The 72,089-nt window shown below is 33.7% G+C and overlaps 6 protein-coding genes across 8 annotated transcripts in view; 2 read left to right on the forward strand and 4 right to left on the reverse strand.

The window, feature by feature from the left end:
* The window catches only part of LOC133291609 (transcription factor GTE1-like), an 8,103-nt gene extending 3,192 nt beyond the window's left edge, over positions 1-4,911 (forward strand). For both annotated transcript variants that reach the window (XM_061489894.1, XM_061489895.1), the window contains exons 2-8: positions 1-148; positions 2,478-2,555; positions 2,832-3,056; positions 3,194-3,292; positions 3,393-3,451; positions 4,305-4,455; positions 4,578-4,911. The exon at positions 1-148 is cut by the window's left edge and continues 47 nt beyond it. In XM_061489894.1, the coding sequence (XP_061345878.1) occupies positions 1-148; positions 2,478-2,555; positions 2,832-3,056; positions 3,194-3,292; positions 3,393-3,451; positions 4,305-4,455; positions 4,578-4,721 (904 nt within the window). In that variant the 3' untranslated portion in view covers positions 4,722-4,911. The remainder of the gene's footprint in view (positions 149-2,477; positions 2,556-2,831; positions 3,057-3,193; positions 3,293-3,392; positions 3,452-4,304; positions 4,456-4,577) is intronic.
* Positions 4,912-7,845: 2,934 nt separating this feature from the next.
* LOC133291610 (uncharacterized) lies at positions 7,846-9,373 on the reverse strand. The gene has a single exon (XM_061489896.1). The coding sequence runs from the start codon at positions 9,165-9,167 to the stop codon at positions 8,037-8,039; it is 1,131 nt and encodes a 376-aa protein (XP_061345880.1). The 5' UTR covers positions 9,168-9,373; the 3' UTR covers positions 7,846-8,036.
* A 1,910-nt stretch (positions 9,374-11,283) lies between these two features.
* On the reverse strand, positions 11,284-14,171 carry LOC133291611 (uncharacterized). The gene is made up of 5 exons (XM_061489897.1): positions 14,051-14,171; positions 13,747-13,901; positions 11,979-12,043; positions 11,792-11,890; positions 11,284-11,714 (listed from the first exon to the last, which is right to left on the reverse strand). The coding sequence occupies exons 1-5, from the start codon at positions 14,146-14,148 to the stop codon at positions 11,655-11,657; spliced, it is 477 nt and encodes a 158-aa protein (XP_061345881.1). The 5' UTR covers positions 14,149-14,171; the 3' UTR covers positions 11,284-11,654.
* Positions 14,172-19,226: 5,055 nt separating this feature from the next.
* On the reverse strand, positions 19,227-19,544 carry LOC133291607 (uncharacterized). Its single transcript, XM_061489892.1, has one exon. The coding sequence runs from the start codon at positions 19,542-19,544 to the stop codon at positions 19,227-19,229; it is 318 nt and encodes a 105-aa protein (XP_061345876.1).
* A 5,781-nt stretch (positions 19,545-25,325) lies between these two features.
* On the reverse strand, positions 25,326-35,494 carry LOC133291605 (sucrose nonfermenting 4-like protein). Of its 2 annotated transcripts, none has more exons than XM_061489890.1 (13): positions 34,839-35,494; positions 34,620-34,707; positions 33,903-34,067; positions 33,318-33,455; positions 33,152-33,211; positions 32,736-32,825; positions 30,284-30,421; positions 29,082-29,226; positions 28,837-29,010; positions 28,486-28,549; positions 28,255-28,324; positions 26,637-26,751; positions 25,326-25,760 (listed from the first exon to the last, which is right to left on the reverse strand). In XM_061489890.1, exons 1-13 carry the CDS (start codon positions 34,961-34,963, stop codon positions 25,666-25,668), a joined length of 1,467 nt encoding a protein of 488 aa, XP_061345874.1. In that variant the 5' UTR covers positions 34,964-35,494; the 3' UTR covers positions 25,326-25,665. The 2 variants fall into 2 exon arrangements, with proteins under 2 accessions (XP_061345874.1, XP_061345873.1); XM_061489889.1 differs by having other exon boundaries at positions 33,318-33,452; positions 33,888-34,067; positions 34,839-35,491.
* A 15,195-nt stretch (positions 35,495-50,689) lies between these two features.
* LOC133291608 (uncharacterized) lies at positions 50,690-52,605 on the forward strand. Its single transcript, XM_061489893.1, has 5 exons — positions 50,690-50,695; positions 50,790-50,873; positions 51,567-51,999; positions 52,086-52,218; positions 52,320-52,605. Exons 1-5 carry the CDS (start codon positions 50,690-50,692, stop codon positions 52,603-52,605), a joined length of 942 nt encoding a protein of 313 aa, XP_061345877.1.
* Positions 52,606-72,089: the final 19,484 nt, after the last annotated feature.

Here is a 72,089-nt window from a genome sequence, read left to right on the forward strand (position 1 = left end):
AGTTCAAGTTAACAATTCCAAAGACAAAGGCCGTGAGAAGCATCTTACTGGCACTAAGAATCCACTACAAGGTACGTCACATAGGGAAGCTTCTGCTTCAGCAAAAATGCAAGAGCTCATGCGTCAGTTTTCCACAATATTGCAGCAGGTAAGTTCAAACACTTTGCAACATTTTTTATTATTTCAGATGTCTATTGTGGGATTAAGATGGAATCAGGGGACTACATGAGCATACAGCCACTTGAATCAATCTTCTTTCTGCTGGGTTTCCTCCTTTTATTTGAATTCTATTTTGTTAAATTCCTGAATTGAACTTAAACCAATGAACAGTCATAACTGAACATTTTCAAAATTTCAATATCTCAAAACTGAAACTTATTAGGAACACCTCATCCTACTTTTACCATCAACCAGCCTCAATGAACCTTTGATCAGCTTTCATATAGACAGCTTTGATTGTTTTCCCCTTCCTCTACTTAAAATCCACTTTGTATTTGTCAATTACTATTAATTGGGTGTGCTTGTTGTTCAAATGGGCCTTGTATTGAGATTTCATAGCTTCCATTTTTTTTTAAGTTCAGATCACACATGTGCTTGTTATCGTTCTTGCCGGTGTGGCTCTATGAGGCTCCACAACATATACAATTATACATAACTTGCCTGCACCTGAGTATCTGACCAGTTACTCATTTAATGGGTATTTAGCATCCATTTACCTACCCTGCAACCTGAATATCCAACTGATTTCTATTAATTTTTTCATTCACTTGGTTTAGTTTATCTTGATTTGGGCTTTTCACTCTTCCTTACTACGGATCTGAAGAAGCAGGGACCCATGGCACTGGCAGAATTAGGATTTTTTGTGATGGGGATAAATTATATAGATTTTAAAATTCATAATTAAAAGAAAAATTATATAATTGAATAAAATACTCACAATATATAAATCACATTACATAAATCACTATACAATATAACATAATATAAATGAAAATACTCACAATATAAAATAACATAATATAAAAAACTTAAAAAGAATTTTATTACAAAATCAAGATCATTTCACTTAAGTCTTGCCTTATTTTATTATATTTAAATCTACTTTTTATTTAATTTTCAAATCCGAAATCTATTCTTCATGCCTTGTTTATTTATTATATATTGATATGTAGATAGACATCAATCTATTTGAGATTGATTAGAAAACAAAACTAACTTTATTATGTTTAAATCTACTTTCTATCCAAGTTTATTTCTTTTATATCTTTCCAATATATTTGATGTTATATCTTTTAAACTAATTCAAACAATACATCTCAACAAAATTTGGGTAAAACATAGCAAACAACTGTTCTAACAACATGATGGGTACTGTCAAGCCTGCATGCTCAATCACTATATGGACAATACTAGTAGTCATTTTTTGAAAAGTGAAGGGGATGATCACCCCCAGCCCCTCCCTCGTTCCACCACTGGGTAGGGGGTGGGAGTTGGGGTTGGGGGTGAGATATTTCACAATATTTTTGGGTTTCCTATTTATAGTTTTGTACTTCTTACTTTGCTTCATGCCATTGATGTACAAAAATGTTCTTTAAGTTTGGCTCATCAAATTAATATTTTACATTCCTTCTCTATGTTTTTATGTAGTTTTTCCTTCACAATTAGTGTAACCTTTTTTTGGTTATCAATTCAAGTTTTACTTGTTATTTGATATATCTTTTCTTTGCTTCTATTTAGTGTTACTATATTTTATCTTATTACATGTGTTACTAATTGAGGACGAACCATAGCACCTTTGTGACCGTTGTGTTACTAATTAATTTTTTCAAAATTTTAAATTTTCTAGGTTTAGTACAAGATGATTATAATCGGACACTATTTAGTATAATTTGTACAGAAAAAAGACATTGCTAAAAGCTTTGGTTTGTTATGATCTAACCATTGACAATTTCGAGTTTTTAAAGATTCGAGACCAGCACTTTGAATGGTAGCAATAATTTTGTTTAGTTTTAGCTTTTACTTTTTCTATGAACAAGTTATTCTAAGGTTTGAATGTATCATAAGACATTTAGTAAAGTTAATATTTGTTGTTCTTTTTGTTAAGGGTTAACAAGCATGCATTACATGTTAGCAATTATCAATTGTTATTGAGGAATTGTTGCCCAATGCATCCAAAGGCTTCTGCAGTTAAGCTGCTGACCACCTGTTGTCTATTGCTTCTGCGTTTTACCACCCTCCAGCTATATTTACTCGTGTGTACATAAATAAATATTAAAAAAAAAATTGTTTGAAGATGTATTGATTTTCTGGAAAAGAATATTTCCTACAATGTTACTTTCGTCGAGAATAATAAAGGCAGTGATCACTTATCTTTTTTGTTTGTTTAACTGTATGACCTCTCTTTTTCTGTGTCTTGCAAATTAAACGCACCATGTTTCCTGCTGAAGATCAAGACTGATAAGTTTGTTTTTTCTCAGCTCACTCAGCATAAATGGGCGTGGCCCTTCATGGAACCTGTAGATGTTGAAGGTCTTGGGCTGTATGACTATTATAAGGTTTTTTTTTTTTTTTTTTTTTTTTCCATTTTAAAGCTTTTCTCTTGATTTAGACTATCATTTTCTTATTTAAATGACATTTGAAATCTTTTTTTAACCTAAAACCATGTACACTTGTACACTTTCGGAAAAACAATAAAATTGTTTAGGTAATTGCATGGTCAGTGTTTCTGCTACTGGTGGTCGATTTTAGCTTGTTAACTATCTATCTTTTTTATCAGAGTTCTTTATTACTGTTTTCTTCTAAAAATAATTTGTTTATTTTTCTTTCCATAGGTTATTGATAAGCCCATGGATTTCAGCACGATAAAAAGTAAAATGAATGCTATGGATGACTCTGGTTATAAGAACGTGCGGGAGATATATTCTGATGTCAGGTTGATTTTTAAGAATGCAATGAAATACAACGATGAAAAAAATGATATCCATGTTATGGCGAAGACTTTGCTGGAAAAATTTGAGAAGAAATGGATTCTCTTTTTGCCTAAAGTTACTGATGCGGTAATTTGTTTTTGCAAAATATTCTCCTTTCTTTTGGATGAAAGAAACTTTATTATATATAATTTGGGAGGTTGCACTTGTATAGATACTTATATTTTACCATATATCCATTAACTTTCTATATTTAATTATTTCAGGAAACTATAAAATCAAGGGAAGAAGCACGTGCGCAGTTGGATACACAACTCGCTCAAGAAGCCACTTATGCCAATATGGCTAGGGAATTAAGCAAAGCGGTTGGTTAATTATTTTCTTGCTAGAGTTGTGCTTAAAATCATTTGTTTATGTTACTTTGGAATATATCATATGGTTTATGCATTCAACTACCTGTTTCAGCTGTGTGGAATTGATACGGATTTGAACAATCTCAAAGCAATGGTAATTGAAAAGTACAGGTTCGTGAAAGAATCATCCCGTTTTATTACCTGATAATTAAGGTCAAATTGTAATCAATGTTACATGGCATCTATTTGTTTCCTGTCCTGTATTTTACATTTCGGTTCAAAACTTATTATAATCTTGAGACAATGAGTGAGATTAAATTCACAAGGTGCTTGAATTTATAAAGATTTTCAGGCACCTCCAAGAAAGATTAGATGAACAGTATCCTCTGCAGTGTGAACAGTATCCATCTATAGTTGCCCACATAAGTAGCAATGCAACATTTAATTGTAATTGAACCCTTTTATGCTGCTTGAATTGGTTGGAGTTTTTTTAAGTCACAACTCATAAGGACAATTTCAGATGGCAATATTGTTGCAGGAGAAAAACATACCCTCCTGCACACCCATCAAAAGTCCCGCCCCCTTCTTCTTCTTTCTTAAAAACTTGGTGGTTCCCACCTTATGTTTGTCTCTACAGGAAGGTTAATAGTTTCTCCTATAACAGGAGAAATTATTCACCCATGTATTATTTGGGATAAGTGTATATCATTTTGAAGAACATAAAGTTATATCATTTTAAGTGAGAGAAAGAGATAAATCATGGGAGAGAGAATAGGTGAAAAAAGTTTTAAATGTGTAAATCTCACCTCTTTGTGAGAGTAAAAGAATATAAGGTGTGTCATTTAAAATGACACACCTTTTTCCCATATTATTTAGTCCCACAATATGTGATCCAGAAATACTTTCATAGTTGGGTCCTCTTAAGTACCCGACTTCTTGCTATAGTTTTCTTTTTCTTGGCCATGCTATGGCATTGTGTTGATTACTCATATTTTGCATTGTTCTGTTGTTGACAATACTGTAGGAAACTGTCAACTCAGGAGAAAATAATGCTTGCGACAGATATCGCCAGATTGTCTCCTGAAAACATCAACAGGGCATTACAGATAGTTGCTGAGGACAACCCAACCTTCCAACCTAATGCTGAAGAGGTGGACCTTGACATTGATGCTCAGGTTTGTCATGTTATCTATAGCTCCTAATATTTTCTGTCATTCATATTCTAGTTATCTTAAGTTGCTATATTTTGTTTAGCAAGTACCTTCTAGCTACTCACCAATTTTACTATTACATACAGAGCGACTACACAATCTGGAGATTAAAAAATCTTGTAAAAAATGCACCGGAAGTTCAGGGAAGAACTGCCGAGGGCACAACTTTTAACCATAATGGTAACACTGAGGCCAAGAAAAACGACAACAAAAGGAGGAGAGTTATGTGATTCTTTGCTAAAGACATTATAAAGAGAACTAAAAAGCTATCTACTTTGTGATTTACTTGTGCAGCACATAAGGCATTATTTTAGTTTTGATTGAGCGGCATGCTTACGAACTTCTAGTGTTAAGACATGCTGTAGGTAGGGCCATTCTGTAAAGCTTTCTATATTAAGCTCTAATAGATTGAATGCAACTACAAGCTCTTTTTATTTTGAAATTTTTTTTGACTTACTAGACAATCTTAAATACTTGAATGAAACCTTAAGGCGCATTTGGTATATGTGATAGTATAAGTCCTAATATATAAGGTTTGATAACTTTTAATATTATGCAGTGTTTGGTGTGATATTTATTATATAAAAACACCGAATTATGTATCATATAATAATACTGTCTTATATTCGGTGATGTACTGTATAGTATTGGCTAAAATGAAAATTAACACTTATCACAAAAATATCCTTTAGTTTATAGATACTTCCAACTTATTCTGTTTGTTCATTGCAGCTTAATGAAGATGCAAACCAAGCCATTTAAGACATATAAATTGCTTCTCGTAGCTTAACCAAATCCATTCATTCTTTTTTGTTAAATTGGCAGTTCTTTTTGGTCTTTTGTTTGCTTATAGCTATAAAGGAACTGCCTTGGGCACCTGAACTTCAATTCTGTATATATGATGGTACATGGATCTTAATTTTCTCTCACCAAAGAAAGTACAATCCTCCCAATAACTTCATAATTCAACCAATCAGCAACTGGGTAAGCCAATAATTATATGAGAATGGAACCCAAAATCCCAAATTGCACCATAATCGAAAATGGAATCAGCAAAACCGTCACAGGAAATTGAGGTTCTACTCACATAACCGTCATGAATAGCGATTCAAAGCAACCTAAGTTTAGCATCACACACATCAAAACCATAACCGAAGTGTCATTCTCTTTTTTTCTTTTTCTTTTTTCTTTTTAACATTTTTATAATACTTTCTTATTAATTTTTCTAAAATATAAGGGGAAGGATATTGTAACAACCAAGTTGTGTTACTACCAAGTTACTACCAATCAATCTCACCGTTAGATCGGTTATGTTTATCCAACGGTTATATTTATTTTCATCTTTGTATGGTCATGATTTCTCAAATTTAATACTTTATATTTATTTTCACCTTTGTATGGTTATGATTTCCCATATTTAATGCTTTCACTTTAAATATGGGGAATCGTAACCATACAAAGATAAAAATTCACTTTAAATATAGGGAATCATAACCATACAAAGATAAAAATAAATATAACTGTTGGATTAACATAATCGATCTAACGATGAAATTGATTGGTAATAACATAGTAGTAACACAATTTGGTTGTTACAATATCTTTGTCCAGAATATAATTGCTCATCAAATATAATATTCGAATGTCTTATTTATTAATTTATTATTTTTTATCAAATTTTCATATTTTTGCACTGGGGATGTTTTCAAATATCACATATATTAAATTAGTACACTTTTTATGATTGACTAATCTCTTACCTTACTCTCTTTCAAAAATTTGATATATGTCATTCTTAACTTTTCTTTTACAAAAAATTAAAAAATGTTTTAAATTAATTATGTATGTTTTCTTTATGATTTTAAAAAATTTATTTAAATTTAAAAATACCCCTACAATGTAGGGAGTAATTACTAGAAAGTCACTGTCAAGTGTGAAATTACAAAATTAGGAAAAGTTCAAAAAAAAAAAGAAAATTTCTCTGATTCACACTTTTATTACTTATTCCTGCATTTTTTTATTACTTATTTTTCTTATATTTTTTTTCAGTTAAGTTCGCCTTTAACACTATTTAAAATTGGGTTAATATGTTCATTTTGACCTGTGAACAGTTTAAAAATCACTATGGATGTAAGTGATTTTAAAAAAAAAAAATAGAATATATGATAAAAAAAAAAAAAAAAACTACCGGGGAGAAAGTTAAATGATAATATAGGGAATAAATGATAAAAAAAATAAGCCACATGGAGTTTTTGAATTTTTTCTAATTTAAAATAGGGGAACAAATAGCCTTGTTCAATAAGGAAAAACTTGCGCAATACTATTTTATTCTTAAGCTGAAAGTAACCAAGCAAGAAGTTGCAAGATTACAATTACGCAAAACCCATGGAAGGCATGTTTTCATTATTGGATGAAGCCATGGGATACAGATAATTGACAAAGTAACAATAATATTTTCATCTCCTCTACTTAGAAGTCTCCTTCTGTTCTCCTGATATCATTTACTCCAACCCCCCACGAGTTTCCAATTACTGTCATAAATGAATACATACAATGTAAATCTGGGATAAGATTGCTCTTTGACATTCAAATAATGTTCATGCTTCAGATAAGGTTCTCAAGAGGGATCACATTTATGCTTTAAAGTTTAGACTTTAGAGCATATTACCTCGAAATCCCTTGTAAATTGTATCTTGAGTAGTCACTCTAAGTTCCACTCTTTTATCATTATTTTCCCCCCTCTTTTTTGCTTCTTAGTCAATTTTTTAGTGGTTGATTCTTGTAAGACCTAGATGAACTTTTCTTATTCATTCTCGTTGGGTTCAATTCAAAATTTGAGGATTGAGGTTCTGGGATTATTATATCACTGCTATTGCGCATTCTCAATCCTGGATTAGAAGATTTGCTTTTCATCCTTGTTAAAATTTACTTATCTAAAAGAGAAAAGAGAGTCTGAATGAAAATATGTATGGTTTCAATCTGTTTCCACTTCTTCATCTGTTTGAGGCTAATTGAAATGACTCTGATGATAGTTACAGAAGGCAGAAGCTACTCAAATGTGGAGTTTACTGCATAGGTCAAGGCAAACTTTAACCCCTATTCCACATGAAACACACACTAAATGCTAGTGACTTGGTGTATGCTCTATATAGGCAAGGAAAATTTTAACACATTTGCTTCTTTTCAATCTACATCGGATCCTATAATACCTGATTTGTTGTGCCACCAGGATCTGTTTGTTCTAGATCTTTAAGTCAATTATCATTCTGGGAATATGATCTTGAAGGCATAACACTTGCAATAAAAGACTTGATAAAATTTATGTTCATTATATCCTTAATACTACTTGGTCAGCAAACATAACTAAAATAAGACTGTAGACAGAGAAAATCAAAATTGATTTGTTGGACATTTAAATTGGAGCAAACAAGAATAAAAAAGTGATGAATAATACAATGCACCAAAAGACAATTTAAGGTCAGAGAGTAGGCACTGTAATCATTACTTCATTTCATTCACTACCTTGAACCAATATTCATTCCTAGTCACCCTGTAAGAGTCAATTTAGCTCGATACAACTTCAACAGCTCATCAGCTTCCTTCTCATGACAAGAGATAAACTTGTCTAAGAAGACCTTTTCATTACACTTAAATATTGCACCCAGGCTCAGCTTGCTCACCAGACCCTTTGACAACAAAACTAGAACAACAGAACCTCTTGGAATAATTCGGTTTCCCAAGCTCATAGACATTACCGCTGGACACCTAGCAATATCAGCAGACTTGTAGCCCAATCTGTTCACCAGAAAATCCATGACAGCATCAATCTTTTTGTCTGAAACCGAAATAAAAAATGGAAAGACTCTAAATGTTGCACTAATATCATCATCAGTCCAACCCCACTTTCTATAAACACCTTCCTTCCTTGCCCATGTGGATTTGCTTATGCATAGCTTTATATGAACAACTACAACAAATTGCAACTTCAAAGGATCAAACCCCAATTCCTTCACTTCCTGAACTAACTCCTTGAACCGCTTATGAGGAAACTTCAATGTGCGAGGGAAGTATTCTATAAACCTTATAATATGTGATTCAGGAACTCCTCCTTCCCTCAGCACTTTGATATTTAGTTCTGAACAGTTCTCAAGGTCAACAAGAATACCGGAATAACGTTTTATAGTTTTCATGAACTTGTGCTTACAATGAAACAAGTTGTTGAAGAAATCAAAACAGGGAATAATTTCTCTGTGCAAGCTTCTATTGAGGATGGAAGGGCAAGCCCTTATGATGCTGTATATGTCAGAGTTAGAAAAACCTTTGGACTTCAAAAAATCAATCTTTGGAAGCAAAGTTTTAATGGGATCAGATCGAAGGATCCCTGGGAAAGATTGGATGATAATTAAGGCCATGGTTTGTGAGAAACCCTGGTTCTTGAAGAACTCAAACACAAGGTCTGGTTTTTCACGGGTTTCGAATTTCATGCGTTTGGAAAACGAAGCAGCACGCTGCGGTGATAACCCACAAGTGTCAATGAGGTATGATGCTGTAAAAGAGTTTCCTTTTGAAGGGGTGGAGATGAATTTCAATGAAATCCATTGCTGGTAGTTTTGGTTTTGCAACAGAACCAGTTTTCTTGTGGTTGGAAAAACGCTCCTGCTAAGAAAATGAAACATGGGAAGAGAAGCGAGGGGAATGAGAATGGATTAGAACTCACCAATTTCGTTGGAAATGCATTCTGGACCAAACCCTAAACCCCTTTTCCCTTTCTTCTAAAACACATTAGTATTACAAACCCTAAACCCTAAACTACACACTTTTGCATCATCCACCTCTTTGGCAAATTAAATCGTGAATCGGGAAGTTAATTTTGAATCGTAAATCGTATTGAACTTCTCAGATTCAGAGATATATTGAAAAATGACTTGAAATATATGTATAATGTATGATGCAATAGTTTTAAAATAAAAATTAGAAATTAATAAAATAACCCAATCATAAGTATAAAAAAACAAAATCACAAGTCATAAATCAAGATTGAATTATATAGAGTGATTTCATGAAGCTTATGTTTCAAAAGAACGAAAATAGAACAATGATTTAGCTAAATAGGGTGCATGATTGAGAGTGACAATGTGAAGTCTTTATTTTAGAAGAACAAAAAAGAACAAGGAAAAAGGCTGCATAGAGTGAGTATATGAAGTCACTTTCAAAAAAAAAAAAATGGAATGTTCAAATAAGGTGCATTTGGTACGGAAGAAATTTTTCAGTGAGACAAAATATTCCCAAAATTGTTAACTCAAGTTTTCTGATTCTTTATTTGATTAATTGTTAACAATTATTGAAAATGTGAGCTAATTTTACAAATGATTTTTTTTTTTAAAAAAAATCTGATATGCCATTAAAGAAGAATTATTTATGTCCTTTAAATTATATAAATTTTTTCCATCAAGTAAGAATTCAAAAATACTACTCAGTGAGTCAGTACTCACCATGATATTATTTTATGAAATTCTTATTCACAATTTTAATTCTCAAGAATCTCATTTTCGTAGAAAAAATTTAAAACTCCTTGTATCAATAGTAGATAACTAGAATTCTCAATGTGAATTTTCTAAAAATCTAAAATTTATCTTTCTAACAAACGACCCCTTAGTTCCTTTTAATTTAACAACTAACACTTATTTGACTTTATAATTTCTTATATGAGAATTGATGGGGAAGGAAAAAGTGCATCATTGAATTGTGATATGGAATTCCATGATTCAAAGTCATCTCCGATTCATCACATGATATAGATCATTAATCGTACTATTAGAGTCGTGCGTGAATCGTCCAATTCCTATAATTATGTATAGGAGTAGTTATTTAACTTATATCAACAAATTTTGACTAGTACATCCCAAAATAAAAATAATCCGTGCAATGATAATTTTCCTTTAATAAAATGTTAATCGAGATTCATGCCCATAAGCCTTTAGTTACTTATTACACAGGTAAATGATATCTTAACTATTAGTTAACAAGGTGTATAGATTGATTAACAAGCTAAAAAGCTGATATCGTATTATCAAAAGCTGGAACCCGTCAACCATCCTATACACATTATTAAAGAATAATTGAGACATCATTAACTTAAGTCAAAATAGTGTAAAAATATGGTTCACAAACAACAAAAACTATATTATAACATTCATGGAACTAAAAATATCATAAACAATTCGACCTAATACACCCCGTTTGACATGTTTTATGCTATCAAAACCCAGGTTTTTTAACTCCTTGTAGGCAATGAGAAGTTTATTTTTAACCCAACTAAAAAAACTCTGGAGAGGGGGATCGAACTATAGCCACTACCTTTGGTGGGGCGTTTCTTACCACCGCAATACTATTCCAAACAACACAGTTGTTTAATGGTAATACTAACCTAACAATGAAATGATTTCTTACGTTCATATTTTATCATTTCAATATATGACAATTTCAATGACATCATCCTACCTGCATCTTCATGGAACACGGACCAAAATGCCACTGTTCACCAACTTTTTTACCTAAATGCCACGCGAACAGTGTTATTTCCCAATATGCCACGGGGGCAAGTTCGCTACCCTGTGTAGCGAACTCGGTTTGCTAACGTGTCACATTTTTAATGGATAACAAGTATCAAATTTTAAAAAAATAATAATAAAAAAAATGAAGGTCCCCTACCATGTAGGCGAACTTGGTTAAAATCAAGTTGGTGTCCACTAGAAACGTGACACGTCAGCAAACCGAGTTCGCTACACCGAATAGCGAACTTGCCCCCGTGACAGATTGGATATAACACTGTTCGAGTGACATTTAGGTAAAAAAGTTGGTGAACAATGGCATTTTGGTCACTGTTCCCATCTTCACCATCCTGAGTTTGGAAATTGCAGTAGTTTGCACGATATTCTCCACCATCACACCCTGAAAGAATCTAAGTAAAAAAATTAAAAACAAGTTCATTATCCTATGTTGTAGAGCATCTGAAAGGGTCAATTGAATCAAAAACTCCAACACAACATTGCGTCGGTGTGATTCCATATAACTAACAAATTTGAGCGAGGACAGAAACCATGGCAAAAAAATCTTTGGCCCCAATCCTCACTTCCAAAAATCTGCTAGTAGTACAAACAAAATCAGAATTTAAACTTTTGTTTAGGCTTTTTCACCACGGCACATCCAGGGTCCTCAACATTCTGCAGCAAAACAAACCTAGTTACATGCATTGTAAAAGTCTATAGGAAAATAACCAATCACATTAACAAGTAATGACCTTTCGCTTTTTGTTTTTCTTTTTTTCTTTCTTCTTCTTCCTCTTCTTCTTGCATTCCTTTACTGCAGACAGTTCATTCAGTTCTTCTCCATTAGAATCCTGTCAAGATTAGAAACAAATCTGAGAAAGTGAAAAAGGCAGATATCAACAGCTATTCAGACACCATTAACAGTAACGAAGCAAGAACCTTAGAATCAGAGTCACCAAAGGAGTCCACGTGCCGAACATTTCTTTCTGGATTAGAAGTACCACCTGAAGTTGACGAGAATCATAAAAGATTATTACACTTACTGACTATCATACAAATATGATTAAAGCCATCGATAAAGAAACTAAAATCCAATAACAAACAGAAAAGCTTATGCCTAACATTGTTAAAAGCAAACAGACATAAGAGAGGATGTGGGAAAGTTGTGGCTCAAATCTGGTAGACTTAGGTGTGTGTGTGCGCGCGCACCCAGTTTTCTACAAATATCAACCCCCCCACCCACAACAGAAAAAAGGAAAAAAAAAAAAGGAACATTGTTTACGCTCAGCACAGGAAATTTTAGTCACAAATATGCGCAGACCCAAAACCAAGTAAAACACAAACAGATCAAGAACAACCTCCTTAGTCCTTAGCAAACAACTTGCCCTGCCCCTTGTGAAGCCTCTCTACATGACAACTGTCCCTTGCAAGGCACTCTACCCTAAGAATGGGTTTCCAGTAATCAAACCAGATCATAACTTTTCTACATGATCACACTTAGATCAAACCTCAAAAGTCCCTACAACACTCTTAGCTGCAGCAGCAAAGCATCAAAGAGCAGGAAGAAGGAAAATAATTTTATTTTTATTTTTTTTAAAAAGAGAGAAACTAGGTACCAGTAGGACCGAACAGGATTAACCTAAAGCGTTTACACTATGTTAAAAGAGGAAAGGGAGAGAAAAGAGAAAATAGGATGTGTAAGCTGAACTCTAATCCGGTCATGCATATGTGTGTCAATATATATACAAACACATGTACAACAGTAACACAAGTCACAAGACATTAAAGATTTGATTAAGCTGCCCTCATACTAATGCTACTAACAACCAATGACAGCAAGATGAATCATGAATCAAGAAAATCACATTAACAACTGTTTATGGCACTCTTACATAACTCTATAATAATAAATATAAAGTTACCACATCTTTACCTTACCAGTAAAACATTTACAAATCACCAATTCACTATTACCAAACTTTATATGGCTCCACCATTCATAATAATATCTGCCTCTGTAAAAACCCGTGTTATACTAAAGTAATTTCAGCTCTATTGGATATTTGTGGTTAAATAGCGGTTATTAAACATGGCTAAGGGATAATCTACGTAGCATCGATACCGACACAGAACACAAGACACAACACGATACGACACTCTGACACGTTAATTCTAAAAAATATTAGATTTCGACACGTTAGGATACGTTTTGATATTAAATAATATTTTTAATTTATGTTGCGTATATTATATTTAATATTCAATAATTTAACAAAAAAATAAAGCTAAATTTATAATACCCATTATTTTTGAAAAGAAACATAATATATTACAAATATTTATATTAAATTCAATAAAATGGTAATAATAATCCAACAAATCTAATAGTTAGAACTAAAAACCTAACACAACGCAATCTTTGAACCTTTTTTTGAGTTTCTACAACGCACGTGAGAGTGTCGGGAAGTGTCGGAGAGTGTCATTTTTGAAGTGTCGGTGCTTTATAGGGAATAATAACATACTATTCCCATAATAATCATAGAAAAACACACACTTGAACTTGATGCAAATAATTGTAGTAATGAAACTTAAATTGCTCATATAATCAATTAATAATCAAATGAAATGAATAATAAATAAATAAAGGGTGTCCCAAATGAAGAGAGAGAGAGAGAGAGAGAGAGAGAGAGATAGTTGCATGTGTTACTTGCATATACAGTTTGTTTGGCATTATTGACAGCGAGTTCAAGGAGATCAGGGTTAATAGATGCCAATCCATTAGGGTCCTTCAGCTTCCTCTCTAGAAATTTGGCCAAAGCCGCTGCTTTATTCGTGGCCAAGGGTCCACCGGGATGAGCCAACCTTGCATGAGAATTCACGAATTAAAAATTCACACTATACCCACTAAAATTGAAGGGGTGACGAAGGAAACCGCGAATTCAAAATAAAAAATTTAAGGATAAGATTAGTCATGAAGTGTTAAAATTGAAGAATTAAAAAAAACCCTAAACCTGGGTTGGGCGTTGGAAGGGCGGGGAAGAGGGGCGAATTTGCTTCCACGAAGTGCACGTCTTTCATCTTCTGTCAGAGTTTCGATATCTTTCACCATTTCGATTTTTTGGTGAATGTCTCTGTGTCTTCCCTTTAAATGGTAATTACTCTTTCTACTTTTAAATTCAATTTAATTTATAGTACCTCAAAAAATTGTTTAATTTGATGTGGTTGGTTGCTTCGGCTGAAAAAACAAATTTAAAAAATTATCCAATAATTAATACAGATTTAAAATTATTTTAGAAAAAGTTCCAAATCCCAATAATTTTACTTTACATCACTTATTTACTTATTTTGTTTTAATCGCTTATCCCTTATTTTATTTTTTATCCAAAATCATTTTTAAAGTTGTTAGAAATTAAAAAAATAAATATATTTAAATACAAAATGAAGAAAATAAAGACATGATAAAACAAAATAAGACAAAAAGGTAAAAATAAAAAATATATAAATAGTATAAAAAAAGAAAAAGAAAATAGACCGAAGATAAAAAATATTGAAGAAAAAATAAGATTAAATATATCTAAATAAAAAAAGGAATATAGATTGAAGAAAAAAAAAGAAAGAAAGAAAAAAGATCAAATGTGTTGGAAATTTAAAAAAGTAATTTCTATTATTGTAAGTTTATTTTCTTCTTTTTGATTTAGACATATTTGATCTTTTTTCTTCTTTTATTATTTTTTCTTTTAGTTTTTTATGCAAATGTTGTAAATTTTTAACATAATTTGTCTTTTTTTTTCCTTCTATTTTTTCTTTTTTTGTCATTGGTCTATTTTCTTCTTCTAAGAAGCGTAAAATAGACAGATCAGTTAAGTTTCTAACAATGTTAATAATTTGTTTGTGTGGAAAAAATTACAGAGGGTAAGTGATTAAAAAGTTGGATAAGTGATTGAACATAAAATCATACGAGAATTTTTGATACATGAAAATGAATAAAAGATAAAGCAAAGAAATAAAGACATAAAATAAAAGATTAGCCCTTTCCTTTCTGAGGATGAGGAATGACCGTCACGTCTGTTTGGAGAAGAAGTTTCAACAAACCAGGAGGTTCGTCAAAGATAACAACATCTTGTAATCCAGAATTATTGAGGGGAAGATTAGCTAAAAAATTAGCACAACGGTTGGCTTCTTTAAATGCATGTATAACCGAAACCTGCCAGTCACGATCAAGAAGTGCTTGTATTTGAGTCACCAAGCGAGACTCACGAGCTGCACCACCACATTTGGTGAGCAAAGCGACCACCGAAGTGGAATCACTCTCAAGAATTAGACGACGCCAACCTCTCTACCAAGCAATATTAAGACCATTCCAAACCCCCCACAATTCTGATGTAAGCGCATTTGCAGATTCCAATGCGAGACAAAAACCCCACGAGCCAAGATCCATAAGGGTTGTGAAACAAACCCCCCACAAGCAGCTACACTTGGAGATCCTCTTGCAACACCGTCCATATTAAGCTTAATGAACCCAAACGTTGGAAATTTCCAACTGACTAAAATATCAACTGGATAAGGAATATCATATGTAAAAATACCCATCATGTCCACAAATTGATGTGGAATAAAGGCAATAGAAAGTGGTAATGGAGTAGCCATCATATGAGAATGAGCAACTTGATTTCGCCAATACCAAATCTGATATAGGAATTAACGAAAAAGGAAGACCAATTACGATATCAAGCTTCTCAAGGAACCAAAATTCACGCAACCAGTAGAATAAATTGCCCTGAAAAAATTCATCATGAAGAGCTGAAGGAATAAAGGCACACCATAATTCACGAATCACCGAACAATCGCGCAAAGCATGAAGAATTGTCTCATCTTCTTGCTTGCAAACAGGACAAGTACTATCTCCATAAGACCAAGAAGCAACCCAATTTGTAGTAGGTAGTTTACCGTGAGTAATCTTTCATAAAAGAAGCTTTAAACGATGAGGACCATTCCACTTTCATATCTTGGACCAACACCTCTCCTCCCAATAATCTGCTCCAACTCTTGAGTACCACTAATCAGATTATATAGCACCCTAACTGAGACCAGATCACCATTTCCCAGAGTCCACTTTATCTGTAAATGTTTTTTAAAATCATTTTTTCTCAATTTGCATTTAATTTAGATCCTCATATATAATATATTTGATGTAATATAATATTGTAATATTATGCAGTTTTATAGAGATCTCTGTGCTTCATTATTATTATTATTATTATTTTAAGTCAGTTACTTATTTGTAAGGACTTCTCTATTAATCATGTAGGGGCTTCTTATGTAAAATATGAATTTTATCAATTTAATCATTGAATATTTTATTATTTGATTGTTTGTGTCAAATTTTTAAAAACTGAACCTCACTAAAATTATAATTAGATGATTTTATTTTCCTATTTTTTAATGGCATGTCACGTTAAATATTAATAAAATATTGAATAATTTAATATTAATATGATAATTTTATATGATAAAAAATTTCAATTCTCTAAAATAAAATTATTTGATAAGATATTATTAAATAGTGTAAGAATAATTTTAATTTACTATAACATAAGTTAATTCCTTCTCAAATTTCTATGGTTTGTTCAAAATTTATACCTTTCTAAAATTTATTTTCAGTCTATCGATTTCTCAAGTAAACTTTTCTTAAAAGAGTGCAATAGAAATAGTTTCGAAAATGATTCCCCCAAAATGGAGAATTGAAAAATGGGAAGAAAAGTAACATCGATTTTCCCTTGTAAGCTGAATCGTATCAAGACGCCGTGTACCTTTTATGTTATTTCGAAGTTTGTGATGAAGATGAGATATTAAATTTTTTAAGAAAATTATGTTTATATGTTTCTATTTTTTCTTTTTTCACTGCAGGTAGTCTTTAATAAAATAAAAACTAAAAAATATAGGTTTAGTATCTTCTTTTTTTCTGTTTTTTTTTTTTTACAAAATTTATTCAAACAACACACAAGTATAAGAAAAGGGATTACATATATAAAAATGTGTAAGTTCATATTTTGGAAAGTTTGCTAATTAATACGTCGCTCTCTACCTAAATATCCACTTTTGTTAACACTTGAAACCACTCTCAATGTTTCATCTTTTAGTAACTTTTCAAATTTGAATTTTTTACTTGATATGTAGGAAAAGAGTTCAACGTTCTTTTGTGGGCAAACAATTGTACTCTTCCATTCTCTCATATTGCTGCAACACTACCACTATGTTCTGCATTGGAAATTGTTAAGCTTATTCATAATATTTATTATTATGTCAAAGCTCCAATCAATAGAAGTAACAAACTAATACATATTTCGTAAGAACAACGAGCGGGAATTGATGTCAACATCCTGGATAAGCTTTTGCTTTGTTTTGAGATTTCTTTTTTGGTTTGTTTTGAACAGTGTTAATGCCAGCATCCTGGATAAGCTTTTGGAGTATATCTTTCTCTTCTGTATGCTTTTCAATTAAGATTACTTTTAGGTGACCTACTAAGAGCCTGTTTAACCTCTCTCTTTTTCAATTAATAAAGACCTTTCTTATATATTACGTTGCATGAATTGATAGTGACATGATTTGTTTAGGGTGTAATTTCATTTTCTGTTGTAAAAAGATTTTCGTAAAACACATGCAAGGAATTTTTTTTTCAAATAGTGTGTCTTTTGGAATTCTTATTCTAATTTCAAAGTGCGTGGAAAATTTCAAGAGGCACAAGTAAGCAATGTGAATGATTCGTCCAACGTTTTTGTTATTGTCCCAAAATTCATGTTAATCTAATTTTTTTTTACATGGGGTGTCTTTTGGAATTCCCATAAGATAATAATTTATTGTGTGAGAGGGGAGTAAAAATAGATGAATAATTGCTAGCTGCATATGTGATTAACAAAGTCCAAATAGATGAATAATTGCTAGCTGCATATGTGATTTGGACTTTGTTAGGAATGTGGCTTTCATACTCAGGAGGGAGAGTGAATTGAGTATTACAATATTTTCGCAGAAATTCCCTTCTAGTTTCTAAGTTATCATTTCAAGCAAACTTTAATATATGAAAAGCTAATCAATACATTCAAACAATCCTAACATATAATATATTACAATTATAAAGCCTATGCTAGCACATACAAAATATCAAAGAAGCAATTAAAGTGCTACAATTAAAGAGTGAGGGTTTAGAAAAATGCAAACTCAATATATCCTGGTTCGGTCACTGCCACTTGTGACCAATGTCCAGACTGAAGTCGATCGATCAATTCTTTCACTATAATGTATTTAACCTTGTGCCATTGCATAAACCTCTGGACTGATCAATATTTCTCAATAGCATTACTGGAACTTTAACCTTCAAGGTTAATTTATGATCAGGAATCCCCGAACACGATAATGTATTTAAGATCTCAGGTGTGAATTCATCATCTTCAACGGAGGAAGCCACATCTTGCTTCAAAATTTTATCAGAACTCAAAAATATCCTTTCTTCACCAAGAATCATCGCCATCAGGTGCTCGTTCAGCATAGCAACATCAGACAATTTAGGAGTTAAGATAGCACGTTCTTTGAAAAATGTTGGATCTAAAATATTATCCAAGAGATTCGGATAAACAAAATTAACCATATCTGAAACGGGATCATCTGATTCTGTAATCAATAATTCATCTGGAATTGTTATCATAGATTCTTCATCTTCATCATCCCCAAGATCATCATCCCCAACTTTAAGTAGCCACTCCGAAAATTCTTTTATTTCATTCACATCATGAGTGGTACTTCCAGAATTAAGACGAATGTCCTTGGTCAAAGTTAATAAATGACAATAGGACCATAGATGAGAAGAATTTATGATTGCATTTACTATCTCCTGTCTGCTGCCATGAGGAATGACAGGTAATATTTGTCGAAAGTCACCTCCTAGAACAACAATTTTTCCACCAAATGGCATATCAACGAAACTTGTGTCAGAAAATCTAAGAACATCTCTAAGTGTTCTATCCAGAGCCTCAAAACAAAATGTATGCACAATTGGTGCTTCGTCCCAAATGGGAATACGAAATCTATAGTAGAATTTGACAGCAACTCTGCTATAGTAGAATTTGGCTTTATATTACACGTTAAATCTTCATTGATCTGAATAGGAATACGAAATCTAGAATGTGTTGTTCGTCATCCAGGAAGCAGAAGGGAAGCAATTCCGCTAGAAGCAACATTAAGTACTATTTCAGCTTTTGATCTAACAGATGCTGAAAGAGTATTCCAAATAAATGTTTTTCCTGTACCACCAAATCCATATAGAAAGAATAACCCTCCTTTGCCTGCTGTAACTGTCGAAATGATTCTGTCATAAACAACTCTCTGCTCATCAGTGAGGGGATTCAATAGTCTCTGATGCTCTTCTCCCAATGAAAATGTGTCATACATTAATTCATCAACAACTAATCGATTATGCATATCAAGCAACGATTCCCTGGTGATGCGAGGCATTGTCGGGTAATCATAGAGGCATTTACCATTGCTCTGCAGCACCTTATCGATTTCAGCAAGTGTTATGTTTTTTATACTTTCTTCTGTAAGAAGCGCATCTAAAAAAACCATAAAATATTTTCGCAGAAATTCCCTTCTAGTTTCTAAGTTATCATTTCAAGCAAACTTTAATATATGAAAAGCTAATCAATACATTCAAACAATCCTAACATATAATATATTACAATTATAAAGCCTATGCTAGCACATACAAAATATCAAAGAAGCAATTAAAGTGCTACAATTAAAGAGTGAGGGTTTAGAAAAATGCAAACTCAATATATCCTGGTTCTGTCACTGCCACTTGTGACCAATGTCCAGACTGAAGTCGATCGATCAATTCTTTCACTATTCGTCAAGCTTCATAGAAGCTTGACAAACCACTACAACCTTCCAAGACTTCAGGCTTTTGGATGCCTTTCATTCCAAAAAAAATTAGGTATTTGGGTACCTCTCAAATGCAATGGATCTCACAACCCTCTCAACTCAAGAATACAAAAAAGAAAGTGTTTGGAAATAAATATACACTCTCAAAGTGTGGATATACAACTTAAAGCACTATGGGTATATGGATTTTCACAATATGTGCTCAAATATGTTTGATCTTTGAAAGATATGAAAGAATATGCAAATGATAGTGTAGAGACTCTCAAAGTATGCTTAAGATGTGTAAAAATGATGCCTTAAATGTTCTAAAACCGTTGGGAATTCATATATAGTGTTTCCATTGAAAACTAGCCGTTTATAGCCATTATATGCATTATAGACAGTAAGGATTCTAATCCTTTTGTAAGGGATTTGAATCCTTGCTTCTGGGAACAAGGGATTCGAATCCTCCCTTAACAACAAGAATATTGTTTCGTATTTTGGGCGTAACTTGAGTTATTCTTGTTGGATTGATGTGATTTTAGTCTTGTTGGAAAGATAAGAGAGAGATATACAAATTTTATGAAAAATACAAGATACAAATACATCATCTTGGATACGAAAAGTAATCTAGAAGACAACAGCAAAACAATGCAGCAAATTTTAAGTTCAAATGTCTTCTAGCTTGCTTGTAACTACTTTTTGTGAAAAATCTTGATTTGATAAATATGTTTTGAAATTATAAAATATGTCAAGGATCTTTTCCATGAGTTTTTCAAATTTCTTTCAAGTATATAAAGGTTATGGATTGTGCAATTTGAAAAACATGTTTATTTTGAGAAAAACTTTGAGCTCGTGCAATGCAATCTATCATATATATATATCCTTACAATCATATCTAAGTCCTAAAAGTATATTCTAATAATGAATTTGACTTAGCTTGTTGCTTTCAATCTTGGATCTTGATCCTCACTTGAAATTAATGCTTTGACTTGTTGGCTATGACTGTTGGACAAGTGGCTTCAATACTCAAGAGGGGGGTGAATTGAGTTTTACAAAAAAAATTCGCAAAGTGCCTCCTTTGATATTTTAAAGATTATTTCTTCAATAAAGTTTTAATAAAGAAAATTCTAAGTGTGAGAGCAAGTGTAGAGATTAACAAAGTAAGCAAGCAAATGATTAAAGATAATCTAAAAATGCAATTTCAATATTTAAGTAAAGAGGTAAAGGTTAGAGAAATTGCAAACTAGATATATCCTGGTTCGGTCACCACCACCGTGACCTACGTCCAGACTGAAGCCGCTCGATCAATACTTTTCACTAACTATCAAGCTTGTGGGTGCTTGACAAACCTCTACAACCTTTCAAGACTTCGGGCTCTTGATGCCTCACAATTTTTCACTCCAAATTTTCTTAGGAATTTGGTGACCTCTCTAGTATAGGATTCACTCCCCTCTCAAATCAAGAAGTAAGATTGAGGTGATTAAAAGTGGCTAAGTACTCTCAAAGTACAGATTGCACAAATTGAAGAACTAATAGATGTATAACTTCAAAGGAAAGATGAGCTCAAGTGTATGCAATGATCAAAGTAAGTGATTAATAAGCAATAATAGGCTAGAAAGAGTAACAAAGCTTCAATAATTGATCTATGGTCGTGTACTGTTCATCATGACTGATGTGGGTATTTATATTGACACCTCCTTTGAAAACTAGCTGTTTCTAGCCGTTGTAATCCGTACATATCCGGATATTTATCGGGCTCATATCCGGATATGGATATCCGGATATGGTATCCGAATATTGATATCCGAATATTGATATCCGGATATTCTCAGTGCAATATCCGGATATTTCATGGCAGCATCCTTTTTGCTCGAATTCTGAGTTTCTTTTCTTTTAAAAAGGTTTTTATGACTTGTGATTCATGAAGTTTGTTATGGAAACTGTCTTGAAGCGTTTAAATCATGTAGGTACCTTTTTCAAATCAATTTTGGACGAGTCAAACCTTTTGTTTTGATATTTCTTTAAGGATGCATGCTTTTGAAATATATGAGTGATGAATGAACTTGAGCTCATGTAATGCTAGAATTTATACACATTTACACATTTTTCATAAGTCCTAAATGAATATACCATTTGAGATTTTGAACTTGGATTGATGCTTGAGACTTGGTGCTTGCATGCTTTCACTTTTGAGTTTCTTTTGGATGTTGCGTCGTCCTTGAGCATTCCTCTTTGTTATCATCAAAACTATGTTGACGTGGAATCATCAAGTGTACGTTTCATCCACATCATCACTTTGATTCATCAATGACAATGCTTGGCATTATGTTGGTTTTGATCTTTTTTCACTATTGTTATGATATTGAGCTTCTCTTATATGTTGTCCATGGTTTGTTGCCTTTAATCTTCAATGCTTATCCTTGTTCTTGTCACTTTGATGACTCATCATTCTTCTTGTATGACTTTTTCATATATATTTAATCTTCACGTAGGCATGTTGCTTTTTGCTCTTGATCAAGATTGTTCTCTTTTTGTTGTTGTCATTTTGTTATCATCAAAACATACCTTGTATCTACAGACTGGATATAAATGAAACAATAATTATTATACCTACTATGAGTAATTGGTATAGAAGTACTCAATAGTCGTGGAAACTTAATAGACATAATTATTGAACAAAAGGAATGGTAACTTAAAGGTGTCTGTTAATTAATGTAGGCCTCCAAATTGCAGCATTGGAAACAAAGAGAAAATTTATAAATGTGTTTTTATATATATTAATTATGGTTGCCACAACTTATGTAAATTAATATAGCCATATGTAATTTAATTGCAGTTGCCTACTTAAATCATGATTGAAATGATGTTTGCCATTAATAAGGATATAGAACAGAATGTGAAATTGGTAACTAGTGTATATAAAGAGAATTGATTATTTCAAAAATTCACAGTGTATTCTTTACTAATAATTAATTAAAAAACATTACATCACTTTGACTATATATATTTGTATATAAATGGTGAAAACAATGTTTCTTTTTTTTTTTTTTTAGTAACTACAAAATGTTGTTTTAAATGATAACCAAAAAATGCATACTAATGTTGTTGATTTTTTTAAGTAAATACACAAAGTTGTTTTAAGTTTTAACCATTTCCTACCGAAATCTCTGAAAAATGAAAATTGATGGGGAAATACGAAGAGTCTTATGTTAATTATTGGCTTTGGAGAAAGAAAAGATAAAAAAACATTAATGCAACTATTAAGTATTTAACAAACTATTATGTCTATTCGGCTGATGTGTTAGCATTAATTATCATACCTGTAAAGATTAACACACTTACGTAAGTACCCCCAAAGATTAACACACTTATGTTAGTCATGCATATCGACTAGGATTGCGTTCTAAATTGGAAATGTCATAACTATTAATATTACATATTATAATGCAGAACAATTTGTTTATAGCAATAAACTGAAGTGTTGCAGTTGCCATCGTAATTGTTGATTGCAGTTGCCAACATCAGACGTAATTGCTTATACCCTTCTAAAAATGAAACAACACATTAACATAGTAATTGCTATAAGTTGTCATAATTATTATAACAGTAAATGTTAATACGTATGGAAGTACACAAATAAGATGGGTGAAGTTCAATCGTTATACGATTGATGAAAATTTAAAGGTCACTCACTCTAACGAACAAATTAATTGCTTATAGCAATGAAGGGAAGTGTTGCATCATACGTGATTGCTTTACTATGTCTAAAAATGAAACGACACATTAACATTGTAATTATTTGTGGAAGTTCAACAACAGACTTTAATGTGAATTGACAAATACGAGGAGTTGAATTAGTGAATACAAGGAAAGGAATGAAATTTTAAATTTTAAAAGAAAAGGCTATACAAACATACGAAAAGGAATTTTAAAAGTAAAATTAAAGTCGTTTGGAATGAATGAAGTTTTAATGGTCAGACTAAAGAAACACATTAGTTCATTCATTTTGGTGAACATTCTCAATCATTATGTCTGTCCTTCAACCGAAACAACCTTCATTATATATCGTCAAGGTGAAGTTTCTTATTCCTATTGCATTTTCTGAAACCTTCACTTTACATCGTTCATTAAACCATTTGTCAAGCATTCCATCTTTGTTCAATATAATGGTTGATTCATCTGCTGTCAAGAAGGGAAGGATTGAGAACCAACAACATAAGTCGCTCAAAACTATTCCAGCCAATTTTTTATTGGAGGTGTTTGCAAATGTTGCATCTTATTCAATTGAAGACATCTGCAATATGTCAAACCAACCTGTAAAGATTTTCTTCATGTTACGGAGGATGATTATGTGTATGAACATGCGTCGTGGAAAAGGATGAAGATAATTATGATAATGGGATTACATGTGAATTTTGCAAGGCAGACTATGAACTGGAATTTATTTTGTAGAATGTTAATAGTCTAATTTCATTTTTTAGACTGTTAAGTTTTAAATTGGTGTCTTTGTATTCGTCGGTGATGTTGAACAATTGTTAATGAAAGTTTAATGTTTTGCAGTATATCTTTTTCTGGTGTAATTATGTAATTTGTTGAATACTTGCTAAAGCAATTGTTAATCTATGTATGATTTGAAGAACACGTTTTTATATAGCAATGAACAGAAGTCAAAAAAATAATATGAAAGGCCTTTTAATGTTACATATTATTATGTAGAACGCGTTTTTATATAGTAATGAACGCCATTGTTAAATACATAATGTTTTAAAATGCGTGCTATTGAACAAATATTAAAAGAATATATACGCAATGGTGCTAAAGCAATTGAAGAAAATCATTTTTGTTGTTAAATACATCCTTGATAGTCCAATAGAATACAATATATGTTCCAATGCTTTTGAACTACGAAATATGTGTGCGATATTGTTATTGTTGAGGTGGTTATAGCTCCTATCATTTATGTCATACTCTTTTAATTGGCATATTTTATATAGTTAAAAATATTAAACAAAAAAATTAATATTGTATCTTGTGGAATATAATAATTAAAACGTTAAATTTTGTTTGGTTGAAATAATAATAAAGATTTATACGATGGTGAGTGAATAAATACAGGTGCTCCAGTTGCCACCATAAGTGATCATTGCTTTACATCAATGAAAAATCAAATGACACACTCCATGGGATTTTAAACTTATTAATTACATTTGTCAATTCGATTAATAGAAATAGGAAATTATAAAATCATTAATGGAGAGAATTAGTGGCAGATTGTTATGTTAATGCATATATATCATAATTAGTGGAATTTTAAAGGTCACTATAATGAACAGAATGCTTATAGCAATGAAGGGAAGTGATTACAATGAACATAATTAGTGGCAGATTCGTCTCAGAATATCTTTTTTTTTTTCTCATACTTTGTATGTTCACAGTATAAAACGATTACAGAACTTGTGCTCCCCCACATTATGGGAGCACAATACATTTGAAGATAATAGGAATGAGTAGAGATGAATAAATATACAGGCCTCATTCTCTAGCCTAAAATCTTAAAACGAGGTAATAAAGCAAGAGGCCAATCCAATTGTATTACAATGAAATGAGAGATAAAATCACCATGTAAAAAGCACTGAAATCTTTTCTGAATGGTTGATGAGGGCCTAAATATATGCTTAAGTGTTATAACCACTGCACATACCATATTACTCCTTCATTCACCAAGGAAGAACTTGAATATATCACTCAATGAAACAATGCCTTCTACACGCTTGCTCCCAGCTTCCACAATAACAAGCCGCCTCACACCTGAACCCATTTTTAGCATGACAATCTTCAAAATGAAATCCATGGATATCTGGAAAAACTAAACTTACTGCTAAATCAAGTTAGCAAAAAACACTGCAACAAATTGAATATTGCAGTTGTAACTTCTATGCCACAACTTGGACACATAACTCTTCATTGTTTATATTGATATTCCCTCCACTTGATATCCAACTCTATTACCAAAAACCCAAGAAATAGCTTATGCTATGAAAATAAAGAAGAAAAATTTCATTACTACTTCAACGACATGGAGCCCAACTTACACCCACTTTCTACAATTAAGCAACTTCTTATTTTAAAAGGACACAAAATTGGCCATAAGTGTCTGAATTTAATTTTTATTTTTGTGAACACTCATTGTGGGTGCCACTAAACACTGCTAGTTACAGACTTACCACCCTTCAAGCTGGCTATAATGTATTAAATGCTATGTCAACAATCTATATAATCCTTGGGGAAAAAAGAATTTTAAGTTTGGCTTAAGAAAACCATCAGAAATTTGGCAGAGGACAGAGAACTAACCCAATGTTGACACAGAAAATTGGACTCACATTGTCAAGCATGGCATCCAAAAACAACATAAATATAGCACATATATCATTACAAGGAGTAATAATTATCTATCCTCCATATTCATTGAATATTTGGGGGTACAAGTCTATAAAATAAGATATTGGTTTCCATCAATATTGGAAGACACAAATGAATGTTCACAAGAACCGAAGGCTAACATAGGAAGTCAATGACCAAATGAAAATTAACAAAAAATAATCTTGAAAGAAAAGCCAGCCATGTAGAAAAAGAAACTCAAAGTCATGCTTCACCAAAAAAAGGAAAAAGGAAAAACAAGCCCACCTGGATTTGCCAGACGTTCCATCACTTTATGCAGAGAATCAGAACGCAAACACATCTGACATCTTTGACTTCTAAGCTCATAGGGACTATATGCGTCCTGGCCCAACTGCAAAGCCTGGACAATAAAGCATGCAAGAGATACTATGATCTCAAGAAGAAAATCACTAAAAAAAAAAGGGCCTCCATATAAATAAAGTATGCAACCTTAGCTTAGACTTCAGACTGACAAAGACACTACCATTAATTACAGCTTAAAATGAAATCTTTTTTCTTTTTTCTTTTTCTTTTTTTTTAAAAAAAAAATAATTCTCAATTAACATCAATCAAGAGAAACAAATACACAAATTAGCAAAAATCACACAAATGTTGACCCGCCGCCAAACATGTTCTACAATATCAGTCCATTAGTCCAGGAAGCTTAGAAATCCTTGGCACTGATATGGTTGCTGTGATTGAGATATGAGTGCTCAGTATGTCATAAGCTTGTTTCGAAGTTGCAATTACCAGAAACATTCCACAGAGCTCATGGACCTCATTCTGTACTGATCCTTAACCTTCATAGTCCGTCAGATTTAATCAAGCAGCTTCAAAAGAAATTTGAATTTCCTTCTTTATAAACTTTACAGTTCCAGGACAACAAAAATATTCTCATGCTGGATTTATCCGACCTATGACCTATCATGCAGCAAACCTTCTCAACGAAACTACTTACCAATTTGTCATACTTATCAACTCATTAATCATTGTCAAGGTTCCTTTTTCTTCCTACTTCTCTAATTTTTCCCCCAGCTCCTGAAACTCGATTCCATCTGTATATCAGCTCGTACTAACCACCAAATTGCTACAAGATTGACCTGGATTATTGCCTATATTTCTAGTTCCCCCACCTAACCATTGATGAAAGTTAGGATTCACCAAAGGTACCAACAGAGGTCTATTTATACCAACATTCATAAGATAAAGTCATCACTAAAGTTCACACAAGCTTCAGCAGGAAAATACAGGACAAAGAAGACAAATCTTCATTGGTAGAAGTGCACATATATATATTTACAATGTTCAAATTAAGCCACAGATGCATATTAACGCTAAATATCAAAAAGAAGTGTGTGTCAATACAGCATCGATAACGTTAATATTGGAAGAAAAATAAAGAATCAAACTCGATATCATTTTTAACATTACTCAAGCATCTATTTATTCATCAACGTATGTTGACTGTCAACCACTAGATCTATTCAACAGCCAATAATCAAGAAAAAGAGACATAAGATCTCATTCAAGACATAACAATAAATTATTTCAAGAATAAAGGATAATATATACTTAAACGAGACCCAAAACAATAAATCAAAGCATCTCTCCTATAGTTGACCCTATGCTGTATGATGCCAACTAAAATGCTTTCTAAAAAGAAATTTATCACAGAAAGTGTGCTGAATAAATCTATAAATTCTTAAGATCATCTTTGGTGTCCCCTAGGCTCAGCAGACTTCCTAACCAAATTAATAAGGAAAAGATGAACTCAGAACATATTTGTATTTTGTAATTTTTAAACTATAAATTGTCAGCAGAAGTTTATTGGTAAGCAAAAATTAAAAAAAAAAAAAAAACTTACCTGATGAACAGTCATTTCATCAAGATTAATATGTGTATATGCTCTGTCCTTTGCCAAAGCCGTTATGTCACTATCAAAAAAGAAGTGCGGGGAGGAAAGTGAGAAGCATTTACAAGACACTACGAAGAATGAAATGATCAGAGGACAATTTAATGCTAGAACCACAGATTGACTCTACAGTATATCAAACAAGGCATCATGAAGTACAATAATAAGGATATAAAAACAAACCTCCGACAATATACATCAAGTAACGAGTCATTATCATCGACTATCGGTATTGAACTTACTTGGGCTGCAAAAGCAAAAGGCAAGAAGTAATGTAAGCAAAATTATGCTCATGTTCAAAGCAAACATTTCTTTTATTTGATGCTTGAATCAAAAAATGGTATCACCCCATCAAATTCGTGTTCTCTTTTGATAATTAATCACAAATCAACTTTCTTCTAAAAGTGTAGACAGTGCCCTCTACCATCAGCCTAATACCTCAGAAGTATAATAGGATACCAATTTCTTCATTCTTTCTCTCTGTTGCTTTTCTTTTTGATACACTATGTTCAAGGTCAGACAAAAAGTTCACACCTTGAACTAACAAATTTAGGGCTGAAGCGAGAGAAGCACTTGGTCTCAGCATTGCTAGAGGCCGCCGATTTGATTCCCCGATTTTAGGCATCCACGTGCCCACAGGTATTGCACCGATTGGAAGTTGAAGTATAGGCAATGAACTAGAGCAATTCCTAAAATACCTACAAATACCTGAAAAATCAATTTGGTAAGCATAAAGCATACTTAATAACATTATAAAGAAAGCTATCATCAAAGCTCACATTTAAGTATTCCAGAAAGTGAAGCAAGATGTAGTAACTGAGGAAATGAACCATCTTCAGAAGATGAATGGATAATAGGAACTGTTGAAACCTCCTTTTGCACGATCTTCATGGCAATGTCTTTCAGATTATCATATGGCCCTGCCTGCATAATAAAAGAATATTCAAAAAGGATGTCAAACATAGTAAGTAAGCTATATCAGAGCTGCTGCAATAGACATGTGCCTTTAATTAAAGCATAAAATGAAAACTAGTGAAATCACTCAATCATTTCATGATTGAGAATACATCTATACAAGCTAAGGCCAAGATAGGTTTTCAAGAAGATTACAAAGGCAATTCTCCATGCCTAGAAATTTAACATTCAAGATCATCTGCCTTTCAATTTTGGAAACAACCTCCCTTTAGTCTGCAATTTCCATGCCTTGACTGTCAATAGACACTTGGTATTCAAAACAGACTGAATTTAAACTTAAGAAAACAAAAATAAAAATGAACAAGAGATAAAAGGGATATCGCAAGAGCAACAGTATTTTATTCATTTTAGTTTGATAAGGAAGAGGCCCAAGTTATATCTCAATTTCTTTTCAACCTGAAATAAGTAATAACAGCAAATGAAAATGGATGGGCATTAAATAATAATACTAATATATGACAATTTAAAGTCCTAATGTGTTGCTAATATATACCTGGCCAAGATCTTGTCATCATTACATTGGTTCTTATATCTAGAGTAACAACCCTCCTGCCATTTGCATATGCCATGGGTTTCCTCACAGCTTAGTGAAAGGTTAAGAAAATATATTTATTTAGATTAAGTTGCCAGTAATTTGAAAAGTATAAAAGACAAATTTTCCTAAACTGCAAGGACATGCATTCCTGCCTTTTAGTATCGACACACAAGTCTAGGCAAGAAATTTGATAACCTGCATAAGCTTCAAGTTGATTTTTAAAAATAGACCTCTTTAAGATTTCTTTTTCATTCCTTTACACATGTTGCAGAATGCAGACACTATTCTACATTGAACCTACGTTACGCAGAGATCGAATTACAAAAAAAAAAATCCAGGGCTACAATTAACTCAAGCTTCTCATTATATTCCAAAAAACATGAGAATCTTTATATATATTTTACAAACCATAATCTGCAAGTAGTCCAAATATGAGCCGTATGACATACTAAAGCCATACAAAACACTTACATGGATAAAAAAAGGTCTGGAAAATGCAGTTCCATGCCCATTGTTCTGTCTATTTAGATATGATTTTCCTTCTTTCCAAGCTGAAACGGTATGTGTTTCAAGCTCCTCTTCTGTCAGATTGGACCCATGATTCCCCAGCTGAGAATAGGACAATAACAAGTTACAACAGGCATTACAAAATATATGTATGAACACATGAACTTTACAGGTAGCCATGTAAAAGATTGAAGAATAATTGCTAGTCGTACACAAAGCCCCTAAGGAACCTTAGTTACATATTCTACTAATCCTCAACATCAACAATAGTAAGTTAACAAATACTAATTTCTTCTTCTTAACAAACAATACAGAAAAAGAAAATTAAAATTGATTAAATCCCATCATTAGGGAATTATTTTTTCCCAAGACATTTCAACCCTCCCTTTGTATAAACAATCCAGCGAAGTGGCTCTTGTAAGTTGGAAAAAAGGTCAGATATAAGGGAGGAAGTTGACTCTCATTAAAATCACTCTCTAAAGCTAGGATACTTAGTAAGCAACCTTGTTTCAGGTTACTGCTTCTACAGCAACATTGGATGGTAAAAAACATACTCTATAATAACTCTGAAAGAAGAGTTTAGACTCTGGCCCTTCTGGTGCATTTTCTTGTAAACCCTTTTTTCAGTTCATAACTCATTCCCCAAATAGCAAAAGTCTCCTCCTAGGCTAAGCCATTAGGAAGTCAAAGGCACCCTCTAAGATCAAATCTGTTGTTTGGATGGTGGCACTAAATAGGATTAACGCAAATGAGATGCTTCAGATAACAAGGAAGCTACTTTCCTTCTTGGGATTTTCAAGAAGCAGTTCATGGGTCCTCATAACAGTTTCTGTAGGATTGCTACGAAGAATTTGGTAACAAGGAAACTGCCAAAATTTTGTGGCAGCATGCAATTTATTCAATTCTTTGGTGCACTTGGCTGAAGCCTAACACTCGCATTTTCAAAGGGCTACCTTACCATTAAATCTTCTTTTGGACAAGATTGTGTCTTAGCCTCTCTTTGATGTTCAGCCCAAGGTTGTTTTAAAATAGTTTTTCCATCTCTGACTTGCAGAGATTGGGCAACTCCATTGCACACTTAGTTTTCTCTTAGTCTTTTATTTTCTTCCTTTTGTATTTGCATGGTACATCTTGCCCTCATCATAATTTCTTTCCCTTCTCTCAAATTAAAAATATTTTTCTATCCAAAAACGGAAAGAAAAAAATTCTCTATAAAAGGGATGAGAAGAAATATTATTTTAGTTGGTTTACTGGAATGAGTGTTCAAACCATTTTTTCAATGTGATTGATTAATATGAGCCACATGCAGCTTAATTGAATTAGATTATCAAAAGGATGTTGTGAGTAGCAGACTTGCAGTGGAGATCAGGATGACGATAGGAATGAACTATAGTACAAGTTCCATATTATTGAGGGGACTGGTGTAACTAACAGAGCAAATTTTATGATTTGGATTATTTGAAGCTGAGAATGGGATGCATGATTTCTTTTCAGATGAAGATCTGTGTACAAATTCTTTTTCATGGAAAAAAGTTATGAGTAAACAAGTTAAAAAATTTATCTTCTGATCTTTGCATAATTCCAAGGATAAACTATGCACTGCAGCTAGTCAGACAGAGTTATCTGAAAATATGCAATTTGAATAAGCAGTTTAACCATACTCACAAAATCTTGAAATTGATTCTCAACAACTATATCTGGTACCCATATCATATTATGCTGGAAACTACTAAAATCAATATCAATATCAATCATCTTCAATGAACATTGTCATTGTGCATATCAAGGTTAGAATTATCCACTAAGACAAACACAAGATTCAATTTCTGATGTGTCCTTTTACAAATGGATTCATCATTTCTACGATCAACATCAAATAACTTGAGATAAAAAAATGGCCACAAGTCAGTGCTATTTATGCAAACAACATGCAGAGTCAATTGATTATTTGTTCATTCATTGCCAATTGTTCAAACATAATGAAAATTGTCTATATTTTTAGTAATTCGTTCCTGCCAATCACCAATGGACTCATTAAGTGTCAAAGGTGGAGAAACATTTCTTTAAAGAAGTTGATTGCACAAGAAAATTGTCCAGGCATACAAGTACACTGCTTGATTGGAATAGGAAGGCCAACCTTTCAAGAACAAAAATCATTGTAATCATGCAAGATATATTTATTATAGTTTTCTTAATTGTTTTTCTTTTTTCCCATTTACTTTTGCTGCCTGGTTTTGAAACTTGTCATACATCTTGTATATGTCATATATTTTCCTTTCTAAGTCACTTAACATCCACACAAATCATCATGAGAAGAGCTTTGCATTCAAAAAAGAAAACTTGCCAATACAAGGAGATAATGATCTTAAATTTAAGATACATCTATTAAAATTAAAATAAAATATAAAACACATACCTCTCTTAAAATTAGAATAAAATCCAAAGCACTAAGAACACCAACAAATTGTCCCTTGCAGAAGTCCCAAAGTGGAGCCATGAAAATTCCCTGTAAATTATCCAGATTAGAAAAATTGCATATGTAAACTTCTAATCAGCAATGGATGAAGACGCAATAAAACTAAAACAGAGAAAGCTATAACATGTAACCAAAGAAGGAAAAGACTTGAATCATTGTCAAAGCTAAGCTGCTGAAACAATTGGTCAAATTACAGAGAATAATTCAAAAAGGAAGAGTCTTGTCTCTCCTATTTATTAGAGTAAAGGCAAGTAAAGTGACATGATAGCAATCAAGCATGTTTTAGCAAAGTTATTCAATATATGCAAAAAGGGCTCCCCAAATTGTAATCTAAGATAAACAAAGAGGTACGGTACCTGCTCATGCAGTATATGAAATGCCTGTTTCACTGGCAGATCAACATCCAAGGCAACAACCTGCAGCCAGGAGTCAATAAATCAGTAAGATTGTAATTTGCAATTTGTGTGACTGTACGTTAATCATAAAGTCCAAAATAAAGGGTCAATGGTAAAACTTCCAAACCTTGCCTGACTCAGGAAATAATTCATAAGCTGTGTGCATAGACAGAAATGCAGAAATACGCTGACAGGAGATCTGTACATCAGCATCTGATATTCTTGGCAGAACCTCACTCAATGTACCATCCGTCAACCGAACCTGCTTTATAAGTGAGCTACATATTATATTTGATGTCCGAACTATTAAATTTCAGATGCAAATAAACAAGAGTACAGTTTTAGACATGAGCAGAAATCAAAATCTAAAAGGTAACAGAATAAACATGCGCAACATGACATTGTAAGTTACAAGGGCTATGACTTATGACAAATAAGACAATCAGGAAGATTATATTTTGTTGTATTGCAAATAGAAGGCTCAATAGACCTACATAGATCAAAATTACTGGATTCAAAGTCCTAAACAAATAACAAAGTGGGTTTCTAGGAGTTCTAAAATGAGATGCAAAAAATTCTCTAGAGTCCATACAGATCATATTAGCACTGTCCTTTGAAATTTCATTCAAAAGTATAGCCAAAAGTCAATGTACAAATAGTGGCCAGGTTGATAACAACAAACACAACTAACTCTTACCCCACGGCGAAAAGCCTCATTATCCACATCCATGTTATTTCCAGAAGCAATATCTGGGGTTAAAACAGGTATGTAGTTAGGATCAGTAGCCAAGAAGACAGTGTTGACTATCCCATATTCTCCAGGTACAAAAGGCTGATGCTCATCATGCCGCCATTCTCCATCAACAAAAAACTTGTACTGCATTCATATAACTTCATGATAAGTATCTAGCCGCCAAGAATAAAGGCCAAACATTATCTTAAATTAGCATCTTTTCAATTCAACTACTATGTATCATAATCAGATACTTGCAATCTCAAAAGTGAGTAGTATACTGCTGCTAAAACTCCGATAACAATCATTGACACAACAAAATAACATTTAAAAAAAAATAATATTGAAAAAGATAAATTATGAAACAGGAACTAGTATTCTAAACCTCTGAACATAACCTCAAGCACCAATATCCCATTACATTCCATATCAAGTATCAACCAGACTTCATATTAAACCATTAATTTTAATTTTTTTTTTTTTTTTGGGCTGTCTAGAAGTAATATAGAGCTAATTCAGTGCTATTAAAAGGAATACTTTGCTACTGAAACATCTCTCTGAAAAACTGCCAATAAAAATTATCTAATCTACAGAACCAGACAACCACATATATAATCTAGAAAGACTTGAAACTTTCTATCCAATCACCTCTAATACTAACACAAAAATGCCAGTAAGTCAGTGACATAAACTAACCTGATGATAACCAGGGGGCAAGCTATAAATAACTTGAAACACAGTTGGGCAACCTTCGACTGGCGACATTGGAAGAAGCTGAGACCACCTTTAAGACAAAATTTACATTAAAAAACACACACACACACACACACATATGCAAGACTAAACTAGAGCATTCTCACCAAAACGGGTAGCAAAGAGATTAAGATATTCATGTAGCAACAACAAAATACTCACCGTGTGAAAGAACCACTGAGAAACACACTCCTTCCGCCATATGGCCACACAAACCGCATGGGAATTAGCACTGTCCCTGCAACATCACCCGCATCCCTTACAGAATCCATACTCTGATTGAACATTCAACCTCGAATTGAGAGTCCTACTTTGAGAATACCCTCCAAGCACCACGCTTCATCGCAGCATGTCACTTTGTTCAGTTCGCAGGGTCCAAATTCCAGTAAATGCCGCACAAATTCAATGCACTACGAAGCCCAAGATGCAGGAGGAAAAAAATTCATCCCAAATCAAAAATCCGCTAAGGAAAAAAGAAAAAGCTTGGATTTTGATTCTTTATTCGACGGAAAAATCAAAAACAAAAAGTGCCCATTTCTCACTGCAACAGAACCAACGAAGAAATTGAAGCGGGTACGAAAATGAACACTCCCAATTAAACTTGCACGCAACAAACCATTGACAAGCACTCACAAAACCCTAACCTTAAATTGAAAAAAACCTACCAAATTCAACCTGGAAGAGCCACGAATCTGGGAAAACCAAAGCACAGTCTCAGGTGAAAACAAAGAAAAAATGGAAACCCTATTGCAACATCAGAAGCCACTTGTTGAGAAAACCAAGAGAGATTTATCCCGGAAAGGGAAAACAAAAATAAAATAAAATTTTATGTTATTAAAAAAAGTTGTAGTAAGGTCAATGAATTATTATTATTATGAAGGTGCTAATTTGCTAAAGCAAAATTATGAGACAGAGATTGTATTGTTAAATTGGAAAATGGGAATAATAAAAGAGGGTAAAAGGCTTAGGAAACACACGTGCGGTTTTGTTGTTTGATTTTGATTTGATGAAACATTTTTTTCAGGCCTTATTTAATTTTTCAGATTTTAAAGATAAGAAGAGGTTTTTCAGATTTGTTTACTGTGTATAGTCTTCAGTTTTCTATATTTTTGACAAATGTCAATGACTACGGATCACAATTTTCAAAAGAACTAGTGTATTACCCGTGCGTTGCACGGAGGGAAAAAAATCATTTTGTTTGTCTCGTAAAAACTAACGCAACACATGCAAGATGCCGAACCTACATTTTTTATCCTTCATCCTCTGAGGAATGAATGAGTAATAATGTACAAATGAAAGTATGAAAAAAAAAGACACACGAACATGTGAGTACAAATAAAAAGTGTCATAACAATACATCCATATATGGATGATGATGGATATTGTTTGTTCAAAAATAGCAATTAACAATATACCATGTGTGCATGAAAAACGATTCCTGCATGAGAAAAAAAAAATTAGCAGTTAAAAAAATCAAACGGTAACGAAAATAAGTAAAAAAGCACTCCATTGCCATTTTTTTTGTCTTTACCTGTACCAAGCAGTGATGTTATCTCATAGTAGACAGGAGGAAATTCACGACATTAATCTTTGAAATACTTCCTTGTAAACTATATTAAGGGTACTATTTGTAACACAACCGTTTTCATCAAGTATCAATTTCTTCAATCCATGCTTGCTCTTTACTCTAGACAGTGCCACATATAATTGCCCATGAGTGAAGACAGGCTTGGGGAGATAAATTGCAACATGAGAAAGAGATTGTCCTTGGCTCTTATTGATAGTCATGGCAAATGAAACAATCAAGGGGAATTGTCTTCTTTGGAAATTTATAGGAAATGTGTGACTTGATGGGCTCATCGTCATTCTAGGGATTAACACAGTTTCACCTATATTGCTTCCTGTAAGAACAATTGCCTCAACAACATGATTCCCCAATTTTGTAATGAGGAGCCTTGTGCCATTGCATAAACCTCTGGACTGATCAATATTTCTCAATAGCATTACTGGAACTTTAACCTTCAAGGTTAATTTATGATCAGGAATCCCTGAACACGATAATGTATTTAAGATCTCAGGTGTGAATTCATCATCTTCAACGGAGGAAGCCACATCTTGCTTCAGAATTTTATCAGAACTCAAAAATATCCTTTCTTCACTAAGAATCATCGCCATCAGGTGCTCGTTCAGCATAGCAACATCAGACAATTTAGGAGTTAAGATAGCACGTTCTTTGAAAAACGTTGGATCTAAAATATTATCCAAGAGATTCGGATAAACAAAATTAACCATATCTGAAACGGGATCATCTGATTCTGTAATCAATAATTCATCTGGAATTGTTATCATAGATTCTTCATCTTCATCATCCCCAAGATCATCATCCCCAACTTTAAGTAGCCACTCCGAAAATTCTTTTATTTCATTCACATCATGAGTGGTACTTCCAGAATTAAGACGAATGTCCTTGGTCAAAGTTAATAAATGACAATAGGACCATAGATGAGAAGAATTTATGATTGCATTTACTATCTCCTGTCTGCTGCCATGAGGAATGACAGGTAATATTTGTCGAAAGTCACCTCCTAGAACAACAATTTTTCCACCAAATGGCATATCAACGAAACTTGTGTCAGAAAATCTAAGAACATCTCTAAGTGTTCTATCCAGAGCCTCAAAACAAAATGTATGCACCATTGGTGCTTCGTCCCAAATGGGAATACGAAATCTATAGTAGAATTTGACAGCAACTCTGCTATAGTAGAATTTGGCTTTATATTACACGTTAAATCTTCATTGATCTGAATAGGAATACGAAATCTAGAATGTGTTGTTCGTCCTCCAGGAAGCAGAAGGGAAGCAATTCCGCTAGAAGCAACATTAAGTACTATTTCAGCTTTTGATCTAACAGATGCTGAAAGAGTATTCCAAATAAATGTTTTTCCTGTACCACCAAATCCATATAGAAAGAATAACCCTCATTTACCTGCTGTAACTGTCGAAATGATTCTGTCATAAACAACTCTCTGCTCATCAGTGAGGGGATTCAATAGTCTCTGATGCTCTTCTCCCAATGAAAATGTGTCATACATTAATTCATCAACAACTAATCGATTATGCATATCAAGCAACGATTCCCTGGTGATGCGAGGCATTGACGGGTAATCAGAGAGGCATTTACCATTGCTCTGCAGCACCTTATCGATTTCAGCAAGTGTTATGTTTTTTATACTTTCTTCTGTAAGAAGCGCATCTAAAAAAAACCATAAAATACAAAGAAAAAAAAAGTTAAAATTAACAAAGAGAAAGACATAAAGGAAAGAATAAAACAGAAATAAATAATAAAGCAACATATGCTGAATTCGGGTAAAAAAATAGCGAAATAAAGAGTAAAGCAATATATACTGATTTTGGTTTTTAAAAAATATAAATGCGTTAAATATTATCATAACACGTACCTTGACGCCCTATTCTTTTCCTATGCCGATAAAGAACGTCGTCGGATAAAAAATTCCAACACTCTTCCCAAACTTTTTCAGGCCTGTTCATTGAGTTGGCAAATAACAATAGAGCAAACAGAGATCTAAGATAAGCAGCAGAACCCCATGAACTTGCCTCTTTAATTGCATCAATATACTCATTGTCATCATCTAGAAGTCCTAAAGAATAGCAGACATCCTTAAATGTAGGAAAAAGCACACCATTGATTGTTCTAAGATCTTCATAACTGGTACACCCCCATTGAAAAGTAAGCAACGTGCGAAGATAGAAATCTTCTCCATTATTGGCAGAAAAACGATTTATTCTCCCAATTGAAAATCCCACTTTTCTAGGATTTCATTCATGCATTTGGTCTTTGTAAACAAATTCAGTCGGGTACTCTGCATAAGTTAGATGCCTACCTTCTGGATATTTTTTATTTGCATCCATCCAAGACTCAAAGATTGATAGTCTAGACTCCGCCCTTGTCTTGACATCAGAAATCGAAGCATTATCACTGAAAATAATGTTCTTTTCATTGGGCAGGTGAAATGGCAATCTCTGAACAGGGGGTACCTGGAATGAATGTCAAATCCAAAAATTCTCCAAGAAGCTTCACATGCGGAGTCATACCTATAATAAATAAATAATTAAAACAACAAAGTTCATGAAAAAAGACACATCGATTTTTGGGAGAAGCAAAATCAGATCAGAGATAATTTTGAGTACCTGCAGCCATAAAACATTTTGATTTCATCTTTTGCATGATGTACGACAGTTGTCCCTCTATCATTCCCTTTGTGAATGTATTTAAAAAGATATTTAATGGCATTTCTTTGGCAAGTGTATTCAACATTGATATGAGCCTGATACTTTAAAAGAAGTTGTGCATTATACGGCACAACATAACGATTATCAAGTTCAACACCATTTTTGTTCACAACTCTCGCATCATTTCTTCTCTTATAATGAGGGAATCCATCGTCATCAATAGAAGTACGGGAGCAGAAGTTTTTTGGAAATTTTTTTGAACACCGTCCGTCATTCATGCAAGGAGATTTGTAATTTTCAGGACCACATGGACCATGTATCATGTAATTTGTGACAACTTGAAACAGCTGCGGATTGGAATCCTTGTCAGGAATTTCTGCTGAAATCAATTTATCAATATCAAGAGCACTTTCAGGCTTGTTTGAAGGGTGCAAGAATAGCAGAATATGAGCATGAGGTAGTCCGCACTTTTGGAATTCGATTGTACAAACATCTGTTACATTGACCAAAATACAACAGAAATAATGATAAGAAAATAACAATGTTATAGACAGTTTTATTGCATGTCATGATAAATTCCCTTAAAACTTGATTTAAATTATGAATAAAAAATAAATAAGTTTAGCATATACTTACATGCAATAACTTTGCCAAGAACATTTTGTTTCCTGAAATCATGTAACAAATCGTCTAATTTGAACTCGAATACTCTGCATAGAATATCAGGCCTATCTTCAGGGCTAAGCTGTCTAGCCCTTACAACTCGTGTGATTTCTGGCCACTTAGGATTACAGGTAATTGTTATAAAAAGATGAGGATACTCAGCCCAACGGCAAATTGCAAAAGCATATTTACAATTTTCAGCAATATATCTAGGTCCGCCTGTAAACGAAGTAGGTATAATGATACGTTTTCCAGTATTTACGGCTGCATCTTCACTTTTGTCGAATGAATGTTTTATATTTTTGTACAACTCAGCTCTGAGATGACTCTGGTTATATCGAATGAAATTAAGCCGTTCAAACTCAATCATAGTGTACGCATCAACCAGGAATTGTTGGAAAAGTTTCTTTGATTGAATGAGAATTTCTGACTCTCTTGATCGCATCTAAAGTCGAAAAGAAAAGAATTCCTTCATGCTGATAACAGCTCTTGCATTAGTCCTACCATTGGACACGATAGTACGCTCCACATCATCGCGATAACCGTCTTCACCGTAAGGAAATAACAATGGATACTGCAAGCCAAGATATAATGGATGCTTCACATCGATGTGTTGTAGTACTCTATCTTGGGTTTCAATAATGATATCCCTATCACACATAGCACTGTCTATATCTCCAACAATCAAAGCAGTCACTTCGGATGCTGTCGGAAAATTATAAACTCTTCCATCACTACCACGCTTTCGAATAAGCCTCAACTTCACACCATTAAAGTCATCTTCTTTATAACGGTCTCTAGCGCACCAGAAAGACTGAGCTATACTATTATGCTTATCCAACATCTGCTTCAAAGATAGGATAATTTCGGGATCGAGCTTATCTTCAGTACTTGTGGAACTGCAAATATAATTACAAAATAAATCATTCACTAATATGAAATAAACATAAAAATATAAACCATAAATGAACAATGAGATTTTGTCAGAAAAGGAATATGCCTTAGACAATCCAGTCTGTTGTCCACTTTGTGGGCAGTATCATATATATACAGTTGAGCAAATTTTGGAGTTTGACTATCAGCCGGTAGAAGACTACCCATTAAATGATGAACTCGCCCCCCCAACTCTAAAACAGTATGGGCCAGAACCTTGATTTACTGATCCATCCACTTTTGCTCCAAAGTATGTGAAGGAAAAAATCATGTTGTACGCTCTGATATTTCGCAAAAAATGGCGGCTCCTCGCATTTGAATTATCATGCAATTGAAGCAAAGTATCTGGAGCAGCTTTCAAGAAAGGAAGTTTAACTTTTCCATTGCCGCAGCATAAAGTAAATTGTGGTGTACTTGGCTTACGATCCTTCTTATTTCTCTCTTCATACCAAATGTTTGCTCCACAATGGTCACAGACAAAAGTAGGATCCCCAGCGTCCCAATATGCTAAAAATTTACAAAAAATGCAGTCTGAACGTTAGAAGGATAATATCGTTTGTAAACAAAAAAATCAAATAGAAATTAAAATAAAGACCTTCATTGTTAGAAGTCGTGGTAGGCACATTGGAATTATTGATTTCTATATCTGTTACACAAAGAAAAAATGGATTGAGAACAAAAAAAAAATACATTTGAATGCCAATTTTTTTTATGTAATGAAAGAAAAAATAGGTACAATAATCAAACACAAAGAAATAAAAAATTCAAAAATTTAAAAGTAATACAAAGACCGTTGCTGATAGAAATCATATTTGGCATATTGGAATTATTTATATGCATATTTGCAACAAAAAAATGTAAATAATAAAAAATACAGCCCAACACGATTTTTTTCCAATATATTAAATTTAGCAATTATGCACCTTCACTGGTAGAGGTAATGTCTGTCACATTTCTGTTATTGATTTCAGAATCTGCAACAGCATTGAGAAATTTTAAAAAGTAACAAAAAAAGTTTAATATAATGAATCAAGCAAATGCTCTCCATTTGTACTATGAGTAGGAATGAACAGAGTACATGTATTAATTTTTTTATAACACATGGTTATAGTTCATTTGACCTAAGGATGAATTACCTGTTAAGTCAAGCATCTTCGGTATATCGTTTATCGCTACAAATTGCTTCGAAGTTTTCTTTTGAACCGTTAATCCTTCCCGCCTAATTGTAGCATTTTGGCCATCTAAAAAAAAAGGCAACAAAACTTTAACCACTGTAATTTTGGATTTATAGTTGAAATGAAATATTACCTTATATAACCCTAACTAAAATGTGTAATTTATAGAAAACATTACCTTCCGAGGGAGGAGAATGAATATAATCTTTAGCAATGGTTGATCTAACATTCGACAGAGTATGCTTATTGTTTTCGTATGCACTGATTGTTTTAAAAAAAAAACATATTATGTATAAGTTGGGCTTGCCTTTTATAAGAAAAGTAACATGCATTAAAATATAACGCTTAAAAAACACATATGCAAGTACCTGCCAACGGTTGACGGAGTCAACAGAGTTAGATTTTCTACGCAACATAGATAAAGTAAATTAGATGCCAACACAACTATGGCGCAGAAAAAATTCAAAATTGACATAATATAAGTTTTTTTTTTCGTAACAACAATAAAAATTCTGTACATGAGAAAGAGAGTTACGTACCATTAGTTATATCACGAAGATATTGTCTGCCGCATGTAAACTCATTTCGTTCACTGGTGATCTGAGTAAGGCTGTAAGTTTTAAAACAGAAAAAAAAAATGAATGAGTAATAATGAAATTTAAATGAATCAGCGGACTTGCAATAAAATTACCTGCCAATCGTGGACGCAGATAACGGAGAAAGATTGTCTACATAAAAAAAATACAGATTTCATAAAATATAAGAACACAACTAATCATAGTTCATCCTCTTATAACACACGATTGCAGTTCAATTTAGTCGAACATGAATTACCTGTTAAGTGAAGCATACGTGGTATATCGTGTGATGTTACACATTTCTTAGAAGTTTTCCTTTGAACCATTATACCTTTCCGCCTTAATCTAGCATTTTTGCTATCTAAAAAATGTAATAAAAAAAAACAACAAAACGTTAACCACTTTAAGTTTCATACAGACTTCATATGAAATATCAGATTATACATTTATAAGAAATGCGTAATTTACAGAAAACATTACCTTCCGTGGGAGGAGAATGAATATAATCTTTAGCAATGTTGATCTAACACTCGGCAGAGTATGCTTATTATTTTCGTATGCACTACTTGGTTAATGTTCTGCAACACATTAGCTGAACACGTTTTGTGTTCTGTTTGGTATGTAGAACGTCGTTTTTCCAAAACAACTGATCTTCAAATTTCGAAACGATGATTATACTTTGAATTAAGCCAATCAATTTCCAAAGTTACTGTTTTTAAAAATTCAAAACCATCATTAAATGAGTTGTATGTGGTGCAGCGTCGTTCCAAATTCCATTGATCAACAAAGGTTAATAAAAAAGAAAACAGAAAGAAATAACCTGTTACATTAAAAATAGGAAAGAAAATAGGATAAAAAAGGACATACTTATTTTTGAATTGCAATGATCAAACTTTAAAAAAAATTAAAGCTGTAAATTTTAAGTTTCAAATAGGAAACAAAAATTAGCATTAAAATTATTATGATGTCTACATTAAAAATAGGAAACAAAATAAGTAGTTACAGTATTCATTTTGTATTTTATATTTTCGGAACTTTAAATAATCAAAATAAGAAACATAAATTTTGAATTAAAACTACATATTTTGTTACATTAAAAATAGGAAACAAAAAATTGAATCAAACTACTTATTTTTTTTTAGATTGAAACTGTATGGTAATATGTTTTTAGTAGTTACAAATTTGTATTATATTTTTTGGATGAAAATGAGGTTTTTTTAAAAAAAACACAGAAAGAAATAACATGTTAAAACTAATATTTTCTTGTTCCTATTACCAGACTTGATACTTTAATAAAAATTCAAACTTTAAATTTTAAAATTAGGAAACCAAAGATTGAATGAAAATAACTTATTTTCAGGTCATGATTATTGTATCATAACAGAAAATCATATTTTTTTTACATACCCAGTATTTCAAAGGTCAAAGTTAATAAATTTTGAAACTTGAAATTTGTAAAAATAAGAAACATAATTCTGAATTAAGACTACTTATTTTGTTACATTCAAATCGTATCATAATATGTGCTCAGCAGTTATAGACGCTTTTTTTTTTAGGTATTTTTGGATTAAAGAACACATTTTTTGAATTCCAGTTATCAAAGCTTAATAAAAATTCAAACTTTAAATTTTAAAATTAAGAAACAAAAGATTGAATTCATATAACTGATTTTCTGGTCATGATTATTGTATGATAACATGTTTTTTTATTTTTTTATTAGGAAACACATACTCAGTATTTACGGCTGATCGAAAAAAAAATAGGAATTTTTTTTCATTCAAAGTACTTATTTTGTTACATTAAAAATAGGAAATTAGAGTCGAAGCTTGTGAGGATACCGGAGGGAGCCAACTCGCCTCAAAGAGGTAATTAGGGTTGGGTAACTCCAAAAAAAAAAAAAAAAAATAGGAAACAAAATAGGTGTCTAGTAGACTAGTAGTTATAGACGTTATTTTTTTTTTTTGTTTTTTGGATATAAAAGACATACTTTGAAAAATTGGAATGATAAAAACTTCAATAAATTTTGAAACATGAAACAAATTTTAGCTGTTACAAATTTTCTGTTTTTCGATGAAAAAGACATTTTTTGAATAAGAAGAACAAAGCTTAATAAAAATCCAAACTTGAAATCAGTACTATCAGGGAACACAACAACAGATAACATAACATGACATAGATCAACAACTTAGGTTTCCATTGCAAAAACACAACAAATATATCAACATACATTCCATAAGCGTGCATGTATTGTTTTGAACTAAACACAACAAAACATCAGAAAACGTTTTGAACTGAATTAAGTCACGATAAAGAAAACGATTTAAACAGTTCACCATGTAACTCCAACAAAAAAAACCACACTTCAGTTAAGATCTTGTCTCCAAGACACAAAAAAACCACTCTCCAGATATAGTGTGCTGACCTACGAGGTATTCTCATCTGCTTCTGCATTAAATCTAATTTAAAAAAAGAAAAAAAAAGACAGTAATCAGCATTGAAAAAAATATATAAGCAAATTACGTAAAGAGATTTAGCACATTATGACACAGATCAGCACATGATATTACGAAAAAAATAAATCAACAAAACATGACATATATCAAGAACTTAGGTCTCCATTGCAAAAACACAGCGTTTATCAAATATACCAACATAGATTCCATAAGCGTGCATCTATTGTTTTGAACTAAACAGAACAAAACATCAGAAAACGTTTTGAATTCAATTAAGTCACGATGAAAACGTTTTAAACAGTTAACCATGTAACTCTCACAAAAAGGAAAAAAAATACAGTAATCAGCATTGAAAAAAATATATAAGGAAATGACATAAAGAGATCTAGCACATTATCACACAGATCAGCACATGATTGAATTATAAATATAGATTTGAAGATACGTAACTCTTTTTCAAGCTTTATTTTCTTGGCCGTCCGAACAACCAAAAAATTGAATTCTCCACCAATGGAATCATGAGAATGGATCACTGGTGTCAACATTGTGAGAGAGATATCACCAACGTTAGTACTATCATAGGTCTGACTCTCAACATCCTATTAATAATTCGGTAACAAAAAAAATAAAGGTATGTCAAGTATGAACTTATGCATAACATAAAAATGTTCAAAAAAATATTGCGTTACCGCAACCTTTTCCGGTCCTGATGATCCAATTTCATTTTCGCGTGCATCCTCAAAATTTGCTTCATCCTGTGATATACAATAACCAACAACAGCCAACAAAATGAATTTGTAAAAATCGATACCCAACAGAAATAGAGAAGCAACATACATTTGGATCGACGTCAGAGGTCAGAGACTCAAGGAACGATGAGATTATGTTTTTGCTTATACAAATTTTAGAAACTTGATACTTGGGCTCGCTGTATGAGTTCAAATCCTTTTGCTTGATATTTAGCTTGAACAACATGGACTTTTCATTCAAAACATTTAACTCTTCTGGAAATTGATCCAAATCCGCACCATAGACAAAAAAAAATGATCATCCAATATACAGCAAGAACAACACTAATAGCGCTTACATTAAATCCTCTACGTAAAAATATACATTATAAATATTTCATAGCACCAATAATACAAACCTTCTTGAAATGCAGCTCGCGCAATTCAGCAGCACTCATCCCCAGCGAAGACACACAGTCGCGATCAAACAAAAGAAATGATGCAGAATCCGTGTTATCCACAACTCTTACATGAACACTAAATCTATTCGATTGCAAAATTGTATATCAGAAAAAAAAATATTAAGCTTACAGATTAAACACAATTTTAAAACCGATTAAAAACAATACCTCAGATAGTAATCTTCCCAATGTTTTTAGCAGTTCTTACAGTACCACTTTTCAAAATCCTCAAAAACAGAAAATGGAAATTTTTTGCAAGACTTGTACCACCAGTTGTATTTGCTCTCAATAGATTTTATAGTCTCATACGTGATGCAAGTTGTAACCTTAAATATAGCAATCGCAGGCAAACAATTAAAATCATTCACACAGACTATATATTATTCAATAAATTCAAGAAATTCGAAGAATAAAAAATTCTATATTTACCTCGTCGAGCTTTACATCACTGATAGACTTCTTTTCAGTCTCATTCAGAAAATCATTTTCGTAAGAATAGGATGACTGAGTAGACAACTGAGTCATCCGCAGACTAGTCTCAACACCATCAGCCGAAAGACTATAGAGAGAAAATGAACATACAGTAAATGATTAACTAAATAAATTGCCAAATGAGTTTAAGAATAACAAACACACTGCTTTTTGAACTCAACGATATCTGGGATCTTCGAATCCATGACAATCTTCGTTGTATATTTTGTATTGGTTAACCCAACCTTACTTATCGAGTTGACCATATAAAAAAAATTGAAAAGCAAAAAAAAAATGTGAATTAAACAGAACACAGAAGAATAACGTATTGAAAAAAAAGATTGTTAAAATCACACCCCTAAAACATTTGATCCTGCCTAGCTGGACTATCATGACGTGATGAGGGGTGTCGCTGGCTGCCATAAAAGATTGGATCTCATCCACATAGTGCTCCCACAAAGTGCACTCCAGCTTGTGACCCCTTGATATGAGTTGCAACCCAAACGTACAATAATACACAAAAAATATAAGGGAATACAGCTCTAAAAAAAAATCTTTGTAAATATTAAATTTACAATACCTGAGGTTGTCAAGCTCCAACACAACAATTTTGGTCTTCCTACCAGAAACCACACGTTCACAAACTTTCCTAATTCCTGATATTAAACCAATGACGCCTACAGAGAAAAAAAGGGCAGCAAAGAGTTTGTAAACAAAAATCAAAAATTAAAAAATGAAAAGACAGTAAGCACAATTATATTACCCACTAAATAAGGAGAGTCAGATGTTTCTTTCTCAATTATGTCATAATCAAAAAAATCAAATTCACTCACAGAAATATTAGAATCAACAATTGATCTAAGATCAGTCCTCAAATTGAAAGACAAACGATACTGATGCCTGGTTGGCCTGAACACATTGCTATTGAATCCAACTCCAAATTTTTTGATAAAACAGCAGTCTCCTTCATGGATTTTCTTCCGCACCAGCAAAGAACCTTTGACAGTGGCGTGGATCCTACCACCCTACAAAAAAATACAGCGAACTCAAAAAAAATGGAAGATTTAAAAACGCAAGAACCAAGATTTTAAAAAGTTAAGAACATACATGTTCATCCAATAAAACCATTTCAACGTTGTCGTCTTGATCTCTACGTTGAAAGTTAGGAACTTTCCAAGCCCGAACCACCTTCACCTTAATCCTCCAGTCCTCCTTGACAGGACTGACATCCTTCAGAAAATCATATTTTGAAAACATATTGGTTAGACGGTCAAAGACAGGACGAAGAAGCTGATTCTTTGAAGTTGTGTGTTGTAACTGATATTAAGCTATTTAAAAAAAAATGACAACAACGGCAACAAAATTGCAACAGAGAAAAAAAGATTTTAAAACGAAGACGAACAGCAGTAAGAAAATAAAAAATGACGAATGATATGAAATGTGGGAAAAAAAACGACTAAGAATGACGAACGCCAAAAAAATGACGAACAACAGCTGGGAAAAAATAGAACACGAAGAACAGGAGAAAGAAGAAGATGAAAGACGTGTAGGTTTTGTTAAATGTTTAACAATTTCAATGGAAAAAGTAGGTGAACATTTATTGAGTTATCCGTTTTTTAAATTTAAATTTTTCTCTTTCCTTCCAACATTTAAAATTTGAAAATAAGATGAGTTGTGTCCCAATAAAAATGAGAACAAATCTGCACCATTGATTTTAGATAGCAAATCGTGTCCATCGATTTTGAGTCCAGATTATAATTTCTTTTATAATTTTTTTATTCCTGAATTACCAAAAAGGAAACTTTTTAAAATTTGTAGTGTGAAAGCTAACCTGAAATTGAAGCAGGAACAGACACATGGCAGAAGTTTCCCAAGAATGGGTTTGTCTTAGAATATAAGATTTATATGAATATCATTTCATTTAAAAAAAGGATTTATTATTAATTCGGTTCTAAGAGAGAATATTTATTTTATTAACCGTGTAAAAAATTCTTATGAAAATTAAGGGAAATGATATTGTAACAACCAATTAATGTTACTACCAATGTTAGTATCAATTAATTTCAATGTTAGATCGATTATGTTGATCCAACGGTTATATTTATTTTCATCTTTGTATGGTTATGATTCCCCATATTTAATACTTTATATTTATTTTTCACTTTTGTATAATTATGATTCTCCATATTTAATGTTTTCACATTAGTAGTAACACTAGTTGGTTGTTATAATATCCTATATCAAAAATTAATAAGAAAATGTCATCAAAGAATAATATTTTAATTAGAATAATTCTAATATAAATTATTTTTTAAATATATTTATTGATTTATTGATTATATATCTAGTCCGGTTCAAATATTTTCAAACTCATTATATGGAGCGATTTTTCCAAAATTATTATTTTTTATTTTAAGACTTGAATTTGAAATCTTTTGTTAAGTGAACAAGTCGTTCTTCATCATTTGAACCAATAATTATTGATGGTAATGTAAATTTTTGCTAGAATTGTCAAAAATATTATGGTTCGATGAGCCAACTCATTCGGTGGAGAAAAAATAAATCAGGTCACATATATAAAATGTTTACCTTATACCGCATTTGGAAAAGAAAAAAAAGTCTAACTTTTGATGTAGTTTGTTTTTGCTTAATTATTTCAAAAGATGATTATATTTGAATTAATTTTTTAAAGAAAAGAAGCAAATATGTTTGGGTTAATTTATAAAAAAAAATCAGTAAAAATGACGTTTTGATGTAATAATATTAACATCATAATTATTTAATTTTTGATTATTTCAAATTCTTTAAGCATAAATATTCTTTTGGATTCAAATAAATTTTTTAATTATTCTTAATATAAGTTGAATTGCTCATATAATTTCAGATCAAGAATGAAAGTGGGTAAAATCCTCTTTAAGATTATATTTTTATATTATTTGAATAAAAACATTTTTCTTTTCTTTTTTTTTCTTTTCTTTTTTGGAGTTACCCAACCCTAATTATCTCTTTGAGACGAGTTGGCTCCCTAAATTAATTGTCTCAAAATAAATTTCTTACTAATTGGTTATATATATAAAAAATTAATATAATTTTGATTCTTAACTAATCCTAATACAACTAATCCAACGAAAGTTGTTTTTTGAATTGGCTAACATGGTTATCTTTTTTCAAGAAACAAAATCACTTTTAGCATATTGCTCATTGGATGATTTGTCTGACTTACGAGGGCTAACATTTTTATGAACTTACCTTGGGGTTGGGTCTTTAATACTTTATTTTGGACAATACAAGAAATTAACAATAAAACAAGAGAAAACTAAGTATATAGCCTAAATCAGCGAACACCATTGTTGTTGTAATACAGACTCTCTGGCAAAAAAATTAAAATAATACATTTAAATTAAATAATTACGCATTTAATACTGTTTTGTAAAAAATTACATATCTGCTGCACAAAAGTGACGTCCAAAAGTGACGTCACATGTGTGCTATATATATTCCCTCACCCCCTCCATTCAATTCACACCTCTTCTCTCACTCTTCATATCTCTCTTCTCCACCAACATTCCTTTATCTTTAATTTAGTATTTGAATTTTATTTCTTATTCTATTTAAAAATGAGCTCAAATTGTTTACCAAAAAAAAAAAATGAGCTCAAATCCTGATTCTGTTCGTATTGTGTTATATTACAATGGTAGGAAGGTAGAAGGTCGACGAGGTGTCATCTTCGAAGGTGAAAAAAGGCCGACAAGTATCCAACGCAACACAACCATTGGCGAACTGCATCAGAGAATTCGGCAGAAGTTAAGTCTTCCAGACAACCAATGTATCACTGAGATCACGACAAGGGTGTGGCAAGGTGATAAATACATTAGTTTGAAAGTGCTCGACGATGAAGACTTGGAGATGACAATGGAAGAATTTTGCAACCAGTCAAGGACAAATTTTCTAGAGTTGTATGTCGAAATCGCCGCAACCGAGAATGCTCCCTTACCGGTGAGGTCAGTTTATTTAAATTCTCCCCGTCTTCCAGCTTCTCCTGCTGCTCATGCGTCTCCAGTTAGTAACTTTTCTGAGGGAGATGAAAATGATCCGACTTGGGAAATGCACGACGAAGATGACGATGACGACGATGAAAATATGGCAATGGAAGAACGTCTTCTGGCGGAGGATGCTAGTGCTTCAGAAGGAGATGAATCCCGTGAGATGGGTGCGTCTCAAATCCCAATATTCCATCAACCAGTCATCGCGCAAATGCCGCAGTTGAATGACGTTGCATCTGCCCCGTTCGGTATTCACCATGAAGGTAATTGATCCCATTTGTATATAGCTGAATAGATAACTGATTTAATACCTGAATTAGTAAGTTTGTATTAAAAAATTATAATCCGCAATTGCAGGTGATACAGATGTTATTCCTTTTTGGGAAGGAATTCTGCATTATTCCTACATTGATTGTAGTTATCAGAGCGAACAAGAATCATGTACTGATGGTTCGGTCTCTGGATCGGCTTCAATACAAGGTCTGTGGCAACTGGGTGACATGTTATTTGTCAATCAAGAATTTGCGACAAAAAAAGATGTCCAAATGGCACTTAAGCACAACCTCATTAGGGAGCATCAAGAAGTCATTGTAATTGAGAGCACGCCTGCAAAGTTGTCCATGAAATGTTGTGCGTATGATCAAGGTTGTCCATGGCGCGTAAGGGCGATCAAACCGGTGTTTCGTGAAAATTGGAAGATTACGAGATGGGGTGGAAAACACGAATGTGTGAATGAGCACATTTCCCAGGGTCATAGACAGCTCGATGCAGACGTTATTGCAGATCTCGTCATAGGTACGTATTTATTTACTGTATTGACATGTCAATGTTTACGTACTGCCGTGTAATTAAATTCGTTCGATGTTATCGAGGCACTGATATCCTCTTCAATGCAGGGATGATAAAGTTAGAACCATCTGTGTCAATCTCTTTGGTGCAAGAAAGGATAACTGCTAAATATGGCTTTCAAGTTTCCTACAGAAAGGCGTGGTATGCGAAGCAGAAAGCGATGGCAATTATTTACGGTGATTGGGAGGAATCGTATGCTTTTTTGCCAAGGTGGTGCGAATACATGCTTCGCTTTTCTCCAGTTCATTTTATCATATACAAACAAATGATCTTTATGCCGAGCAGAGCTTAGTTTCTGGAAAAAAGGTTTTTCATCGCATTTTTTGGACGTTTAGACAATGTTGTGAGGCGTTCAAATTTGCCAAACCCGTCATACAAATTGATGGAACACATTTATATGGGAAGTACAAAGGGAAATTGTTGGTGGCCACTGCCCAAGATGGTAATAATGAATGTTTACCGGTCGCTTTTGCCATCGTAGAAGGCGAAACTTTGGAAGCATGGGATTATTTTCACGTTAATATTCGTGCTCATGTTACTACCATGTCAAACATATGTTTGATATCCGATCAGCATCGAAGCATAATATATGCTGTGGAAAATAACCCTAATTGGCAGTCGCCAAATGCATATCACGTCTTCTGTATTGGTCATATTGCAAGCAACTTCAATCAAAAGTTTCAGAATGAAGATTTGAAGCGGATGTTAAAGAATTTAGGTATACTCACTGATACGATGCGTAGTTATTTCTTTCCATTATGACTGTCAATTTATGTTTAATTCGTTCATGTCCAATTTGTGCAGGTTTTACTCCAGCCATGGTTGATTTTGAAAGGAATCTTGCGAGTTTCCGTGAAAGTAGTCCTCAAATTGCTGAGTGGATTGATGCGATCCCTAAGGAAAAGTGGTCGCGAGCCTACGATATTGAAGGACGGAGGTACGATCATATGACAACAAATTTGGCTGAATCTGTCAATAGGGTTTTGAAGGGGCCAGAAATATGCCTATAACAACATTGATTAAGCATACATATAGCAGATTGGTTGCATATTTTGTTGAGAGAGGAACAAATGTTGTTGCACAACTTCAATCAGCTCATCGTCACTCCAAAAATGTTGTTGAATTGGTCAAGAAGAACCAGGTAGATGCAACAGGCCACCACGTTCGTGCATACAATGTTGAACATACTGTCTTCGAGGTTGACGCAGGTTGGGAGCGTTCATATTCTGTCAACCTCCCACAGAGATACTGTCAGTGTGGAAAGTTTAAGGCCTTTAAGTATCCGTGTAGTCACATCGTTGCTGCTGCGTTAAGTGTTAGGTAGAGTGTGTTCACTTACGTTGACGACGTCTTCTTGATAACTAACTTGGTCGAGGCTTATTCTTTTCTGTGGGAGCCAATCAGAAACGAGGAAGCAATACCTGAAATTAGTGGTCCAAAGATTATTCCTGATTCTACTATGTTGCGTGCAAAAGGTCGTCCAAAGTCAACTCGCATCCGCAACGAGATGGATGAAGTTGAGACAAGCCAATAGCAACGGGACAAACCGGCAACCAAAATTGCTACCTCCAGACTTGTCCGCCAGCAACCAAGTCCCCAACATCCGGGCAATGTGGGCTTTTGTGAAGTAGATCTCGGCATCGTGATTCCCCTCATGATCAGTCCACCGGGTATAATGCCGATCCAAGAATGAGATGCAGAGGTCGCCGGAATGATGGAACTCACCGGCCTCTGGAACATGTCCAAAAACAACAGCACAAGGAGCGTGCCAATCCTCGGAGGTCGATCCGGTGATGACAATGCCGTCAGTCGGCAAGCCCAATATGCCTGCCACATCTTGTATGGTGATCGTCATCTCACCTTGGGTCATGTGAAAGGTATGTGTCTCTGGTCTCCACCTCTCGACCAGAGCACTAATTAAAAATGTATCGATCTGTGATAAATTACGCAGTTATCACGTGTTAACGAATTTTATTGAATAATTACATAAATACAAAACGACGTAAATAACATACCTGGATATGTTGCATCCTGGCAACATGTATGAATCTCGCATGTCTGAGGTACTCTTCGACAACCTGTGGAATAGCACCGGTAGGTGGCCCCCCTTGTGGCTTCCCACGCCTGGTCTTAATTTTCCTTACATGCTCTGTATTCCACACTCGCTGTGAAATATGAGTTTTCTGCGTCCTCTTACGAAGGACCTCCCATCTGTACGGCCCAGGTATGATCCACATGCCTGGATCGGTGGGCTCTTCATCCGACTCAGATCCCGATGAAGATGATGACTCAGCCATTATCCTCAACTATATAATATAAAACAACATTTAAATTAATCACATGTAATGCCCCATTTTATTTACAATTTAATTAAGCAGTGACATAATTGATTATCATAAAAATTAAGCATATGCGTCATTTATTTAACTAGAATCGAAATTTATGAAGTCCCGCCAAAACGTAGAACAGTTATTTATTTGCAATTAAATAATAATAATACATCGGACAAAAATAATATAATACTAACTGAATACTTAACCCTAGGTCACTACCAACTTGTCCAATACGTACTAATCATCACACCTAACTAACTACAAAGTTATGCACTCCCGCATTAATAACATCATACATTCGAAATTTACGAAGTCCTTAACACTATTTATAAATCACTAATTAATATGCTAAACCCTAATGCATAATTAAAAATTAATAATAATAACTACGTAATAATAAAATTACTATATCATTAAACCATTCATAGCATGCCACAAAATTTCTAAGTGACTATCCTAATGTTCCAAGTCTCTAATATACAATCAATCCTAACATGTATTACTAACTAGCACTGTAATTTAAATGTATACATATGAGGTATTATGACCTTACCTACGTTGGCAGAGCTTCGCTACGAACCGCGGTTAGAGAGAGGTTAGAGAGGTGAATGAGTAAGGAGTGAAAAAAGGAAAATGGGGTATATATAGGTTGCACATGAGACGCCCCAATGGGGCGTCTTCCCCAAGGGAGAGACGCCTCACTGGGGCGTCACATGTGACGCCCAAAGTGGGCGTCTCATTGTGCAACAGATGTGTAATTTTTTACAAAACAACATTAAATGCGTAATTATTTAATTTAAATGCATTATTTTAATTTTTTTGCCCAGACTCTCTATATATCCTAGAGGAGGTTCGTCGAAGACTTGTATTGCCCAGGAAAAGTTGTAGGAGTAGGAGTAGGAGGCTAGAAAGTCAGCCACTATATTCCCTTCACAGTGGATATGGGAAATGTGAGTTGCCAATATCTTTATAACATATTTTTAGGAGGCGTTTGGTAGAGGAAAAGAAAAATTTATCCAAAAATCAAGACTTACAGAAATATGATGAGAAAATGAGTTTTCTGAAAATATTATCAAAAAGTTGATTGGTAGATTAACATATTCCCGGGAATATTGGGTTAATTTTCTTGATTATGTTTAGTTGTATTAAATTTTCCTTTGCCATAAAAATCCTAAAAATCCTAAAATACCACCTCCTGAAGAGTATTCCTGGATGGTATTTTCAAAAAAAATTACACACAAAATAAAATCACAGAAAAATCAGATTCTCGAAAAAATTTTAAAAATACTGTACCAAACGATGCATTTCTATTTATCCAACCAAGGAATCCCAGCAAAACAAAAAAAATCTAACTAACAAACGGGCCCTTAATGTGATGCACCACACTCTTCTAAATCTCTTGTCCTAAGCTAGATTCAATCCTTCCAAACAAGCCCACAATTTCGCATGCAAGACAATACTCAGACCTAAGTTTTTACAGAAGCCGGTAACCCAAGCCCCTAAAGGGTCTTTAATAACACCTCCACACCCAAACCAGAGAGTCAGAGACCATTACCATCTTGAGCTCCATCTACATTAAGCTTGACCCAATCAGTTGGAGGGCATGATCAAGTAATCATATTCTCTACTTTATTCCTCGACTGAAGCCCTGCTACATCATATGTGGCAGCTGCTACAATGACATTGTCCATGTACCCCAAAGCTGACACTACTAAAAAAACTGATATTAGGGACGCACAAATTCCGTCCCTAAAAGCCATAAATCTGCCCCTAAATTATTTAGGGACGGAATTTGAGACGGAACGAATTTTGTTCCTAAATGCTCCTAGCTAATGTTTTGGGACGACACTTTAGTTCCGTCCCTAATAGGGACGGAATAAAATCCGTCTCTGACTTGTGTTTTCCGTCCCTAATGTTGTCGACAATTAAGAGTTGTAAAAGGTAAGAATCCGTCCCTAATAGGGACGAAATTAGGGAAGGATTTTGTGCATCCCTATTAAGGATGGATTTTATCCATTCCTATTAGGGATGAAATTTTTGTCCGTCCCTATTAGGGACGAAATTTTTATCCGTCTCTATTAGGGACAAATTTTGTCCATCCCTATTGTTATCCCTACTTTCAAAATATTAGGGACTGAATTTTTCCGTCCCTAATTCCATCCCTAATAGGGACTGAAAAAATAACAAATGTATCAAACTACAATATCAACTAATAAGTATTGTTCACAAAATGTATTCAAAGATCATAAAATAAGTATCAATTATCTTCGTGTAACTCAGCATCATAGACATCATCTTCCGCATCATCACCAACTTGAACCTCATTGTGTGCCTCACGAGCAGGAGGTGTAGCAGTGGGCATAGAGACACGAGCCATCAAAATCTTCAACTGCTCTTTCATAACAACCATCTCTGTCTGCAAATCTTGATTTTGGGTGGAAATGGTTGTCACTAGATCTCTCATACGATTATACTCATTTACAGAGACTCATTGAGACGAACTAGCAAACTTCTGTGAAGCCTTGTATTTACTCGCCTCTGAACCTAAACCAAAAATGCGGCCCTTTTTGCTCATACCCCCAACCGTTTGCAGGAATAATTCATTATCAGATTGGCCAGTAGATGCATCGTTTCTAATCACCATATGACGTTTATTCCCCCGCTCAAAGAATTTATCCTGAAAATAAACAAATTACACTAGTCATCAATACATGTGGCAATTCTATAAACATATAGATATTTCAAAAAAGGGTGTTCCAATAAAAGGTAGCAACATACCTATAGTTTTCTGCCAACATATCTATGCAAATTACCAAGTAATATCATGCATTATGATAACTATAAATTATAAATGAACGTATTTAGGTTGCTTTCAAGGTAGCAACTAAACGAACATAATCAAGTTATCAACATCACTTAATGAACCTTACAAAGATTACAAGTCAGAAACCAAATTTGCTTTATAAGGCAAAATTTAATCATATCATAATTTTAAGTAGACACACATTTAATACTATTATTAAGTATACTAAAGGTGACTAAAGTCAACAATGTCCATAACTTTATAGGTAATGGAAAGAAAATTACAGCAACTTCCTTTGATCTCTGGGAAGTCCACGAACCATCCTTTTTAACTATATGCATCATCTCATATAGCAACCAATCTACTGAATTTGGATCTATTGCAGGGTCTTCCATCTGCAATACAAAAATTCAGCCAATCAAACATGACAGAAACATTGGATCTATTTTTTGTTTTTCATTTCTATTAGGGACGGAATTTGTTCAGTTTTCCGTCCCTATTAGGAATGGAACGTTTTTCGTTCCTATTAGGGATGGATTTAGGGACGAAACATTTTTCGTCCCTATTAAGGACAAATTTAGGGACGAATTTTAAACACCACATCATAATTCTATCCCGAGTTGGGACAGAATATTGCTCGTCCCTATTAGGGACGGAATTAGAGACGGATTACATAAATTGAAAATTTTATGTCCCTAATTCCGTCCTTAATAGGGACAGAATAGTTTTTCATCTCAAAATCCGTCTCTATTAGAGACAGAATTTATTTCATCACTAATTTCGTCCCAAATAGGAACGAATTGATTTTTCGTCTCTAAATTCGTCCCAATTAGAGACGGAATATTTTTCGTCTCTAAAATCCGTTCCTAATTCAAACTTTTTTAGTAGTGTGAGCGAGTAATAGTGTATGCACAATGGTATTTACCATCGAAAACCCATTTGTTTCTACTCTTCAAAATACTCGACGACAATATTCTAAACAAGAGAGACCAATCTGCCTCATTTCCTTTAGATCATTTGGTCCTGGCTATTTCCAAATGTGGTTCCAGTGGCGAGAATGAGCTGAAGTGCCACCGTTGTTTAACAAAGTACAAGCAAACTTTAGGGAGAATACCCCATTCATTGTCTCACTCCAAATAGTATGGTCTTGGCCATTGTGATCAAGGGGGGCATAATATTCAAGAACCGATAGAAGATGTTCTCATAAAGCATGTGGTGGAGAGAGTTTCATTTCCAATAGCCTGATTCATCAACAAAATCCGCTACCTGCTAAAGTTTGTCTGCATTAGAAACTTAAGTTCTTGCATAGAAGCGTGATTCCTTTCCACAGTAGCGAGCAGCTGTGTGGCGTGCTAATATTCGGTGTCAAGCCTCCTTCCACTTTGTACTTAGCATGAATAACCCTGGCCCACAAAGTTTCAGGATGATAAAGAAGGTTGAACCCGATCTTAATCATAAAAGCTGAGTTTAACTTCCTCATAATGCGCAAGCCAAGCCCTCGAAGCTTCTTATCCATACAAACCTGATTTAGTCTGCAAGATAAGGGCGTCTTCCCTAGAAGATGATCCCCAAAAAAAGTTATGAATCCTTGAATAAATCGCATCACAAGGTTGTTTGGGGAAGCATGCAAACCTGCATCGGGTAAGCAGGTATAACAATCAACATCGCTTTTGATAAGGTGACTCGGTCAGCAAGAGACAAACTGGCTTGATTCCAATCACTAATTCTGGAATGCATGTGATCCAAGACTTAGGAGAATGAAGAATAACCCACTCACTTTTAGTGTAAAGGTATACCTAAATACCGGCTAAGATCCACAATGAGGGAGAAACCCAAACCATGGCTAAGATCTCCTGCTTTAGTGTGTCCCACGTTCCGATAAAAATAAACTCTAGTCTTTCCTTGGTTCTTTCTGCCCAGATGAGCTACAAAAAGTATGTAGGACTTGTTCAATAATAGAGACTTGTTCCTGAGTGGCTTCTGCAAACAAAAGAAGATCGTTAGTGAAAAATAAGTGAGAGGTTAGTAGAGCTCCTCTTTGGATCATCAATGGCTTCCATAATTCTTTGATCCACCGCCTGAACGATAAAATTGTTGTTTCACAGGCCCTATAACTAGTGCTCACACACACAAATACACAGGCAATTCTCTGAATATACCTCTATTCTATTACTGATTCTGCCAAGCTTTCTTTACAAGACTTACAGTGCGCTATTTTATAAGCAATAGCAAATAATTAAGAGTGATAATGACTAACATAGGAAATCTAAACATATTAATTGACCACTAACAGATACCTAGGGACACACATCTTCACCATAAACCTTTCATTTTCTATTTTTCTTTTATTTAATTTAAAACTTATCCCAACAAAACTCCCTCATAAGCTTTAAATTCTTCGACCATCCTTCATCCCAATCTTCTTCTTGAAATTTTCTAACAGCAACGGCTTCGTAAATATGTCACCCACTAGATCTCGGCTTGCAACATGAGTGAGCTCCACCTTTCCTTCCTTGACTTGATCCCGGATGAAATGAAACCTGACATCTATATGCTTACTCCTCTCATGGTTGACCGGGTTCTTTGCTAACTCGATTGCAGACTTGTTGTCAACCCGGATCTCGGTTGGGCCGACTTGTTCTTGCTCCAATTTACTCAACAGATTCCTCAGCCACATTGCGTGACAAACGCACCAGGATGCAGCAACGTACTCGGCTTCGCATGAAGATAAAGTCACAATGGGTTCCTTCTTTGACACCCATGTGAATGTGTTTCCCATGAAAAACACATAGCCAGACGTGCTCTTCCTGTCATCAACATCTCCACACCAGTCGCTATCTGAATATCCTACCAGCTTGTACTTGTTTGACTTCGAATAATGAAGTCCTTGCGAGATTGTTTCTTGAACATATCTCAATATCCTCTTCGCTGCCTTCCAATGTGTGTAGCCCGGATCTTCCATGAACCGGCTTATAATCCCAAAACTTAGACACAAGTCTGGCCTCGTACAAGTTAAATACCTCAAACATCCTACTAGACTCCGGTAATTACTTGGATCAAGTCTTTCTCCTCCATCATACTTCGAAAGTTTTAAGTCGGGTTCCATAGGAGTTGAAACCAGATTGCAATCTATCATTTTAAACCTCTTCAGGATATCTTTTGCATAAGCTTCTTGATATATGAAGATCCCAGATTTGTCTTGTCTGACTTCCAGACCAAGGAAGTATCTCATCAGACCGAGATCCGTCATCTCGAACTCTTTTGTCATTTTCTTCTTGAAGTCTTGTATCATCCCTTCATCATTTATCAAGAGGATTAGATCATCAACATATAAAGCAACCAGTAAAATATTACCTTCTTTCTTCTTCACATACAGGGCATGTTCATATGGACATTGCTCAAATCCGTCCTTCTTGAAATAAGAGTCACTACGGGTATTCCAAGCCAGTAGTGCCTGCTTCAGCCCATATAAAGCCTTCTTCAGCCTTAACACTTTTCTTTCTTGTCCGACTTTCATGAAACCCGGAGGTCGTTCGAGATATACCTCCTCCTCAAGTACACCGTTTAAGAATGTCGATTTCACATCCATCTGATAGATCGGCCATCCAAGTTAGGCTGCATGTGATATCAACAACCTGATTGTCTCCATCCTTACTACGGGTGCAAACACCTCGTCATAGTCTATTCCAGCTTTCTATTTGTATCCCTTTGCTACTAGCCGGGCTTTGAATTGCTCAATCTCCCCTTTAGCATTCATCTTCTTCTTATATACCCACTTCACACCGATGGGCCGACTTCCTTTTGGTAGCTCGGCTAACTCCCATGTCTTATTCCGCTCAATAGCTTTTATCTCTTCTTCTATGACAGATTGCCATTTTTCATTTCGGACAGCTTCCTCAAAGCTCAAATCCTCAGAATCTGCTAACAAGCAAACGAGATGTGCTTCGTTAGTTGAGTCATACAAGTCTTGCAAGCTTCTCATTCTCGGTTGTCTCTGCTCTTCTTCATCATCAGAGACTTCAAGATTTATTGGGATATGGGTCGAAGGTTGTCTGACCTCAATTGATATATTTTTGGGTTCCACATTGACCCCGAATGTACTATTACAATCTCTTTCATCTTCTTCATTCACTTTCACATCTCGGCTTACCAACACCCTTTTATTGACGGGATCCAACAACTTGTATCCCTTCGTCTTCTCATCATATATATCCAATAAACACAAACTTCTTACTCTTATCTTTAAGCTTTCTTCTGAGCTGGTCCGGTATGTGTGCAGATGCAACACTACCAAAAATCTTGAAATGAGCCACTGATGGCTTTAGACCACTCAATGCTTCCTATGGGCTTTTATCATTCACACTTGAATGCAGACATCTATTCTGCACGTACACAACACATTGTACGGCTTCTCCCTAAAACTCCTTAGGCATATTCTTAGTCTTTAACATAGAACGCACCATATCCAAGATAGTCCGATTCTTTCTTTCAGCAACTCCGTGTTCTTCACAATACCTTTTAAAGGCTGTTGGAACGTACTCGCCACCTCGGTCAGAACGGACCGACTTGATGTATCTTCCGGTTGCATTTTCTAACATCACTTTAAACATCTTAAAGGCCTCTAACACCTTGGACTTCTCCTTTAGAAAATATACTCCAGTCTTACGACTGAGATAATCAATAAACGAAACAAAGTATCTCTTTCCACTGAAGGACCCCGGAGTTATGGGTCCACACAGGTCGGTATGTATCATCTCCAGAGGCTACTTAGCCTGGTATCTTGCCATTCTTTGGAACGAGCTTCTTATGTGATTACCCAGCACACAGTCTTCACAGAACTTTCTTTCAGAATTTATCTTTGGCAGTCCCACAACCATGTTCTTCTTCATCAGCTCGGCTAGACCACCGTAATGAAGGTGTCCAAAGCGTCGATGCCACAGAGACATCTTATCTTCCACCTTGGCTTGCAGACAGCCGACCTCTATGCTCCTCAAACTCAGCTTGTACATTCTGTTCTTTTCCATCTGAACTCGAGCTATCAGACGCCCTTGTTTATCTTTCAATAGTAGAACTCGGTCTGTCATTAGAACCGAGTAACCTTTCTCCATCAACTGTCCAATGCTCAAAATGTTACTTTTGAGCTCGGGCACATAGTACACATCCTGAATTGTTCCAACTCATCCATCCTTTTCTAGAAAGCAGACCGTATCACGACCTTTCACATCAATTTTGGACGTGTCTCCAAAAGAGACATGTCTGGCTTCCACCGTTCTCAACTCTTTGAACAAATGTTTGTAACCACACATGTGATTACTGGCACCAGTATCCAAGTACCACTCTGTATCACTCTTCGAGCTAGTTTCACCATGTGCTAACATCAGAACTCCTCCATCTCTTATTTCTCCTTCTGCAGCGAAGTTTGAAGTCTCGTCAACTCTTCTTTCATCTCAGCAATCTTTAGCAAAATGCCCGACTAGGCCACAATTGTAGCATTTGTCCGAGTTGCAATCTTTTGCGTAGTGACCATACTTGCCACACTTATAACATTCTATATTATTTTGATTCGACCACCGGCCTCTTCCACCTCGGCTACGACCACCTCGGCCATTTCCACGTCCAGCTCGTCCACGACCTCTACCTTGGACATTCTGAGAGTACAACACCTTTTCATCCTTAATTGTTGCTTTGCTAGCTCTTCAACAAAAAGCGTAGCCAAGTCCTTAGACTCCTCAATTGCACATACCACGTTTTCGAAGTCGTCTGTCAACGACCTCAGAATCTTTTCAACAACTTAGGAGTCGGTCAATAGCTCTCCATTACGTTTCAACTGGTTCACCACGGTCTGAACCCTGGTGATGAAGTCCGACACTCCTTCGGTTTCCTTCATCTTAATCCCCTCCAACTCTCCTCGAAGAGTTTGAAGTCTGATTTGTTTCACACAGTTCGCGCCTTTGTAGGTCGTCTCCAATATATCTCAGGCCTCATTTGCCGTCGTTGCGCGTCCAATCTTTTCAAGACCACCGCTTTCTTTAACAGCTTGAAACATCATAAAAAGTGTCGCTGCATCCTTTGTTCTTGACGCACTCAGCTGCTTGAGTTGATTTGTTGAATATCCTTCCGTTGATTCAGGTTCTACGAACCCATTTTGCACCAACCCCCAACTGTCATAGGCTCTTAGAAGAGCCTTCATTTGGATGCTCCAGTTTTCATAGTTCACCTTTGTCAGTCGAGGCACTGGCAGACTATTACTCATATTCTCCATTGGCTCAAGCTCTAACACCAATTTGTTATTTCACAGGCCCTATAACTTGTGCTCACACACACATAAATACACAGGCAATTCTCCGAATATACCTCTATTCTATTAATTTGTTATTTCACAGGCCCTATGACTGGTGCTCACACACAAAAATACACAGGTAATTCTCTGAACATTCCTCTATTCTATTGCTGATTCTGCCAAGCTTTCTTTACAAGACTTACAGTGTGCTATTTTATAAGCAATAACAAATAATTAAGAGTGATAATGACTAACATAGGAAATCTAAACATATTATTGTCCACTAACAGATACCTAGGGACACACCTCTTCACCATAAACCTTTCATTTTCTATTTTTATTTATTTATTTTAAAACTTATCCCAACAAAAATGAGCTAGTCTTTCCGTGCAGAGGACAAAAAGATAGAGGGATAATGGGTCCCCTTGCCGTAAGCCTTGTTTGGACCGAAACTCTTGAATGTAATCCCCATTCCAAAGTATATTTATTATGATGGAGGAAAAACACCATATAATTAGCCAAGTCAAGCTTGTGGGGATCCCCACATCAAATAGGGTATCTTCGAGGAAGTTCCAACTGATTCTATGATAGGCTTTCTCCAAGACTACCTTAATCGCCATCCAACATTTAGAGCCTCTCCTGGTTCTCGTAGAATGAATCAACTCTTGGGCTATTATGACGTTGTTTGTACCTTGCCTCCCTTTGATAAAGCTACACTGATTAGGCATTACTAGCTTGGCCATCTGCATTTTTAATTGGTTAGCAACAATTTTAGTATTAGTAAACGCTTTATAGATTACATTACATAAACGAATTGGACAAAAGTCCTTGAAAGTTTGTGGTGTTCCTATTTTAGGGATCAAACAGAGGAGAGTCTGATTCACGCATTTTATTTGTTGGGGGTTTATAAAAACATCTTGGATGAAATTACAGAGTCACCCACTACGTCCTATTGACTTTGAAAGGAGATGCAATGGAGGCCATCGACAGACACCAGGTGCCTTATAAGTCCCCATTGAGAACATAACTCCTTTGATCTCCTCACGACTGGGTTGATTATCTAAAGTCTGCAAAACTCTCCTTTCCAGCTTGGGAAACTTATTCCTGATGGGAAAAAGAGGCCGGTGGTGGTTGTCTTTAGAGAATGAGTTTTTATTAAATTCCACTTCCATGCTTATGAGCATGAATTGGTCACCAATCCAGTCTCCCTCGTGATTTTGAAGAGCATCAATTTTTTTCCTTATGCGCCTAGCAACAATTGTCGAATGGAAATTTTTTGAGTTACGTTGGTACCAAGTAATCTCTTCTATTTGGAAAGGACATGTTCCAGCTGTCATTAGCGCAGGCATGGTCAAGACATTCTAAAAGAATACCCTTCCTCTAAGTGAATTATGAGCCCTGACCAAGATAAGAAAGCGACAAGAAATCAGGCAATCATGGAATTCCTGCATACTCCGCCATTTCGGTTCTCCACCTCCCCTCTTCTCTTTAGCATGGGTATATGAATTGAAATCACCCTTGATGCATAATGCTTCATTGTCAGGCGGTTTAATGTTCTCCAAAGAATCCCAGAGAGAGATTTGTTCCTGTCTCCGGGGGCGAGCATAAACTGAAGTTAGGTATTCATGCTTCTGGTTGTAAGCTATACCAACTTAGAATGAACAAATCGATGAATTGTATTTAAAACCTAAACTTGTACAACTGAAGGGTCCCAAAGAATCCATATGCCCCCGAAAAACCAATAGAATGCCCAATACGGGTTTCTAAAAGGTCTTTAATACTTTGATTTCATATATGATAATGAAAAAACATAATTATAAAGAAGGGAAAAAAGTTTTCGATGTTAATTTAGATAATTTTATCTAATGTTCATCGAAACAATGTCGTTTTGGGGTTGAAAAATTAAAAAATTAGAGTGATAAAGACTTTTATAACCCTGAAATAAATTAAAATTACAAAAATATCATGATTTCCGTCCCAAAACGACGTCGTTTTGATGAACATTAGATAAAGTTATCTAAAGTAACATCAGAAAAAACAAACCCTTATAAGAATCAATAAGTAATGTTATTTAATACATTTCTTTTAAGCTTATTTATAGTGTAATATCCCAAAAAAAAAATAACAATAAAATTAATAATATTAATAATAATAATAATTGTGTGTACCCTTATATATGGTGTTATAGGCATTGATTGCTAATAGTGTGTCATAATATGACTATAAAACTGTAACCTTAACTAGTGGTGGTTTTAGTTGTAATATTCAGCAGTTATGGTTGGTTATCATTTAATTAGTAAATGCCAACAGTTATTTTTATTTAATTTTGTAACCATTAAGATATTAATAATAATTAAAATAATTATGATAACCATTGATTTTACCTGCAGTTTTTATAACTAAAATAAATATGATGACCGTTGATATTACCTGTAGTTAATGTCTCGATTTCAAAACTACAACTGTAAATAGTAGCTTAATCTAACCAAACCAAATCACTTTCAATCCTCAATATTTCTCCATTTCTCTTCTCTTTCTTCTCAATTCAAATTTTTATTTTCTGCTACCAATTGCGCTTCTCTTCTCTAATTGTTTTTCCTTCTAGAAGTCATCAAATACGGAGACATGGTAATCCTAATCCCTAGAGAGTCAAGGATTTGCTTTATATGAATTTTTGTTTGATGTAATCTCGATGCTTAGGGCACTATAGTTATGTTTTATATTAAATTTATCAGATGTGATTCTAATCTTCATGGAATAATCAAATAATTTATTTGAAATTTATATAGGGATCCCTAAGTGCTCTTAGGTTAGTTTTGTAGAAATTTGTTGGGTGTATGTTAATCCTTTAGAAGTAATAGATTATTTATATATAAATTTTGTTTGATATAATGTTGACGTTTAGGTAGTAATATATTAATTTTATGTGAATTCTTATTTGATATATTCCCAATCTTTAGGTAATCTGTTGATAGCTTTATTTAAAGGGAAAAATATTTCAGCAGTTAATGCAGATAAGTTATCTGCATTTATTCCCAAAACGACGTCGTTTTGGTATTAAAATCTTAAAAAATTATAAATATAAAGACTATTATAACCCTGAAATAAATTAAAATTACAAAAACACCATGATTTCCGTCCCAAAACGACGTCGTATTGGCTTGCTGCAGATAATTTATCTGCAGTAACTGCAGAAAAAGCGAACCCTTATTTAAAATTTATTACATGTAATCTTAATCCCTAGGTGTTTGTAGGTTTGGTGTGTATGAAATTTTATTGAGTGTGTCCTAATCCTCTATAAATAATAGATTAATATAATATAGGGAATAATATATTAGTTTTATATAAATTTTGATTGACCTAATCCAAATCTTTAGGTAACTATAAATTATCTTTAAAGAAACTTGTTATGATCCTAATCTGTAGGGAGTAATAAATTAGTTTTATTAATTTGAATTTTATTACATGTAATTCTAATCCCTAGAAGTCTTAAGTTAATTTTATATGAATTTTGATAATGTAATCATGATCCTAAATATATTATAGGGTTGTCTTATATGAAATCTATTATTTGTAATCCTAATTCTTAGAGATAATTTGATAGGGTGATTATGATATTCAGGGAGTAATATATATATATATATATATATATATATATATATATATAGGTTTTAATGTTTCTAAAGTGAATGTAGATAAGTTATCTACATTCGCTTTCAAAATGACGTCGTTTTGGGTTGAAAAATTAAAAAATTATAATGAAAAAGACTATTATAACCTTGAAATGAATTATAATTACAAAAATACCTTAATTTCCGCCTCAAAACGACGTCGTTTTAGGCTCGCTGTAGATAAGTTATCTACATTGACAGTAGAAAAAGTGAACCCATATATATATATATATATATATTTATATGAAAGTAAGTAATCCTAATCCTTAGAGATATGTTAATTATATGAATATTATTGGGTTTAATTTTTAGGTTAATTATATTGTTGGGAACTTTATTGGGTTTTAAATCCTAGAAAATAATGAGATTAATTTTATAATTATTTTTGGGAATAATTCAAATTTTCAAAAATTATGATTATGGTATCTTTTGAAAAATTAATTATGTGCCATATATGTTTTTTTATATGAATATTATTGGGTTTAATTTTTAGGTTAATTATATTGTTGTGAACTTTATTGGGTTTTAAATCCTAGAAAATAATGAGATTAATTTTATAATTATTTTTGGGAATAATTCAAAATTTAAAAAATTATGATTATGGTATCTTTTGAAAAATTAATTATGTGCCATATATGTTTGATATGAATCTTATTGAATAATTGTGGAAATTATGATTTTGATACCTAGAATAAATGAATAATTGAAATGATGATTGAATTATGTGTGTAATGGATAATTGATATAATGATTGGATTTGGGTTTTACTCTGATAGATGTTGGATATTTGAATTATGATATCCTGATGGATTTAGAAATTATGATATTATTGGATAATTGAATTTGGAATACTTTTGATTAAATTGATGTGAAAATCATGAAAACTATTTGAGAAAATTATCCAATTGTAACACCCCGTATATATCCGGTAATGTTATCATACTATCGTATTAAGCTGCGCTTAATTAAAAATGCGGAATATCTTTTTCTTTTCAATTATAAAGTCATTATCATTACCAACTTGCTTATTAACCAATTAATAAAACATCGCATGTATGTAATTGCAATAAAACAGCTAACTGAATTACCTCATTAATTAAAACAACAATAATGTATGTCTCTAGTCACGGAACTACAACACGTAGACCAGACCAACTATCAGTTTATACAACTCAACTCAAAAGTACTAACAACATAGTGACATTGACAACTCTCATGCTCACCCAAATAAGGCAACAAAGCCCAACATAGGTCTCAACATCAACATCATAATAATAATGCGGAAAACATAAACAGCATCCAGCCCAGTCATGCTAGCAAATAAGCAATAATATCATAATCAGCTAAGCTCTGGCCTCCTGCCGCCAGAGGCATCAGTCACCATACTACCTGGACCTGAAATAAGCATTCCCCAAACGTGGGGTGAGATCTCTAAACAAGAAATCTCAGTAAGGCAAGGGGTCCTTAAGGATCTTCCACCCCAAGCTCACTTACATGTGCAATATAAGTTTAAAAGCAGTTTATCATCATCAGTTCTAAATAAGTGCAATGCAGCAGATAATCATGTCATGTGTGTCAATACTAATCTACTGGCCAGAGAAATGCAGGATGTACGTCTACAACCCCACAATAAGTACAAGACGCCGCTTGTATCCACCCCGGATCACTGTATTGTATGACGCCACATACTCAGGCTTACCGTCAAGATGGAACAACACATGCATATTAAAAGCCATTAACACATAAAGCTCAACAGCAATTCATATATCTCAAAGCATGTAATACAGCATGCATATATCAATACCCACATGGGACACGGTGGAACCACAACATGGCTAAACCGAGGACACGAAAGCTTACCTTGCAAGCTAACACCCAAAGCCAAGAGTCCACAGCTCAAAGTTCAAACACAACAGATTCACAATCTGTTATGGACCAACAATATATCAATAACATGCACCGCAAGCATACAATATTAAGACAACGCCTTTCCATTACGTTTTACGTCTTAAGGCTTCTCACCAAATCATAAGCCCTTAATCATTTGATTCTGACTTACATAAATTAATTACAAAAGTTCAACTTCCTCAAACTAGGGTCCACAAACCCATAGATCAGTTCTGGATGAACAGTACACTACTGTTCCTCGTAAACCCAGAATATCCGGATATTCCTCGGGAACATATCCGGATATGCAATATCCGGATATCTCACAGGCAATATCCGGATATCCAATATCCGGATATCACTCTGGCAATATCCGGATATCAATATCCGGATATCCAGAATCTCATATCCGGATATCAATATCCGGATATTCCACGTCAAATATCCGGATATTTCGCGACAGAATGTAGTTTCTGCATTTCGCGAAGATATCCCTCCAATGTTCCATTTTTAACACTTCCAGAATCTTAAATATGCCTCGTAAGGTTCATTTATGTTCATATGACAGTTGGTTACTTGTTTAATTCATTAAACATGCCAAGACACCTATTTTACTCATCAAAACACATGATCAATGTTGGTGACACTTACCAAAGCTCAAAACAGAGCAAGAATGGATCTTGGAGCTCACCACACAGCCTCTACAGTTCTAACTTGTACCAAAAATGAAAATGGCAACACAAGCTACGCCCTTTCTTCACAAAGGTTGACACTTTGAAGCCTCACAAGTAAGGAACAAGTCGCCTCAACCCTCAAACCAACAAGGTCAGCACTCACACCCCACTCACAGTGTCTAGAAACTCAGAATATACACCCACACTCCTCTCAATGCAAGCTCTCAAGTGTATGCAAGCTCAAGAATGAAGAACTAAGTAAAAAGATGGAAACTTGGCTCACAAGAGATGGAGGAAGGTAATGGAGCAGTGTTTTCTGATCAGCCACCAAGAAAACCCACGTAGCAGCAGAATTCTAGGGTTGTGTGCCCAAAGAAAGAGTATTTATAGGCCACTTAAAGGTTAAACACACAGTATTAACTTTAACTGCTACGCTTAGCATTTTAATCCCAAACTTTGAAATTTGAAACTACTCATTTTTACAAGAATTATCATATTTTTCTTATATTTTTCGGAGCAGCTTTCCGGTACGCGCTTTTACCAAGCCGGTATCAGTTCAGACACCAATTCTCATTATTTTGACTTGAAACTCGTTTTCCAAGTCCTATATATTATTCCAATAATATATAATCACTTTTTATAATTTTCCGGTATACTTTTCCGGTACACATTTATACCGACTAGCAGAACCGGTATCTGCACTTTTCTTCCGAAAATCGACTTTCAACTTTATTACCCACTAGTTATAATTATTAAAGCCTCATAATAATTATTAGGGTCAATTATGGAATTATTTCCTAATTTCGCATAATTAATTAATTAAATTCCTTAATTAATGGTGCGGGTTCTTACACCAATCATGAGAATTGTGACAAGATTGAATTGATTGTGTGTGATTGTAATAAATAATAGCGGGAAGATAGCTTTCGGGATGGTACTTCCTGAAAGTGATGAACACAACCTTTGGACTTCATGCCTTCGATATTATATGATGTGACAATAATGTTTTCCGTTCTTCCCAAAGTGTTATCTGGCAACAGGGTTTCCTGAGGTACTAGTAGCAACTTTGGGAATAGGTGGGCACACTAGGATTTAATATTTTGATGATGGCCAATTTTGATTATACGTGGCTGACAACAAGGTTTTCCATGTCACGGGGTAGACTGGCAACAGGGTTTTTCGGGTCTACCATGGTTCTTTCCCACTAAATACACTAAATGAACTTAAAAATGATTAATAATTAAATTTGATACTTGATTTGATTATTATAAATATTTTAGTTATGATTATTATCATCTATGTAATATTGTGACTAATGTTATGCTGAATATATTAGTTGATGATTATCCTTATTAAAATATCATTGAGTTGATTATGTTGATTTATTGAGATATAATTATTTTAAATAAAATGACTTGATTGATTTTAAGTTGATTATAATTAGGAAAAAATATTTCTACAGCCAATTTAGATAAGATTGTCTACAGCTACCCCTTTTTCACTAAGTACGACCGGTCGTACTTAGTGATAACAATAAAGCTGTTCTTTTTTTCTCTTTCCTCATACATTGTCGGCTGACGTGGCAGAGAGGGAAAATGCAATTTTAATGTACGACCGGTCGTACTTAGCGAAAAAAGGGTATCTGTAGAGAAGCTTATCTAAAGTGGCTGCAAAAATGTTTTCCCCTTATAGTTATTGATTAACTTATTAGGGAATTGATCTACTTACCACCAAAAAAGTTTATCATTTTTACAATCAATTTAATCACCACTGATATCTGTCAATCCAACGGTTATAATTAATTGAGAATTAATAACATTTATTACGTCACACTTATTAATTAATTATTAATTTCTAATAAATTATAACCGTTAGATTGACGAAAATCAACGATGATTAAATTGGTTGTAAGAGTGGTAAACTTTTTTGGTGGTAAGTATATCCTGCCCCAACTTATCAATACTATCTTTGTTGTGTTTTGGATTGGGATTACCCGCTCTTGCGAGCCAATTGTTTGTCTTTGTTTTTGTGTGCTGCAATGATCCTTCGGGCGAACAGATTTTCGGTGAAACAGGTTGCAAAGGATAGGGCTAGCAGGGAGCACTAAGACTAACGACTCAGATATTTCTAGCTAGTCCTAAATTTTATGTATAAGACATAGTCTCTGGTTTTATTTTTATATTCATGAATGTAATAAAGTTAACCTTGCACTTGTACAACAACAGTAATATTTCCCCAAATTAGTTTAGATTAGCTTCTGCAATATTTATAAGATCCTAAAAATAAAAAATTTATTGTGAATTTTGACAATTTCTTTATGGGTTTGTTTTTTCTAATGTTACTTTAGATAACTTTATCTAATGTTCATCAAAACGACGTCGTTTTGGGACGGAAATCATGGTATTTTTGTAATTTTAATTTATTTCAGGGTTATAATAGTCTTTATTACTCTAATTTTTTAATTTTTCAACTCCAAAACGACGTCGTTTCGATGAACATTAGATAAAGTTATCTAAAGTAACATCGGAAACTTTTTTCCCTTTCTTTATTATAAGAATATTTTAAAAATTGTTAGAAATTTGAGGTTGTTACATATAGTCTATTAAATATTAATTAATCAAGGCAAAATTTTATCTATTTTTCATTTAAATATGGGAGAAGTTATTTTACCTACTTTTTTCTTACTTACCTTACATACTCATCTTTAATACCATTGGAATAGAATCTCAAGAGGAGAGAGAAAGAGTGAGATTATAATCCAAGATAAGTAGGTAAGATATATAAGAAAAAAAAAAGTAGATAAAAGCTCATCTTATAATCAAGATAGAGAGTATAGAATATGATACATTATTATATTTTGTTATTTGGTGAGGCAATAGAATATCATATATTTATCTTGCTAACTCAACCCGCAGCATGATACATAAGCTGTTCTAAGAGGGGCTTGAGTTAAATTGAAAGAATACGATAATAAATATCACATTCATCTTTCATGAAAATTAAAAAAAATTCGTTTATTTGCAACTGAAAATGAAGCAAAATATCAAACCAAATTATACGCAACTGTTATTGACTTATGTAAAAATAATAATAAAGTATTGTTATTGTAGCATGAAATAATGGGATAATTTTATTAAAAAAAAGAATACGAATTAAATTT

The sequence above is a fragment of the Gastrolobium bilobum genome, unplaced genomic scaffold, assembly GCF_033153095.1.
Source record: "Gastrolobium bilobum isolate Gb01-03AN ecotype WA unplaced genomic scaffold, APGP_CSIRO_Gbil_v1 utg542, whole genome shotgun sequence".
Lineage (NCBI taxonomy): Eukaryota > Viridiplantae > Streptophyta > Magnoliopsida > Fabales > Fabaceae > Gastrolobium > Gastrolobium bilobum.

Excerpts from the sequence above, each read along its gene's own strand:
- LOC133291611 (XM_061489897.1), bottom strand. The coding sequence starts at position 14,148 with ATGGTGAAAGATATCGAAACTCTGACAGAAGATGAAAGACGTGCACTT. Across the intron at positions 12,044-13,746 it reads CAAACAAACTGTATATGCAA|GTGGTACTTCTAATCCAGAA; the intron begins GTAACACATGCA and ends CGTCAACTTCAG. Across the intron at positions 11,715-11,791 it reads AGAAAAACAAAAAGCGAAAG|AATGTTGAGGACCCTGGATG; the intron begins GTCATTACTTGT and ends GTTTTGCTGCAG.
- LOC133291607 (XM_061489892.1), bottom strand. The coding sequence starts at position 19,544 with ATGCCTCGCATCACCAGGGAATCGTTGCTTGATATGCATAATCGATTA.
- LOC133291610 (XM_061489896.1), bottom strand. The coding sequence starts at position 9,167 with ATGTTTCATTTTCTTAGCAGGAGCGTTTTTCCAACCACAAGAAAACTG.
- LOC133291605 (XM_061489889.1), bottom strand. The coding sequence starts at position 34,963 with ATGTTCAATCAGAGTATGGATTCTGTAAGGGATGCGGGTGATGTTGCA. Across the intron at positions 33,212-33,317 it reads TATTTCCTGAGTCAGGCAAG|GTTGTTGCCTTGGATGTTGA; the intron begins GTTTGGAAGTTT and ends TCCTGGCTGCAG. Across the intron at positions 26,752-28,254 it reads ATGAAATGACTGTTCATCAG|GCTTTGCAGTTGGGCCAGGA; the intron begins GTAAGTTTTTTT and ends TTTATTGTCCAG.
- LOC133291608 (XM_061489893.1), top strand. Across the intron at positions 52,000-52,085 it reads GCGGATGTTAAAGAATTTAG|GTTTTACTCCAGCCATGGTT; the intron begins GTATACTCACTG and ends CAATTTGTGCAG. Across the intron at positions 52,219-52,319 it reads TACGATATTGAAGGACGGAG|ATTGGTTGCATATTTTGTTG; the intron begins GTACGATCATAT and ends TACATATAGCAG.